The sequence below is a fragment of the Sceloporus occidentalis genome, unplaced genomic scaffold, assembly GCF_023333645.1.
Source record: "Sceloporus occidentalis isolate IW3139 unplaced genomic scaffold, rSceOcc1.0.p SCAF_35, whole genome shotgun sequence".
Lineage (NCBI taxonomy): Eukaryota > Metazoa > Chordata > Lepidosauria > Squamata > Phrynosomatidae > Sceloporus > Sceloporus occidentalis.
In genome coordinates, this window is record NW_028317015.1 from 3039899 (window position 1) to 3111987 (window position 72089).

A 72089-nucleotide genomic window follows, 5' to 3' on the forward strand; every position below is an offset into this window, starting at 1 on the left:
AGTTTAAGTGAAAGATTGTTGGACAGGACTGGATAGAGTGAAATCTGGGTGTGCAAAACACTAGAGTATACTAAGTGAAAGCTAAGTGTTTTAGGCTACTATACCAATGAGCAGACTTAGGCCCCAGGTTAACACATTTTATTTTAACAATCTTGTGTGTTATCACTTTATCTTGAATAGAAAAGTGGATATTTATTTTAGAACACATACATCAAACTCCTCACGTTTACATTTTTGTGAACCAGGTCTGCGGCCTTCTGGGAGGCCATGAAAAAGGCCGAAAACCTCTTTATATTCTTCCTTGAGAATTTCCTAGAAGTAAATTTAGAAATCTTTGGTCTTAAGTCTTTTGTCTGGTCTCAGGGGCTTGATTAACATGGTCTGTTGGATACAGTATCAAAGGAGCAGGAATCTACACTGCGTGTAACACAAAGAGACTGTTACATAAGGGTAATATTTTGTTCTTAAAAGTGCATGTTATGTTATTTCTATATTACAGGGGAACTTTAACTATTTACCAATGGACTGGTTAGAGTACCACCATATCAGACATCATATATGCTAAATAATGTCACAAATCTGCCTGCTACACGGGTCCATGAAAAGGCTGTCATACTGCTGTAAGGGGAGCAGCAGAGCCAAACCTGCACTGAGAAAATAGGACAGAAACAAAATATTGCATATATTTCACATGGGATGGAATTTGGTAAAGACTGAGTTAGCTGAGACTTGATTTTCAATATCGGGCAAATCCACCGTGGCCACTCCCCGATGGGGCCTCGCATGGACCTTTATTGCACTTTAGTGACTGGCCAAAGACTTAATACAAGCTTAATTCCCATGCAGTTAACAAATGTGGGGCTACATCTGCCAACAAATTATATGTTGCTAGCCCAACATCTACCAATTTCATTGTTTATTAATATACATATATATATACATATATATATATATATATAAAAAATAATAATAATACCAATAATAACAACACGAGTAGTAGCAATAATAATAATTATTAATTTTGTTACCATTCTTCTTATAGTTATTAGTTTTATTAGCAAGTGATTTTATATAAATGTTAAAAACAGTAAAAAAAAAAAAAGTGACCTTCAGGTCTTCTTCAAAGGAATGCAGGTTAGTTTAGAATAGAAAAAAACAGATTTGAAGGAATGCATATCCCATACCTGAAATTTACGACCTACATAGTATCATACAGCATAGTAAAGTAGAAATCTGGCAACAAGGTACATGCATATGATTATGAAAAGCCTCTCCTCCCTTTGAAACACAGGTAGCATTTATTCCAGGAAGCAAGGCTCTTAAAAACACACACAGACATACATTCCAGGGAGTTTTATCAAATGTAGCGGAGGCATTGGACACACGCAGCTTTGCTATCATGGCTGGTGGAGGGGAAGAAGTGAAAAGCAACTTGACCCAGTTTAGTAAAGAAGATTTTGAAAATGAATGGAGCACTGTGGCTTTAGGTGGATTTGGGCAAGTGTTCAAAGTGAGACACAAGAAGTGGTGGACCGCCTATGCTGTGAAATGCTCAACGTCTGCACTAGTAGATTCTGATCTTGAAAGGTATGTTTGTATGTGATAGAGTAATCAGAATACAAGGGTTCGGTACGTGGCACGTGTACCTGAACCAGATCTGTCTAATTTTATTTTACTTAAATGTGCTGTTCCACTTAAACAAAACATGAACTGCACTCTCTTAACACTTCCAGCAAACAAACCTTACCAGATCTGTCACTATATTTGTTTGTCTGAAGGTTTAAGAAAATAAAAAATTTGCTGTTTCTATAGCAATTACTTATCTGTACCTGCTTATGTGCCACATGCCAATTAAGCATTGCCAGCAAAAATGATATGGAAGTGACAATATTTTGCATATTTTGCATATCTAAAATATTATTTCTGTGTAGGGTTTAAGTACAGAGTTGTATCATGTTAGCTGTAAAAAGGGAAAGAACAAATTTGGTAACATTGTGCCTTTATTGGTATAACTCTGGATTCTTGTTGCTGCTGAACTAGTTTTGCAACCTGTCTTGATTGATGTATTATGTTCTTTGTCCAATGTAGGATACTGATGCAAATCGTGATCAGATTACTAGAAACACCTTTTCTCCCAAAAATTCCCCATCTATCCCCACCTTTATATGTATCGACACTGAACCTTTGACAAGTGGTTACAGGTACATGGAACTTCCAGTAAATATTTTGTGCCAGTACTTCCTTGTACATTAAACTTTACATTTCCTTTTCAATATATGCAAATAAACCAAGATTCTCATACCAGATCTATTCTCTACTGGGATTGTTTCGGAAATATTCTGTAGGGATGATTACAGTACTGGATACACATAAACCTAACTGGTTTCTCTTTTGTGAAATTAGAATCAATGTGGAATACTATCGGAAAGAAAAATACATATTATTATTATAGTAAAAAATATGTCTAACTATACTGCCTTTTTTTGTTAACCAAAACAGTTAAGACTATTAATGCATAGAAATTCAGGCTGGCATTGCTTGCTGATCTATAACAGTGGCACTCCAGTGGTTCCATTCTAATGATGGTTATCTATTTACAAAGGAAAAAATACACCAGGCTCACATGGGATCAGAGAAGGCTTCCGATATCTTGTGTTTGTTCAGGCTAATAGGACGCGTAATATACAGATTCTTATCTAGCAAGTCTTTATTTTTTGTGGACCTAAATGTCACTGTCCCTCTTTCCTCCTGCGACACCCATGTTTTGTAGAAGCCCAAAGGGTTTGCTCGACTGAGTCTATCATAGTCATCTACAACATTTACATAATATGTCTGTATATAAACAACAGAAAATGTGTTCGTATATTAAATTGGGTAAGTACAATTAATATTCCTATTATAAACAGCCATCGATAGGTCCTATTCCTCTAATCACTTGTGCTCAGCACCTAGCCATTACTAGCCAGCTAAGCAGAATTTTTTCTTAAGGCCATAATGGTTTTATGGCTGCAGTAACTTACTGTTTGATTTGTTTTGTCACGTTTGTACTGTGCATGCTTTATGCTAACGTTCTAGCAATACAACCAGGTAAAACAAGGCATTTTAAGTTTGTTGCTATTTGCTAGGTTAGGTAAAGGCACCAGCCCCTAGCAACCACAGCATACCACGAAACAAGAAAAGCCGCTCCTCTACACCTTGTGCTTATTAGATCTATTTATTCTACGTATGAAAGGACAAGTATCACATAGACACATATGCCCTACCTGTTTGCAGTCTAATTCTCTGAGAGAAATGTAGAAGAAGACTGTTGGAAGCTGTGCTCTTTTCTTGTACTGTATTGTTCAAGATTCCAGTAAAAAAGCTTAGGAATCTAACAATTCTGATAACTCAAATCCAAGAAAGATGAATTATACGAGTTCACAATTGGTCATTTTAGTAGGTTACTTTATTTACACTTCTTAAATACTTGCATAAGAATTAGGTAATATCAATAAAAAATTAGGGTTAAACAATGGAAGTATATAAAGAATCAGACACACTAAAACAAGTACAAAATATAGCACAGGAGTATAAGAAGGAAATCTGGACAATCCCCCCAAGCATTTGGAAAAGGAACACCTTGAAAAATTTAAAGGGATCATACAATGCAGGAGCAAAGTCACAACACAAGCCGGGTCAAAAGCAAAAGAATCAGAAGGATCAAAGCCAAAATCAGAATCCAGCATCAGGAGTACCAATTTGGGTCAAACAAGATGCACAGGAGCGATACTCGAGAGACACCAACCAACGTTCAAGGCTAACAGCAGAATGAAGGTTTATATACCTTGATTCCAGGTTCATTTCAGGTCAGGGAGGGGTGGCACTGGTAGAAAAGCTAAGGGGTACGCAACATATAGTGTTCACGTGAATGGCAACCGCGAGTCAGGCCTGGACACAGCCTACTTGCAGATGCTGTGACAGAGGAGGAGATCAGGCTGTGGGATGGTGTCGCTATCTAGCAGATAAGTTCTAACAAGACCCCATTGTGTGGTATGTGAGCTAGCAAAGCGAGCTGCTCCTTCCATGAACATAAATCACAGTCCTCTAGGGTATTAGGTACACGACAACAGTCTCTTACGATAAAGAAAATGTGTTTATTTCAAATGTGCAGATTCCAAACAGCAAAACGTTTGATCATAAATCCAGGCAAATACAGAAAAGAAAATTTTCAAACAAAAACCTAGCTCAATTTGAGCGCTTACTAAACATAAATAATTTCCTTTCTAATCCAGGGCAGTAAACTAACAAATCCAGTGCAATAAACAGATTTTCTGCAACCTTTGGCACTTTCACACTTGGCACCGTCCCAGCTCAGCAGTTCAGCCTCCATTCTCCTGTCTGTTCCAAGGTCCGCTAGTCAAAGCCTCAGCAGCTGCTAATTAGGCCAGGTGAAGGAGTCCAGGCTATGGAGGATTCTGAGCCTCAAATACCTTCCTTCTACTACCCCCCCATAGACTCTGTCTCAGGTAACATTGTTAAAAACACCTAAGAAAACCAAAACCCTTTTCAGTAACTTCAGAGCAAATTTGAAAACCTTAACACACAATCTCCACTATTATTTTGGCCCATCTGTCTCTAGGAGTCTGCAATCTATTGTCAAGCAAGCATACTTGCTGTGTTTTACCCAGAGTCTCCAGATGAAGCGCTGCTAGCTTGCCTGGGACAGTTGGCCACTATCCTCTTTCTCTAGGCAGCTTAACAGGCAGAAGATGTAGCCTATCCTAGGAAGTTCCCAGATACTGTATACAAATGTCTATCACCATTAAAGATGATTCTGTCTGTCAAAAGAGGCCTTGGAATAACATAATCTGAATAAGGATAACAATGGAATAACCAAGTTAAATTAACAAAAAATGTTTTTAATACAATCAATTTACATATTTTTTCATCATGATTAAATGCTGTGGGATGTAAATGCCTGCTGAAAGTTCTTTAGTTTAGAAATGTTAAACGGGAATGTATGTCAAAGAAAAAAAATCCCTTTTAATATATGCAAAAAGCATGACACAAAGTTTACTGTGCATTGTCAACAGGGAAAAAAACTTTCTATAGGTTTGATACTTAGCAAAGAAAACAGAACTACTCTACATAGTAATAGAAATGTTTAAAATAGGCTTTTAGAGGTCAAAAGTTTCACCAGTGAAATAGTAAAGTAAACATATATTTCATACTGTCTTACTGTTTCTTTGTCTAAAAAGTGTATTTTCTAACCATGTATTTTCTAACCATACTCTTGATGTACAGTCAACAAACAATGTTTTAGGACTCAAAATAACCTAGTAGCTTGGTACAATTCCTATAAAGTCATCTCAACTATTGACATATTTACAGAACGTGTTCTGAGTAGCCATTTTCCTGCCTATCAATGGATGCCATTTTTTGTAGAAGGCACTATATACCTTTTTTTAAAAAGGAGGTGCATTTTACTAAGATTGTCTTAATGTTGCCTTTAACTTCATTTCTTATATATTCTCACATACCAAGGTTTCCCATCATTGGTCTTCACTGATTGATCGTGTTTAGATCCTGATAGTCTAAGTTGTTTGGAAGCACTTGAGGTCTTATCCAACCATGTTAAGAATAAAACCTAATCTTGGTAAAATCTTAAGAACATAGGCTTTCTGTAATGGATAGTATGACAATAAGTTTATCAACCTGTGGCTATTTTTCATAAAGCTTCAATCTTTAAGAATCTGTCACATTTATGTGAAGCAGTGAGATCCAAGGTCGGGCTTTTACAAGCTGAATGTTTAAACACATACGGTTTACTAGCCAATGTGGCCTTACACATATGGTTTATTTATTGTAAAGCCTTTACTATTACATTAAATCTGAAAGTCATTCTTGCTCATCTCAATTACACAGTAAAGAAATAATGCTTTAATTTCAGGCTGTCCTTAGAGCAGGAATACTAGCCACAAATCAAATGAAGGCCCAGTTATCCAAAACTTGGAATGGCTGCATACCACATGTTTAGTTCCCGGTAGGGCCAAATAAATATGTGGATGAATTTTTTTTATATCTATCTTTATGTGTTGATTACAGCATCTAAGTAATTTATTCAAATAACCTGTCAAAGAATAGTAATTATTATTTTAACACAACTGTAGCAAGCGATGTATTCTGGCCTAAGCCAACTAGGTCTAGGGTTGCAGGTCCAGCTGGACTGCATGCAGTCCCTTTGCTGCAAAACTAGGGGCCCTTTTTAGGCAACCTACCCTTATGCTGTGTCACCATTCGATGGGCTAGTTACAAGGGAGATCTCTGACCTCCCCAACCAGCCCATTTATACTACTGAGGCTGTGTCAACCTGGCTTAGGCTCCATAGGATGCATTACAAGATGCTGTGCACGTTGTACTGCCACTACATGTTCACTGTCCTTGCTAACTAATCTTACCAAGGTTTCTAGATATTATATTTCTACAAAGACAAGCTGTTCATTTAAACATTCCAGTTTTTAAACTGTCCTACGAAAGCACATTTTATCAAAACAGATATAATAGCGCTCTATGAAGTAATAGGTAGACCGTTCTGTGAAAAATATTTGCCCCTTCCAGATTTTTTTTGCTTATTTGTCACATTTAAAAGTTTCAGATGACCCAGCTAAGTTAATATAAGACAACTTGAGTAAATACAAAGGTCATCTTTTAAGTGATCATTTCATGTATTGCAGGTAAAGAGTTAACCACAATCACTCATGTGTACAGTGATTACCCCTAAACCTCTTAACTGGTTTTGCCACCCTTGGTGGCAGCACTGCTAATAAATGTTTGTGATAACTGGCAATGAGTCTTTACTATTACTGTGTAGGAATTGTGGCCACTCTTCTTAGTAACATAGTAACATAGTTCATAAGGTTGAAAAAAGACCAAAGTCCATCAAGTTCAACCTATATACATATTGTGTCCCTACTGTGTTGATCCAGAGGAAGGCAAAAAAACCCTTATGAAGCAGATGCCAATTGCCCCATACCAGGGGGAAAATTCCTTCCCGACTCCAAATATGGCAATCAGAATAAATCCCTGGATCAACGTTCTGTCCCTATTAATCTAATATCCATAACTTGTAATATTATTGCTTTCAAGAAACACGTCCAGGCTCCTTTTGAACTCTTTTATTGAGTTTGCCATAACCACTTCCTCTGGCAGAGAGTTCCATAATCTCACCGCTCTTACTGTAAAGAACCCCCGTCTGTGCTGGTGTAGAAACCTTCTTTCCTCCAACCGTAGAGGATGTCCCCTTGTTATAGATACAGTCCTGGGTATAAATAGGTCCTGGGAGTGATCTCTGTACTGTCCCCTTATATATTTATACATAGTTATTAAATCCCCCCTAAGCCGTCTTTTTTCCAAACTAAATAACCCTAATTCTGATAATCTTTCTGGGTACTGTAGTCCTCCCATTCCCCTTATTACTCTGGTTGCCCGTCTTTGAACCCTCTCCAGCTCCACTATATCTTTCTTGTACACTGGTGCCCAGTACTGTACACAGTATTCCATGTGTGGTCTGACTAGTGACTTGTACAGTGGTAGAATTATTTCCTTGTCGTGGGCATCTATGCCCCTTTTGATGCACCCCATGATTTTATTTGCCTTAGCAGCAGCTGCCTGACACTGGTCGCTACAGGTAAATTTACTGTTAACTAAAACTCCTAAGTCCTTTTCCATGTCAGTCGTCCCCAGTGTTTTCCCATTTAATACATATTCCCAGCCTGGATTTTTCTTCCCCATGTGCATAACCTTACATTTATCTGTGTTGAACCTCATCTGCCACATCCCAGCCCAAGCCTCCAACCTATGCAGATCCATTTGTAATCGTGCACTGTCCTCTATTGTGTTAACCACGTTACAGAGCTTAGTATCGTCTGCAAAGATTGATACTTTACTATACAATCCCTCTACAAGGTCATTAATAAATATATTAAAAAGAATAGGACCCAAAACTGACCCCTGTGGTACCCCACTAGCAACAGTAACCCACTCAGAGTATGTACCATTAATAACCACCCTCTGTTTCCTATCACTGAGCCAGTTACTTACCCACATACACACATTCTCCCCCAGCCCAAGCATTCTCATTTTATGTACCAGCCTTTTATGTGGCACCGTATCAAATGCTTTGGAAAAATCAAGATATACGACATCCAGCGATTCACCCCGATCCAGTCTTGAGCTCACCTCCTCATAAAAGCTGATCAGGTTAGTTTGACAGGACCGATCCCTTGTAAACCCATGCTGATATGGAGTCATACACTTATTTTCATTGAGATACTCCAAAATAGCATCTCTTAGGAAACCCTCAAACAGTTTACACACAACAGAAGTTAAACTAACAGGCCTATAATTCCCCGGGTCACTTTTTGTCCCCTGGAACAGACCCTGTCACTATAGAGTCCTTGAATATTAGAAATAGGGGTCTGTCTATTACATTACTTAACTCCCTTAGAACGCGGGGGTGAATGCCATCTGGACCTGGTGATTTGTCTATTTTGATTTTTTTTAGGCGGCACTGCACTTCTTCCTGGGTTAGACAGGCGACATGTACTGGGGCAGTTATCTCATCCTGCTGTATATTACCTGGCATTTCATTTTCCTCTGTGAATACAGCAGAGAAGAATATATTTAATAGATTAGCTTTTTCCTGATCCCCGTCTATAACTTCTCCCTCATTACTTTTTAAGGGGCCAACGCTTTCATTTTTAACCTTTTTACTATTTATATAGTTAAAGAACATTTTGGGGTTTGTCTTACTCTCTTTGGCAATGAGTCTTTCTGTCTCCACTTTTGCTGCTTTTATCTGATTTTTACATATTTTATTTTTTTCCCGATAGCTTTTTAGTGCTTCCTCACTGCCTTCCTGTTTTAGTAGCTTAAATGCCTTTTTTTGCCATTTATTACCCCCTTTACATTTTTATTTATCCACATTGGTTTTCTCTTGTTCCTGACTCTTTTATTCCCATACGGTATGTACCTTTCACAGTGAGAATTTAAGATATCCTTAAAAATCTCCCATTGAGTGTCTGTACTCTTGTTTTTGAGGACATTTTCCCAATTTACAGTGTTAAGGGCTTCTCTTAGTTGATCAAACTTTGCCTTCCTAAAGTTCATGGTTCTTGTGGCTCCTCTAAGAGTTCCCTTATTGAAGGACAAGTTATAATGTATCATATTGTGATCACTATTTCCTAGATGCCCCCTGACCTGCACATTAGTTACTCTGTCAGGTCTGTTGGTTAATATTAAGTCCAGTAGGGCGCCCCCTCTGGTCGGGTCCTGTACCATTTGGGACAGATAATTATCCTTACTTATAGTCAGAAACCGGTTTCCTTTATGAGATTCACAGGTCTCTGTTTCCCAGTTTATGTCGGGATAGTTAAAGTCCCCCATAATAACCACCTCATTGTTATTTGCTGCCTTGTTTATTTGCTTTAATAATTGATCTTCTGCTGCTTCCATTATATTTGGTGGCTTATAGCAAACCCCGATCAGTATTTTATTATTTTTCTTTCCATATATTTCTACCCATAATGACTCCACATTATCATTTCCCTCACATATATTCTCCCGCAGTGTGGCCTTTAGGCTGGACTTTACATAAAGGCAAACTCCTCCCCCTTTTCATTTTTTTCGATCCTTCCTGAATAGACTATAACCCTGTATGTTAACCGCCCAGTCATAGCTATCATCCAACCATGTCTCTGTTATACCCACTATGTCATAGTTTTCTTCAGACATTATTAACTCCAGTTCGTCAGTTTTATTGGTCAGACTTCTGGCATTAGTAAGCATACAATTTAGAGGTGTATGTTTTTTTTCCCTATGAAGCCTATCCCTATTGACTATTCTAACCCCTCCCTCCGCTCCACCCCCAGGTACATTTATAAGCCCCAGCTTTCTATCTACACTATCTTCCCCTTCTATATTGTAGTTTCCCTCCCCCCCTTTACCTAGTTTAAACACTCCTCCACCCTTCTGGCCATCTTCTCCCCGAGCACAGCTGCACCCTCCCCATTGAGGTGCAGCCCGTCCCTACCGTAGAGCCTGTATCCGACAGAGAAGTCGGCCCAGTTCTCCATGAACCCAAACCCCTCCTTCCTACACCAGCTTCTGAGCCACTTGTTTAGCTCCCTAATCTCCCGCTGCCTCTCTGGTGTGGCACGTGGTACAGGTAATATTTCAGAAAATACTACCTTGGAGGTCCTTGCCTTAAGCTTGCTACCTAAGTCCCTGAAATCATTTTTAAGGACACTCCGCCTACCTCTCACTTTGTCATTGGTGCCAATGTGCACCATGACTGCTGGGTCTTCTCCAGCCCCCCCCAGTAATCTGTCAACCCGATCCGCGATGTGCCGAACGCGAGCGCCAGGCAGACAACACACTGTTCGGCGATCCCGGTCTTTGTGACAGATCGCCCTGTCTGTCCCCCTAATAATTGAGTCCCCCACTACCAGCACCTGTCTGGCCTGCCCTGCGCTCCTCCTTCCCTCCTTACTGGAGCAGACACCCCTCTGGTGGTCAGAGGCAGTGACTTGCTGCAGTACTGCTAACTCTGAACTAACATCCCCCTCATCTGCCAACCGGGCAAACTTGTTGGGGTGTGCTAGATCAGGACTAGCTTCCCTGGCGCTTTTCCCCCTACCCCGCCTTCTAACTGTAACCCAGCTAGCTGCCTGACTGTCCTGTACCTCCATCCCGCTATCCTCCCCCACCTCTACCCCCGAGAGAGCTTGCTCAGTGAGCAGCAGACTCCTCTCCAAGTTGTCAATAGATCTCAGTGTTGCCAGTTGCTCCTCTAGACTCGGGATTTGTGCTTCCAAATGAGCAACCCGCACACATCTCGCACAGCAATATGCACCCTCGAAGCGCTGATCAAGTCTTGACAGACTTGTTTTAATTCAGGCACATTGGAGGGGTTTCAAGCATGAACTGCCTTTTTAAGGTGATACCATAGCATCTCAGTTAGATTCAAATCGGGACTATGCCACTCTAAAACCTTTAGTTTGTTTCTTTTGAGCTTTTCAGAGTGGACTTACTTGCATGCTTTGGGTCATTTTCTTGCTGCATAACCCAACTGAGCTTGAGCTTTATGTCACGATCTGATGGTCCGATATTATCCTTCATGATTTTCTGATAGGGAGCAGAATTCATGCTTCCAATTCTCCCATAGGTGCCATGTTTGTGCAGTCTCGTTCTTATTGTGGAATGTTGAACACAAACCTTAACTGAGGCAAGTGAGGCCTGCATTTCTTTACATGTTAGTCTGACCTTCTCGATGAGTCGACCATGCACTCTTGTAGGATTTTTGGTAGACCAGCCACTCCTGTGAAGGTTCAACACTGTTCCAAGTTTTCTCCATTTGTGATAATAGGTCTCACTGGGGTTTGCTGGAGTCCCAGAGACTTAAAAAAGGTTTTGTAACCCTTTCTAAATGAATAGATCTGTTCTTTAATTTCTCTAGATTGTGTCATCAGAATGCAGGACCTCTAGCCCAAACAGGGAAACCTGTAACAAGACAACCCACTGGATATACCGTATTTTCCGGCGTATAAGACGACTTTTTAACCCATGAAAATCTTCTCAAAAGTCGGGGGTCGTCTTATACGCCGGGTACTGAAACTTACCGAGCCGGGAAATCACGATTCCCCACGAAGCCACGTATCTCATGGGGAGGGGTGAGCGGAGAAGCCGCCTCCCCTGGGCCGGTCTTCAGGGCTGCGCCGAGGTAGGTGCAAGATCGTGATCTCCCCAACTAGCCCTGATCAGCGGGCACCCGATGAGCAGGGCTAGTTTGGGGAGATCACAACCTCCCTCTAACTAGCCCAGCATTAGGGAGCTTGAGGTCTGGCACTTCAGTACCCGGCTTCCTAATCACTACGTAAAATGTTACGTAAAATGCTTTTAAACTTCTGACCCTGACCTATAGAGCCCTCAACAACTCAGCACCCCCTTACATCTCTATCCTCCTATCCAAATACATCCCTACCCGCCCTCTTCGCTCCTCTCACGACCTGCGGCTTTCTTCTACTGTTGTTACCTCTTCCCACTCCCGTATTCAGGATTTCACCCGTGCCGCTCCCCTCCTGTGGAATTCCCTCTCCCGTTCCGTCAGACTTTATGGCTCGTACGCGACTTTCAAAACCTCTCTGAAAACCCACCTATTCAGGGATGCGTACAACATTCCTTTACATAGCTCCCAACTATCATCCTAATCAAAGCCATCTGAAATAACAGCTTCATCGCAACCAGATCAACTCATCCCCATCCAAGCCATCCTCTCCTATTGTCTCACTCCCCTCAACCACCGACTACATTGTAAGCTCGCAAGAGCAGGGCCCTCTTCTCCTTTGGACCAGTTTGTTATTGTATGTGTTTATAAATTGTTTTAATGAATGTAACAGCGCTGTGGAATCGGCCGGCGCTTTATAAATAAATGTAATGTAATGTAAAAAAGGATTGTCCATGTTGGATTATGTCCATGTAATCTGGATCCAAATTAGATGGCGTTGCAGGACTTGTCAATGGTGTTTTCACACATCTGCAGCAGCAGGGGAGCAGCAGTCATTTCAGGTACACAGTGGGGCATATAATGTGCTGCTTTAGAGACCTTTTAGCCTACTTGCAAGCAAAGTTTTATTTAATTTATATTTAGATTTAACAGGGCTGGTAGTAATCATGCCTGGGTATGTCTAGTGAAACTGAACGCAATTATCAATGAAATTTGGTTAATTGTTTGATTTATTAACTAAGGGTCAAATGCTTTTTCACATAGGACCAGCTTTTGGACAGGGTTGGATAGCTTTTTTCCTTCTATACAGGAAATCATCAGTTATAAACTGCATTTTGTGTTTACTCTGGTTATCTTTGTCTAATATTAAAATTAGATGGATAATATAGATTAGAAGAAAAATCGAGAAGGGGCAAATATTTTTTCACAGCACTGCATGATGTAAACTGGCATGGTAGATTAAAAATAAACATTGCTTTGGGCACTCATTCAGTGCTAACTCAATGGTACAAAATCTTAAAACACAGAATAAGCCGTCAATCAGGCACAAAATGCTCAGGGCATTTACTATGCTGTAAAACACTACACATATGTATTTTTATACAAGAATCATTGATTTTGCACATTCTATTCAATAAAATGTGTTTAAGAAAATAATAAAACTAGACAGTGAGGGTTATTTTATCCAACTGAAAATATGATTGTTGAACTAGGAAACCTAATGAAATAAAGAGATGTATTTACTAAGCTGTGAGTTGGCTAACTCAGAAAGTCTAACTCAGAAATTCACTAAAGCTAAATATAATTTGCACAAAATCAACTGCAGGCAGCGGAGGGCTGGTACCTTCTGGCCCAGTTAAAGCCAAGCAGCCCAATTAGCCTTAGTTTTATAAACTAACGTACGCACTGGCACCCATAATTACACACACACACAAAAACACATGCTAACACACACAATAACACATGCACATTTACTCATACATACACTCTCATGTGAGTCATAAGCCCCTTATCCTCACATTTTCTTACTCCTTCCCTCCCTTACCTCTTTACCTCTTCCCAACCTTTCTTTGTTGTGGCTAGCACACACCGTGCAAACAGCCTTGCTGCTCATCAGCCGGCCGCTGGCCTTAAAGCACCAGGGCGCCCTGTCATTGCCAGTCCAGCTCTGCTTTAAATTAACTTTTTTTTTCTTCTCATGAGTATGCTTATTGTAGTACCTTTGTAGTACCTTGTAGTTTTAGTACCTTTAGTAAAAACAGATAAATCGTTTTAATACAAACAAAAAAAAAATCCCAACACAACTCTAGGCTGTTCTAGATCAATTAAAAATTCTCAAAATTGCTAAATCTGGATTTCACAACAGAGACAACAATTAAAATTCACGTTGCTTGATTAATTATAGCAATATAACAATAAATAACAAAAATCTATTAAAAACTGTCACCATACAAAGCAGGAAAAATCATTTTACATAACATTAATTTGACATTTTGATATTTAAAAATCAAGAAACATTAAAAACCTTCCACCATGTCAACATTTCTTTGTGGCCAAAGAGGTTGTTCTTTGTATTTCATAAATGTTCCCCATTATCTTTTTACTTGAAGTGACGTTCTTATTAGAATGCCATCGTTAATAAGCTTATTATGTAAAACGATGTCAGAATGTGTACAGTGCTGCCAAATGCTTATCTGATAAAGGACCATTATTAACATGGTAATCACAAGATTTCATACCAGGTCATGTCTTATTTATTTCTACAACACAGCACGCAAAGGTAAGCCTTCTGTGATAATGACTTTATCATAATGAATATTACTCAATTTGAGTCAGGTTGGGCTAATACAGTATCAAGTATTAATATGACATGTGGCAGACACGGGGTTCACAAAATTTGTGAAATAGCATAACCGCCAGAAACAGAGCACATGGTCATTCCCAAGCTAACTATGAATGGCTTCAAACAGAAATGAGTTCAGGAGGAACTTGTCTATCTGGGGTTGTGTGAGTAGTCATGAACATGACTGAGGTAGCGCCAATGCGACGCCCTCTTTACCCCCCTTCCCACAATAAATACACAAACACAAAGTAAATAATATAATGCTTTATTATAGTCAACTATGGAAAAATAAGGCCACGGTGCAGTCCGCTTTACGCCTTCCACACCGTGACACAGATATAAATAACTTTATTCATAGTAAAATGAACTTTATTTGTAAACACATATAACATAGTATATAATATAGCAATGCACGTGCCGCACCACCCGACTTACTATGACACGTGCAAGCCTTAAAACTAACAATTGTAAACCAAACATAAAGGCTACAAATCGTAACCCTAAATTGTAAACAACCAAACCGGCTGGCACAGGTAAAACCGTAAAAACGTAGAGACCACCGGCGTCCCCTGCACGGCAGCCATTGTCACGGCTAGGATTCACCAAGGCACAAGCCCAAGGAGTGTCCTGCACTTAGGCCGAGGGCCTGTGCACCACGGGTCAAACCACACCTAAGGTGGTTAACCCTTGCGCTATGCCAGCTTGATAACCAACCGCCAAGAAACAGAAAAAAGAGAGGGGTGGGAGGGAGGGAAAGCTTTCCTGGTCAATCGAAAAAGTGACCTAAACGGGGTGGGCTCCCATATATATAGTGACCCCCACCCCTAAGCACAGTAAGGTGATGCACACCTATCAATCGTCAGCTCAGGACCGTCAATCAACACTGCCCGCCGGCCCCCATACCTGACTCAGCAAATTTACTAAAAACACGAAAACGGGAGGGGGAGAGGGCTGCCTGTCGTCCCCTCAGTCATGCGCCCTTCTTGCTCCATGCTCTCGCCTGGGGCTTTCTTGAATATAGTTTGCTTGGACAGCAAAGGGCTCACTCAAGCCTTATCACAAACACGATCCAAATGAGTTCAGAAAGGACATTACTGAACAACCTAAAAAGGAATATTCTGTTGTATTTAATTTTGATATACTTTCCCTACCTATAAAGATCATGCTCTTTCGGACATAAGACTACATTTGTGTGTATATGCTTGGAACAGTATGCAATGCATTGTTAAGCTCTATCATTGCTAGTGCTGACACAGTGCTTTTACATGCAATAAGTCGCTCCCTAAATATTTGTTAAGCTGGCTTCCTGAAAGTAACATTGTCCTCAGCAAACCTGCTTGACTGCAAACAGGCGGTTAAACTGGTTTTATCTAGTATACATTAACTTAGCATTGCATCATTAACATTGCCCAGAATTCAATCGTTTTTTGCAGCGTAACATTACTGATCTGTACGCAAAGGAAAACCCCAGGAGAAACCTTTTCCACTTAAACTGTTCTTTCATAGACAAACAAATCCACTTAGTCATGGTCTTAAAAATGCAGCTGACATTAGTATTTGTTAATGTATTTCTAAAGATCGGTATCAATGTCTCAGTTCAATTTTTCTATGAATTTCTTTGGGGTTTTTTTTTAGTAGCACATAACAAGAGAAAAATCTAAAGGACTATATCTTTAATTTTATTAAAACAATAAATAAATAAATGTACATATATATATATATATATATATATATATAATGCAGTATGAAAAAGTGGAACATGGAAATGTTTTGGGCCTGCATACCCCTTTGAACATATATATATATATATATATATATATATATATATCGTAATTGTGGTGTATGGTTTGAAAAGTGGTCTTGTCTTAATAGCACCCTGGTATTACATTTTTTTTATATGTAACCACAAATATATTAGTCTGCTGTATTTATTCCCTTCCTTTGTCAAAAATATGTTTTTATCCTTTAATTTTAATATATACATTATATATATATAATTAGTAATTCCAATCATTTGAAATTCCAACTTGAATGACTGATTTGTCTGCCTGTTCATCAGTCTCTCTCTGTATCTACCTATCCATCATTTGTATTTGTAACACATTACAAAAATGAAAATTAAAAGAGATCCTATAATCCTATAATTTTATTGTGTTACGGAAAACTCATTTGCATGAAAATCTCTTGAGCATGTTGCAAATAGCCTTGATTAGCTGAGGATTAGATCGGTTGATTAGTTTAAGATTCTCATGTTTTTAATTATGCTGTAACCTCTCGAGAGGTTCAAAGAGTGTTGCTTAGGAAATGAATGTTGGCAAAATTGTGAGATTTAAAGAAGATGTCTATTCAAAGCCTGAAACGAAACACTAGAATCAAAAAGTGAGACATATCCCAAACAGAGCTTTTACATATGATTCCGTCACTTGAGTTACGTATGGCTTCTTAATCATTATTTACTATTTAACAGAGAATGGACTACATTACAACGTTTACTAGCAATTGTTCCTTTTGATTCCTTACAACTTGGCCACTGGTACAAAAAAATGGTCTATACAACATCCAAACTATATATAGTAGATCCTTGGCATATATTGCCTATAATTTGGCTCCTAAAAATTTCTCACCTGCATAGATCCTTTCATTTTCTTTATTTTTAGCCATTCGGCATCAGTTTCCATTTCCTGGACTGATAATTACTATTTTCTAAACATAAGATGCTGACAAGTGGATTGTTCAGGATAGCTTTATGCCAAACCTTTCTTGAATTCGTTTACTGTGGAAAAATGGATAGACCAGACATTCCAAATGGCTCTTGCGGGAAGAAAAACTCTATTGGGATTAAATATGAAAAGTAATTTTGATGGAAATGGTTAAAAACTGCCCTATCACCATGGTAACCAATGGAATGTTATTGCCGGTTGCACCATAAGTTGCTATGATAATAAGATTAGTATTAAAACTTTGCATCAATTTTGTCACGGACAGCAGCGCCAAGTATGCAGGTACATAACAGATTTCTCTTTTATTAATAGACGGTAGTCCCGGGTCAACCTTACATGTCATATTTATTATGCTGCCAAGTTATGAGCCGTGTGTTTAGATTACCTTCGTTTGTATAAATGTCTATAATTAGTCACAATAAAAATGCTTCCTGCGAATTTGTAACATCAGCAAATACTCCATACGTCTACTGGCGGTCTGATCATACGACGTATGATGAAATATCTCAGACCTCAGAAGCACAATCATTTTACAAGTGCTTGTCTTGTAGATGAGGCCAATTCTTGTAAATCTTTCTTACTCAACATACGCAGCTCTGTGAGGGACGGTAAAGAGACAGCTCTCAAAATAATATACTTTGCGTAACTAGTTTATCTTGTTTCAAGCAAGTCTCTGTAGAAGGTGATGGGAGATGGGATCTGTTATTCCAGGCCTATATATATATATATATATATATATATATATATATATATATATATATATATATACACACATACATAGTGTACATATATAAAAGCTTAGATGTTATCAAACACTTACTCATTCACACAAATCAATAACACATATTCATTAATGCAGTCTCAGAAATCATTCAAGCAATTCATCCACACATGAATTCATTAATTCTCATACACATTCACACAATTCATCCACACATTTATTCTTTCATTCTTGTACGCATTCACACTACCCCCTCTCCCCATCCCCTTCCTATCTGCCCCTTCTAACTATGTTCCCCCTTATCACTATGTACCCCCTTCCCCAATATGTATCCCCTCTACCCCTTTCTATCTAACCCCCCTCCCTTACCCTACTTACCTTGTTGCCGGAGTAAGCAGCAACTGCGACCGGGTCCGCCACTCTAGGGGGCCGGGCAGCCCCCACCAGGGCCGGCCTTAGGGGTGCGCGGCCGCACAGGGCTTAAATTAAAACATCGGGGGTTTTTTGTTGTTTTTTTTTTTTTAACTTTATTTAACATCCTCCATGTTAAATAAAATTAAACAAACTTTATTCAACATGAAGGATATTAAATAAAGTAAACAACCCCCCCCCCCCGATTTTTTTATTTAAGCCCTGTGCGGCCACGCACCCCTAAGGCCGGCCCTGGTGGGGGCTGCCCGGCCCCGGTCACGGTCGCAGTTGCTGCGGGCTTAAGGGGCAGGTGCCCCTTATGCCCTGCGTTAATGCGGCCGCATCGGCCCGGTTAGTCCATCCTGACTGAGCCTATTTTAAGGTAGGGGCCTGGAGCTGCAGCTCCATCAGCCCCTACGTCAATCCGGCCCTGGGCCGCCCGGCCCACCAGGAAAATGCCCGGTGTGCCCGATGGCCAGTCCGGGCCTGGTGGTGGATAAGAGGAACAGCTACTCGCAGAAGTGGTAAATGCCAGTACAGTGATATGGCTATCCTGAATCTAAGACGAGACCATGGACAGATTTACGCCGAATGGGTGAATTGTTCTTATCTGCCATCAAATTCTACGTTTCTGTACTTAAGTTCTGGCACACATTTCAACAAGCCGGGAAGCAGAATCTTAAGCAGGAGCTAAAACAATTGAAATGGAGTGAAGCTCAAACTGATACCTAGCCAAGGTTCTAAAGGAAGTGATAAACATAAAACATGGATAAAAGCGAAGCATTTTTAGTTCCCTAGGAGAGGAACGTCTCTGGTGCTCTATTCCTTCATTCACTTCCCCGGCGGAAGTGCCCGTAGCAGCGGGGTCGTCTGCATCACACAGACGGATCCAGGTCCCCTGCAGCGTGGCCCAGTTGCTTATAGGTGGTTGGGGACTCCTGACTTACACACTTTTATGTTCCTAAAAATGGATACATTTCTATTATAAATGAGATTGAGAGTTAGATCTTTAACTATTATTATGTATCTTAGTGCCATATATTAAACAATTATATACTTCTATAGTGGTTATCTGTGACTGCAATACTAGACAAGAGGTACCGCTGATTTTATGTTGCTTTGTTAGCCATAATTAATTTATTAGTTTTTGTGCCAGACAATAAATCGGCTCCCCAAGATTTGTGTAGTAAATATTGCCCTTCAAGTCTAACCCACTAATTGGAGGCCTTATCAAAAAAGAGTTGTAACATAACGGGCCAAAAAACAACAATTTCACAGACAGTGTCTGATTATCCATTCGGCATAAGCCTAGTGATCGTATGAATAATTTGGCACTGTACAGTCACATGCCACATAGCAGTAGCCACAGTGCAAGTACATGAGCTCCAACAACTATGGAAGCAGCAGAGGAGCCACAGGCTTGAGAGATAAGGCCATCAGCGCTATATTTTTTCACTTGTCAATGCTTAAAAGGCATGAGTGTATGCATGCATATCCAGGTGCCCCGGAGGGTCTAAATCTGGCACTGTTCATGGAAACCTCACAAATTTCACCAAATAGTTCTCATCAGCACAATGATTTATTTTACTGCTGAATAAGAGGGAACATAGGCCACAGAAGACTAATTATCCTGATTATGTGCATTCTCCTCTACCTCATTACTGATTGGTTTATAAAACTTCTTAGAAACCTTTATTTTAGTAAATATCAATGTTTTGTACTTAAAAACATGCTCTGAAAAACCCCTCAAATGTGTTTATTAATTCTTCCTAGAACCATGATACAAAGATTTACATTTGTACTGTATACAAATGTTTACAAAGGAATTATTTCCTAAAGTAGTTAAATTTAATTTCAAGGGATCATAATTGGGAATAGTTTGCATTTCTAAAAAAAATTTGATATTTGTGTTTTTTTTAATTTTCACCTATTTTTTCTGTATAGGTACAGATTGGTAGTTGAGAATACATTGTATAACTCATTAAGGTTATGTATAAACATTTTGAACAGTTGTCTTAACAAAATAGCAAACAGTGAGTATTCTTGATAAGTACTTCTGATAAGACCATTGTTATGGTTGCCATTGTTAAAACAAAATGGCTTATTATAATAGAACCCTTGCTGTTGTAGGATTTGAAATGAACCAACTTGTTTCAGAACTGATAAAGAACTATTTAAATACATTTCTATAATATATTATTGTTACAGTAAGGCAACATATAACAGCTTAATTGAGGAAGCATCCAAGATGGAGAAGATAAAGTTCCGATATATTGTCCAGATCTATGGAATTTGCACCAATCCTCTCGGGATTGTAATGGAATACATGGAAAATGGTTCTCTAGAGAAACTATTGCCCACTCATGTCCTTAGCTGGCAATTAAAGTTTCGATTTATCCATGAGATAGCTCTTGGGATGAACTTTCTTCACATCATGAAACCTCCTCTTCTTCATCTGGACCTAAAGCCTGGAAATATTCTTCTGGATGAACATCTCCATGTGAAGGTAGGTCCAGGTATGGTGCTGTGAAGTAGAAATAGGATCTCCATCCTTTTTAGGAGTTAATGCAGAAACATGATGGAAATCCCCCCTCTGTATTATCCATAACATTAACTTATTTTGATTATTATGGAGAGTATTGATATTTAACTTACACTACAATATCAGCATAAAAGAAGGAAATCAACGCCTGACATTAATATACCCATAACAAAGATTTTGCATTTACATTTTTAGTTTCAAAACCCAAATCTTTATCTTTTGACCCTGAGTGCAAAATTTTCAATGTCATTTTGTTGGGTGATAAATGCAACAATTTGAAGAATAATCTGCATTAAATTTAAAATGGCAGTAACAGCAGCACCTGGATTCCATCTGAGAATTCTCCAAAAACTTTGTATCATATAAATATATATTAACGGAAACACCTTGTAACTATCCTGTTAAATCTATATAAATATATTTACAATCAACAGGATGGGTGCAAGATGTTTGGTGGCATCTCAGTTTGAACACGTGCTGCTGCCACTATCTCTCCCCTTTCTCCCAATCTCTCCTCTTTCACATAATCTCTCACCTATAGCTTTCTCTTTATATCCCCATTTTCGTACTATTTCTCCTCTTTCTCTGTATCTCCTACCTTTCTTAATTCCTGTGGTGGGAGTGAGGTCTGTTTCAAAAGACCTCTGTTTCAGTGCTCCATTGCTGTGCACCTGGCTTCAGTGCTGTGCACCGTGATATGACATCATCATCTATAGCCAGTATGCTTCGGGATGGAACAGTAAAACAGAGGTCTATATGAACACACCTTGTGCTCCATTTATTTTGGGCCAATTTAAAAAATTAACCGGTCAGTCGACAACCTGGTCGCATGCCACAACAGATGCATTGGAGTGGCTGTTGTGACACGTGTGCCATGGGTTCACCATTGCTGTAATATACTGTAAAATCCACTGTGTGATGTTTGAAATCCAGGAAAATTATTGTCTATCTTGAAGACTAAGTAATGACTAGGTTACGCAACCAGTTGGGTGCACCAACTATCGCAGAACATATAACTTATATGTTATTAAATCAATAATTTAATTAAGCTATGCAAGCCCAGACTGATCATCTGGCACGCTGTGAGCTGCTGCCTAAAAGTGCCCCATATGCCCCAAGGTTTGTGGGATTTTCCTGGACATATAGAGAAAATTGCCCACTAATTGGAGGCCTTAATAAAAAGTATCATGGCATGACTGCCCAAAAGTGAACAACTTCACAGACAATTATACATTAGGCACAGATATGCCCGGCTGCACCCTACATGAGCATAAAAAATTAAAATATTATAGCGGCCTCACTTTGTGTCTGCAAGCCTTAAAGTGCCAGGGCTGCATCAACATCCTCAGTCCAGCCCTGAAGCTATGTACAAAAGGGCTAGGAGCATGTTCTGAAAATGAAGTATGTAATGATAAATGTTTATATAACAAGGAAACATAGGCACTGGCACAGACATGCAGCGATCCTGACATTAGGCAATGCCAAAGACCAGTGTATTGGCATTCACATGAACAGTTTTTGTGCCGGACAACAATTATTCAACTTGACATATTCCATTCCAACTTTTCAGGGAATTTGAAATGTAATGCTTCTCTGTAATACTTTATGAATGACTGTGACGCTGAGAGATGGGATCACTTTTCTCCTTAATTTTTCATTTATCTGCCAGACTGAAGGGTCAGGTATACAACGACCCCTAGAAAACATTAATCATTTGTCAATGTTCTATTTTAAATAGTTTTCTCATATTTATTCTGGCTTCTATTTTCTGCCTTTCCCCTGTAAGATTTTAGGGTGGAGTGGACCTGTCCCTTTTCCAAATCCTACATTTTACAAGTTCAGTATACTTAATGCATTGGTGTTTACAGATATATACGGAACTGATTTATGTATTGGAAATATCCCTGGGGGTTAATTGACTAAAGTTGTCCAGAAAATTGAGATATTCACTAGGATATTTGCTTTACAAAAAAAGGCACTGATATACCCTGAGAAAGTTCCATTTTATGGCAAAACATGTATTATTACTGCTCCACTATTCTCTGATTTTGTCTAAGATGTCCAAAATTAAAGAAGGAAGAGTGGAAGGGTTTAACTTATTGGAGTGGATACAGCATTCAAGTCACGAGAAAAGTAATTAGGACCACTATTCCCACTGGTGTACACATAAGGCAGGTTTCCAACACATATATATATATCTCCTATTTCCATAAGTAAACACTATAAAATGTGGGATTATAGGAAGTAGTAAATCCAGTCTTACATCTGTCAGTATTATCTGCAAGGTGATCAATAATTCCTTTTAGATCACCATCTGGTTTTTCGTATGTAATACATTTACAGTATCTCACAAAAGAGTACACCCCTCACATTTTTGTCAATATTTTATTATATATTTTCACTGCTACAATGTAAAGTAGTGAATGTACAACCTGTATAACAGTGTAAATGTGCTGTCCCCTCAAAAAAACTCAACACACAGCCATTAATGTCTAAACCTTGGCAACAAAAGTAAGTACACCCCTAAGTGGAAATATCCAAATTGGGCCCAATTAGCCATATCACCTCCCTGATGTCATGTGACTCATTAGTGTTACAAGGTCTCAGGTGTGAATGGGGAGCAGGTGTGTTAAATTTGGTGTTATCTCTCTCACACTCTCTCATACTGGTCACTGGAAGTTCAACATGGCACCTCATGAAAAATATCTCTCTGAGGAGAGTGCACGTGCTCAGCGTCATATCCAGAGGTTGTCTTTGGGAAATAGACATATGAATGCTGCCAGCATTGCTGCAGAGGTTGAAGGGGTGGGGGGTCAGCATGTCAGTGCTCAGACCATACGCCGCACACTGGCACCACATGGTGGTGGGAGTGTCATGGTCTGGGCCTGCATGACTGCTGCCGGCACTGGGGAGCTACAATTCATTGAGGGAACTATGAATGCCAACATGTACTGTGACATACTGAAGCAGTGCATGATCCCCTCCCTTCAGAAAATGGGCCAGAGGGCAGTATTCCAACATGATAACGACCCCAAACACACCTTCAAGATGACCACTGCCTTGCTAAAGAAGCTGAGGGTAAAGGTGGAAGGACTGGCCAAGCATCTCTCCAGACCTAAACCCTATTGAGCATCTCTGGGGCATCCTCAAACGGAAGGTGGGGGAGCGCAAGGTCTCTAACATCCACCAGCTCCGTGAAGTCATGGAGGATTAGAAGAGGGCTCCAGCGTCAACCTGTGAAGCGCTGATGAACTCCATGCCCAAGAGAGTTAAGGCAGTGCTATAAAATAAATGGTGGCCACACAAAATATTGACAATTTGGGCCCAATTTGGACATTTCCACTTAGGGATGTACTCACTTTTGTTGCCAAGGTTTAGACATTAATGGCTGTGTGTTGAGTTAATTTAAGTTAAATTTACACTGTTATACAGGCGGTAAACTCAATACTTCACATTCTAGGAGAGTGTAATTTCTTCAGTGTTGTCACATGAAAAGATATAATTAAATATTTACAAAAATGTGAGGGGTGTACTCACTTTTGTGAGATACTGTATACTCTGTTAAGCTTCCATAATTATAAAGGGGAAAGGTAACACTAAGATACTAGGTTACCTTGACACGTTGGGAAATTGTATTGCATTGTATGTGATTTTGCAGGTTTGTTAAAAGTTTCCTTTTACAGAGAATGTTTAAAATTCTTTACTGTGTAAACAATATTTGAAATGCACAGGCAAGAAGACTGCAGTATCACAAGTAGGTAGGGTGGTCATGAGAAAAAGGTGTTGGATTCATCCATTAAGTGTTGCACCATATTGAAATCACATAGGTGTGCAGTCTAAATCAGTAATAGTGTACTAACACTTAAAGAATATAATACCTTAGAGGACTCACAGATTGCCTTACCCACTGCTGGTATCATATTTATTCCAAGCGTCAGCTAACTCTCCCTGATTAACTCAGAAATGTCCTACACCTCTGTCTGTTATTGTAATTTTATTTAATTGACAAAGGGCTTTCAGCAAAAGGTTTGACGGGTTATGTCTGCTAGCGTCAAGTTAATTATGCAAGAAATATAGACTATGCATCCAAAGTAGGTTTCACTTCTAATTCAGGGATATCATGCTAATGTTGCAGCATTTAATCAACATCAACAAACTCATTTCCCTTTTAGTATTGTGGTTTAATGACAAATTGTATGCCAGGTCTTCTGAACAGCCATAGCTCATCTGTAATGTTTATTTTATAGCGCTCATAAAGAGTTTGCAAAAAAGATACATCTTAACTAGTCAAGATAATACTTATCCTATTCAATATAATATAAAATAACATACACAAAAGTGGGCAATCCTACTATAGGTACAAGAGAAATATAGGACAGCTGATAGTAGTTCAGAGGGATAGCCTGTGATACCCAAGAGCAACTTAATAGAAATTGGCCTTTTGAGGAAAAGCGAGTAGCCCAAAAACTGGAACTGTTTTAGATGGCCAAAGAAACTTGACTGCGTCGGCCTAGATCATTAGGACCCAAATCAAGCCTCATTGTGACATCTTACCTTAAAATGATGACATGAGGCATTAAAGTCGGTAAGAGCGTTGGCCACAGCTTTATTACAAAACCCATACCAGCATTAACATATAACGATAACCAAAAACAACCCGCCAACTGCTTGCCCCAAAACAGCGGTTCTCACTAGACTTGGGCGCGGGTCAACTCTTCGTGTTCGTCTTCTTGGGGGAAAAAATCTGCGTATTCTACGAATGGATTAATATGAGGTTAACGCGGTATGAACTACGCAGCAGCTTTGGTGCCAGGATTTTAAATGTCCGTACAAGCAACTCTATTGGTCGCCTGCAGGGCCCTCCTCTGCCATCAACCAATGAAGTACCCCCTGTACTTCATTGGTTGATGGCAGACAAGCCCCCTGCTGATGACCAATAGAGTCGCTTGTACAGACTTTTAAAATTCTGGTGCCAGACACCACTGGTCTCCCTGCTCCAACAATTAAATGCCCGTACAAGCGACTTTATTGGTCGTTCGTACAGATTTTTAACTGTTGGAGCAGGGAGACCAGTGGTCTCTGTCGGCCAAGTTGCACCGTCAGGGGTTAAAGAGCCATGCAAGTTAGCCTATTGGTTGCCTGCAGGGGCCTCCTCTGGCATCAGCCAATTGGTTGATGCGAGACAAGCCCCCTGCTGGCGACCAATAGAGTCGTTCGTACAGACTTTAAAATCTTGGTGCAGCAACTTGGCCTGCAGAGACCACTGGTCTCCGTGCTCCAACAGTTAAACGTCCGTACAAGCGTACAATATTGTACAATATTACAAAGAGAAAAATAGCAAACAACAACATATACATCTAAGAAAAGCCACAGGAATTGTTTTTGGGTAAAAGGGTGGGAAAGATCCTGTACACAAGAAACCAAGCGGGAAAGGTAGATCCCTCCCCTTCTTCACTTTATAAACCCCACAGTACCAATATTGTTTCACCCACCACCAAATTCGGCAACTGCTGGTGTACGCTTAGATATCAGCCTGGGCAAGCAGTCATATTCCCCCTTTCCTAATGGCCTTAACCCATGGGATGCGAACCTTTATTCACAGAAGATGCTCACTGAATCCATGTAAAGTATAGTTTTACATATTTTATAAAGAGTACATTACAAGTAAAACTCTCTGAGTAGATTAGCATTGATACCATAAGAACAGCCCTTATTACATAAATGCCAACTGAAACTGTCCATAAGCTGAGCTTCTTGACACTTAAGACAGACCCATAATTTCAGTTCTAAACTCTCTAATTGCCTTCCTATATTTGCCCTTATATTGACTGATGTAAGCCAACTGCATCAATTCTCCACTTTTTCTGGTTACTATTTAGATGAAAAACATCCCCTCCAGCAAAGTAATTTAAATCCGGAGCAAATAGGAATGACAGAAATGCAGGAACTGGAAACTGTGTGTTGAAGGTTATCGAAGTATGATTTGCTCTTTGAGATGTGATTGGACGGATCCAGAAGCACTTAGGCACTTAGGTCAGAAGGTGTGATGTTCAGAGTTAATTTGAATACACAGGGAGACGCTACTTGATAAGTATTGCTGCTGACAGTCATGTTCCAAAGTCAATTAAGACACTGCAACACTATGTAACTTCGAGGACTCGTAAGAAATAACATGAAGGCAACATTGAAAGGGAATAAAGTATTTATAATTAGGAAACCACATATGAAGGGGAAATGAAAACATATTCGTTTAAAACAATGTTTATTTCTTAAATGCATTTTTACCTTCTGAAGATATCATGAAATTCAAAATGAATTCCTAAAGAAGGTTGAAATATGAGTAAAACAGTAAATTGGAAAAAAAAAATATCCAATCTACCTTCAATCATGTGATGTCATATGGCATAATGGGTGGTGAGGCTTATGTTTAAGATTATGGCAATAGCAATCACCTTGTGTCCTAGCTAATGAGCTGCTGTAGTAGTCCACCTGTCAAGGATATCCTGCAAGATATGCAAAATCTATTATTTTTATATTTAATTTTCTTGTAATCACCTTTTTATTTTTATATACACAATATTGTGACTGTTTGGCCCGTAGAACACTATGATTCCCTTATATCCAGCAAACATTCAGAGCTACTATGAAACACGAACACGAGGTGAGAAAAGTGGAGTAATAGGGAATTGGGACCTAAAGAATGCATTTAACTACTATAATGCGGCACTTGAAAGGCTTGTACTCCTCACCCTAACAGGTTCATACCATTAGGAGCAAATCCTGTAATGTAGTGTAAAGCCAGGGGTATTGATTTTACAATATTGGTGGTAGAACAGAAAATATATTTGGTATGCAAACCATTTTAAGATTGCTCACAAGGGGGTCCCTCAAAAGCCCACCATTTCTGCCAGCCACTTTGTGTAAAAGTACCATACGGCTAGATGGCGGCTCACAGGCAGGGTTCTCAACTCCTGATGTACCTATATGTATTACTGTATATTTGTTATGTATGTTAACTGCCCCAATTAAATTGTACAGAGCTGCGTAATTTGTTGGCACTTAATAAATAAAAGGTAAAAAAAAAATTTATTGGTGCTAACTGGGACAACAGGACCTCAAAGACATGGTCTTTCTAATTTTTTTTAGATTTCAGACTTTGGTCTCTCACAATGGAAAGAAAATTCCACTCATCAAGAATATATTGAAAAATCAGCCATTAAAGGAACCCTTAACTACATTCCTCCTGAAATATTCTTGCAAAGCTGTCGTGTTCCAGGGATCAAATATGATGTTTACAGGTATATATTTAAGTATAATATAGAACAGAAAATAAGAAACGTCATATTAATTTTCTGTTTAGGTAAAGGTAAAATTGTTAAAAAATAATCTTAAATTTGTTATTGTCTCTTGCCAAAAGCCAAGGTGAAAACAAACGGTGATTTGCAGAATCAAAATGTGTCTATGGTTGTCAAATGCATCCCAGCTGTCAATGTGTATTGCATATGGGTATGTCAGTGAGGATGGTGACCTGCTCTTATACTTCTAAGGAGATTGTTACAATGGCCTTCTGACTTTCTTACTGACCCAAATAATTAACTTTTCACCAGCTGGGAGAACAATGTATTCACTGTCATCCAGGCTAATAAGCACCTGAGACAGTGGAATACAATTACGAGACCTGAATTTTGAAGGACAAAATTACTTCCATAACAGAAGTATCAGTGATGCTGTCTGTTTTTTACACTGTACGCATTTGAACGTGTTTCTATTTTCTCTTCTTCAAGCTAATTTATGTGCACTTACACTTTCTGCCAGTTCTCACTGCAATAGTTTCTACTAAGTTCAACTAATTTCTGTAACTCTGACTCATGGGGAGCCAGGCTGTAATTGCAGGTCAAGGCTATTTCCTAACAGAACGCACAACGGTATTAAAGAGGTAATTAAGAGGTCTACACTGCCATAATTAATATTACAGAGCATCTAAAAAAAAAGTCTTAGTTATTATTTCATTCACGTAAAATAATGCAATTGGGGTGTAAAAATCCAAACGTACTGTGCTGTCAACAACAGCAGAGAAAAGGGAAAAAGGAGTGGTTATTTTTGAAGAACTAAAATGGGAGGAAATATAACACACTAGTAGAAAATGCAAGTAGGGTGCTGGGTTCATAGCTAGTGGTATTAGTAGCAGAAAGAAGGAGGCAGTCATGGTACCTTACAGATCTCTGGTCAACCTATTGATGCACTATTGTGCACATCAACACTGTATACTGGTCTAGGACAATAAGACCTAGAGCGGCAGGTCTGAGGGTCACCAGCCTCCCTGCTGCAAAAATGGGGGCAGGTTGCCTTATTGGACAATCAGGTTGCCTTGTGTGTTGCTGTTCAACAGTTACAAGTAAGACCTCTGATCTCTCCAAGTAGCTTATTTCTACTACAAGGGACTGTGCCTAACTTCCAACACATGAAATATCAGGTGCCACATGTCCTTCTAAGGCAAATTGTTTGGATATGACATCAAATTACAGCATTCATTAGAAAGGACAACGGCTGCGGAGATAGATTCTGGGGGAGGCTGGGGACTCTGCCCTGGTTTTGGCCAGGGGCATCACGTAACCAAATACATCAATGGTGTTCAGTACTAGAGCTTATCTCAAGAACGAAGGATGGAGTTCAGTGAAGGGCTGCTGGAGGAGAGAGGTGATGTGCTAGAAACATTTAAGTAAAAAAGATCCAACAAAGTACACTAAAGAAGAATATTTTAAATGCTAGTGCAAGGGGTCATAGTCTGAAACTAGAAGGTCAGAGGCTTAGATGTACTGTAATGGTGTTTTACTATTCTGAGAGGGTGGTAAATGTGTTTTACCAAATGTCCCTTATTACCTTCTCATCTTCACCTGAGCTGTGTCAAAACTTCTGGTATTGTTGAGCATGCTTAAAATAATTAAGATTCAAGAGACATAAAATGCGAGACAGCACCTTATGTGAGATGGAAGGAATAATCTATTCATGTTGTTATTTTTGTAGTTATTCCATTGTTATCTGGGAACTACTCACGCAGAAGAAACCTTATGCAGGTAAATTTACATTGTCTCTACTCTTCAGCTGAAATTCTATAGCCGACGCAAAAATACACTCAGCTTTTGTAAACTGTACAATATAAAATAAAATAAATGTACTAAAATATAACAGTTGTTTTTTTTATTGATAATAGAGTGTTATATTCTGGTATAGCTGATTTTTATGTATGGTTCTCGTGCTTGTTTTTACTTATTTTCCGATTAATGTTTCGCTGAATGTCAAGTTATTGTCAACCTATTCTAAGCAGTCAATGTTGTATGAAAAGAGGAAAAGGTTTGGTAAAACTAGATAACACAAACCTTCAATTATAGTGTATCTGGCTGTCACCCTCTCGAAAACTATTTTTGCGAGGGGTATTACTCTTGACCTGACGTCCTTCATTTCCCCACCAACCCATACTCTTATGGAATCTATTGTGTCTTGAAACCTCAAAAGTCATGAAAAGAGATGTCAGATCAGGACAGCTAATTAAATGATTCTTTTTATCTGAAGCCGCTGATTATGATTCAAGTAAGCGTTTGTTGTACTTTTGCAAAATTGCAGAATATACAAGCTTTTTAACTTTAGAATTATTCTTAAATATTCATTTTCCAGGCATTTATTATGCATTCAGACCAGCTGTGTATTAATGTTGTTGAAAAATCTGTTAAGAAGTTATATCTAGTACAATGAAGATTCATGTTCAGGCTATGGGCATAGAGCAGCCTGATATTTAGGGGTCAGTCCTTTATTTGAGTCAGTTAGTATACAACTATGGATAGTTCTATGAGTATATGCTCATATAATGTATATATTGTTGGAAATTGTTGCCTAATTTCTGCTTGATCTCTGACTCCACACAACCCACTGCCTAAAGTCAGGTCTTAAGTCATTTTGTTACTTTAGGTAGCAGCACCTTTATATGACATTTTTACCAGTGAGTGAAAGACAGTAGGCTCCAAGAGAAAGTTAAGACTTTACTTAAATAAACAGAAACATTGCCCTTTAACTGGCAATTGGAAGAACAGTAGTGTAAAACTGTATTTATTTTATGGGTCCTTCATATAACATCTTGCCTTTCATTGCAGGTGCTAACATGATGGCTGTAATTATTAAGGTTTCACGTGGAGATCGACCTCCCCTAGAGGACATTTCTGAGGACCATCCAGTGGAATGTCAGCAGATGATCGATTTGATGCAGAGATGCTGGAATCAAAACCCGAGTAAAAGGCCAGGTTTTTCAGGTCAATAGCTAATATTTTGTTTAAAGGGGCAGTCACATGCATTTTTCAGTAAGGCACATACTGTTTGTAGTGTAAAACACATGTCAGTTACTCATCAGTCATCACGCTGTAGCCTCCTTATATCAGATTCTTGGTCAATAAGGAAACCATATACAAGCTCTCTACCACAAAAGCCCAAGAAATGAAAACATTCTAATATATACTCACATTTTCACCCTGTCTCCATAGTGTCATGTAGAGGAATCCGGTTAGACAGGCTTAGTATGAACTTCTGGTAAGGGGAACTTTAACACCTAGTGTTTTTGAAAAGGTGTGGGGGTGGTAGGGGGTTAATAAAAATATAAAAAAATACATGAAAAATATTTCAAAACCGTTCTTCACTCCCTTCACGTGATAATGTTAAATAACTATAAAAAGTTATTCCTACCATAATAACTTATAAACACAAATTCCATAGAAACCTATAATATATTTTAACACATAGTAGTAGAAGTGTGTTACTATAAATGCAAATAAGGAAGATTTGTGTTTGGAATATCTGCCCAAAACCTAAAATGATTATTAGCAGAGATTCATTTAGCGATATTTCCGACAACCGAGCTATTTGTTTTATACAATCCAAATATTCATTAAATCTGGCATGATTATATAGACCTGCTGTGTGTGTTATGATGGGCCAAAATTAATGTGAATATTAGGGGAATCTGAAGAAAATTCCAGAATGTAGCACAAGCTCAAAAACTCTATGAATGTTGAATAGCCTTTGATTGTATCATCGTTGGTGTGGAAAGTCAGTTTTGCTTGCTAGCTGATTATGGGCTAGTGAGGTAGGCTTTTCCTGGATCCCATTATTATTTAAGATGGCAGAAACCTGTACGCAGCTTGAAAACTTAATTTATGTAGTTAGACTCAACCCAACAAGAAACACATCCCCAACATTATATCCTAATATATTGTTATATCCCTATATAGTGAGGCTTAACATAAGAAAGTGCACAGATATTTTATATGGACAAAACGTCTCAGAATTATAAACTAAAGTATGAAAATTAGATTTTTGTAAAAAAACAAAAAAAAAAACGTTGCCATCTGGTATTTTAAGTTTTAGAAAGTGAGAATGAAGAGTAAGCATGAAGAGTCAAGGGATCTGTCATTTTGTCATTTGTCTCTTCCAATAGTAAATGAGAATGTGTTTAGGAATACATTTCACTTGTTATTTTCACTGCATTAGTGGATTTCACAATACTTTCCTAAGTTAGAAGCCCTGTGACAATAGAGAGACACATCTCATATCAATATTTTTTATACGTCATGCATAGTTTTAAGGGAGCAGTAAACTAAATTGTGTTTATTGTGTTTATTTCTGTGTCTCTGGGCAATCTGAGAAGCATTTTAGTGAGATAACGTACATTAAAGGTTTCTTTATTTTTTGGGTTCAGGATTGAGTGCGGTGACACCTTGTCACATTCAAGTATGGAATCCGGCCAGACAGCCCAGGCTGCCATACAGTTTCGCTCAGTGCACACTGACCCCGAGGGAATATCACTTTTAACATTAATTTTAATCTGAAAGTGTCATGACTTTTCCTTTAAATAAACTGCTATTTTAAACTAAGCTATTCCTACCCCATATATATTGATTGTTTATTATATCTTTTTATAGATATAGTTGTTGAGTCACACATGTTACTGTGCTTAGTGCAAATCCCTTTACCAGAGTCTGAAACAAATTCGTGTAAAGCCCAACAAGATCATCGCAAGTCTTCTCCTGTTATAGTGGATACTAGCAATGTAAGTATACCTGGAACATCTTACATTTCGGTTGTTAACATTTGCTAATGAAATTAGTATTTTCTATTGAAAAAGAAAAAAAAATGCTTAACGGTTTGCCCTGAATTAAGTCCCAGCTCAGGAAGTCTTTAGCCCACTAATCAGACTAATCTGAGTATTCTACAACCAAAATAAGGGAATTAATCCACATGCATGTTGTAGTGTTCATGGGTCTCATCAGTAAACTGTGGTTGGTATCCCTTTAAGCACTTAGCAGGCAAAACAGGCATTGACGAGCTAAGCCGAGAGCAGACAATGCTTAATATTCTGCCCTGCAGTGAGTCCCAGCTAAGAAGAGTCTAAAATTTTAGATCACTTGTGTTATTAAAGTAAAAAAAAATCCCCAAAACATATCAGTCTTACCTATAAATTCAGTATGGAATCAAAGGAGAGGGACATTTCCCCAGGCATACAATCTGATATTCTCTTCAGGGAGTATTCACCATAGTGCAAACTATTTAGTGTTATCAAGGCTGAGCTAGTCCTACACTATTTTGTCATCTATTTATCCAGAGGAACTTGAAAAGTTCCCACCACAAAATGTTATAAATATTTAAATAGGGCAGCCATGGATACCTTTGTAGCCATGAGAATGTGATATGTTAGAAAGTATTATCAGTAATAACTACATGATCATTTTATATATATTTTGTTAGGGTATTGATCAACTATCTCAGGAAACTGAAAGTGGAGGTGAGTACAATTCAAAATTAATAATGAACCTGTCACGCAGAGCGTAGCAGAGGAGACACCGATGCACAGTCGGACTGTGTGCCCCCCATGGGAGAAAGCTTGTTGGTCTCAATAGACTTCTTCACCGGTTCCCCCTTGAGTTGAGACTTTTGGATTGGAGTAGCAAAATTAAGTAGTAAATCTAACAAAAAGCAATGTAACAGGCAGATATTGTAATCTGTGAGTAATAAAATATTACTCCGTATAGACTAAATCCTAAAAGAACATTACTTTTAAGGCAATACACCTCTCATTTGTCTTTTTTTATTATTTTTTATTTATAAGCAGATAATTCGATGAGCATTTTCTTGGACAATAATGAAGACATCTCCTGGGTAGACGAAAATAATTTTACCCTGCTTCACATTGCGGTTGACCAAGGAAATCTTTACCATGTGAATCGTTTTCTGTGCCTGAAGGCAAATGTAAATAGCAGAACAATCAGTGGCTATACCCCTCTCATTCTAGCTGTACAGAAAAGGTTGCCAGACATATGTGCCACTTTGATTGCGAATGGAGCAGATGTAAACATAACTGATGAAGACAAATGGTCTCCACTTCATTTTGCAGCTCAGTATGGAGATGACAGGATTGCTAGGTTACTCCTGGACCACTCAGCTAATGTAGATGCAAAGGAGCGTGATGGCTGGACGCCTCTGCACCTAGCTTGCCAGAATGGTTTTGAGAATGTTGCTCGTGTTCTCTTTACACGGCATTGCAACCCAAATAGTCAGGAGGTGGATGAAAAAACAGCACTCCATGTTGCTTCCTTTTTTGGCCACTACAAAATTGTAAAACTCCTAGTAAGCCAAGGAGCTGATCCCAATATTGTGCAGAAGAATCAGAGGACTGCTCTTCATATTGCTGCTGACCGAGGCTACTTTCGGGTAGTACAACATCTCATACAAAGAGGAGCTGATGTGAACTGTTGTGATCAGAGCAATTACAGTCCTTTGCACATGGCAGCTGTGAAGGGGAACAATCTGATCTGCAAACAGCTACTGAAAAATGGAGCACAAGTCAATATGAAGACCAACCAAGGCTGGACACCTCTGCATTTTGCCACATTTAAAGGGTACCTTAACATTATCAAATTACTAAATGAAAATGATGCCCAAATGGATGCTGACGGAGATATGAAATGGACACCCCTCCACTTAGCTGTGCGCTACTGTGAGGATTGTGTTATTTCCCAACTCCTAAATTTGGGTGCTGATCCCAGTCTCCCTGAAATGTCTGGCTGGACACCATTGCATCTTGCTGTCCAAAGAGGAGCCTTTTGCAGTTTAATCAACCTCATTGAACACAAAGCAAATGTCAATGCACAAAATAATTTTGGCTGGACTCCTTTACATGTGGCTGTCTTAAATACCAATTTTGCTATAATAAAGACTCTTCTTCTGGCTAATGCAAAATTAAATATAGAGGACATTAGTGGATGCACACCCTTGCAGCTAGCAATAAGGAACAGAAAACATGACATTGTTGCTTTGTTAGAAGGTAAGGACAATGTTTCTAGCAGTTCAGAGGATGGAAGTGAAGACTTGGGACCCTACCTGAATTTTTACAAAGAAACGGAGTCTAGCTGATATGCTAAATGATAAATGATAAGATTTTGCATGCAATTTAGCCTTTTGATTTATGTTGTATACAAAGACTTCAGTTCTGCCATCTATTGTGCTGTATGCTGCCAGATGTATTATAAACATGACTGCAACTTAGTTGAGATGACATTGTTTCCGTGCATAATAACCACTGTTGAGTGTGATGTATTTAAAATAGATTAAGTATTGCTGGACAGTGCCTTTGAGACATTTATAAATATGCAACTGAACAATATTACCGTATTTGCTCGATTATAAGACGACCCTGATTATAAGACAACCCCCCCCAAAATCTAAATATTAATTTAGGAAAAAAACAAAAAGCCTGAATATAAGACGACCCTATAGGAAAAAAAGTTTTACTAGTAAATATTAACTCATGTAAACAATTTTTTCATATTTAATAAAAGCTATGATTGAGAAAAATATATAATTTTTTATTTCCTTTTATTTGCCAACCTGCCCCCCCCAGTTATGCACATCTGCCCCCAGGGTTGCCACTCTGCCCCCAGAAATGCCTTATACCCCCTATTTGCCACTCTGCCCCATTATGTGCCTTTTAACCCTCTATATGCCACTCTGCCTCCAGAAATGTCTTATACCCTCCTATATGCCACTCTGCCCCATGATATGCCTTTTAACCCCCTATATGCCAGAGTGGCATATAGTGGGTTAAAAGGCATATCATGGGGCAGAGTGGCATATAGGGGGTTAAAATGCATTTCTGGAGGTGTGTGTATATATATATATATATATATATAACTGCTAACAGCAATCACACTCCTATCAAGCCAAGGCAGCCAGTACATGCTGGAACCTGGGGATGATAGGAGTGTGAGTACAGCCTCCCTATGCCATGCTACCACCACAACCCCCCTTACACATCCATGCTATCACACACACACACACACACACATTCACAAACAATTAAATACTCATTCATTCCATTAATCACACATACTTTACACATTAATCACAAAACCCCTCCCCCACCCCCTTACCTGAACTGCAGATCTCCCACTCGAAGACTTCTGCAGGGGCCCGGCTGTGCGAGCAACTTCTCTGGCCCCGCCCCCAGAGGAAGGAGGGGGGAGGCAGAATTATGTGACACTCTGCTAGCTTCCTGTTCTCCTGCTGCTAGAAGAGACGCTGCTCACGACCAAAGCACCGGTAAGCAGCCTGGCCCCAGCGGACATTTTTTTGAGGTCTGATTAGAAGATGACCTGGATTATAAGACGAGGGGTATTTTTCAGAGCATTTGCTCTGAAAAAAACCTTGTCTTATAATCGAGCAAATACGGTAACATTTTCTTTATACTGAATGGCTTTATGTATTTCCAAAATACATTAGGTAGTTCTTAAAATTGAAGTTGCAAAAGTAAAAAGGCATTAAACAATATTGTATATAACCTGGGCTAGAACTGATAAACTCTGTGTAGTTCACATTGAAATGTAAACTCCCATGAGTCATTGCTAGACTAGCAATCTACCTTCAGACCTTCTGCATGGTCTGTGCAGGAAAAGGTTGATTTCTACATCCACATTTTTGCATATATCATTATTATGTTTAATATATAAATCATCAGAAGACTGCATAGAACTATTACAATGAGGGTGGAATATCAAATTAATAAGTTGACCAAACATAAAACATGCTAGTACAGAGAAGAAGAGCTTGGCTCTCGCAGTCTATTTGTGGAAGTGCAATCGGAGACCTGGTTCACAAAGAAGTGGACAAACAATGAAGAGACAGTGAGAAACAGATGAAGAAGGATGAGAAAAAATTACAAAAAGAGGCAATAAGAGAAGTGGAACTGCAGGGTAGGAGACAGAGAGACAAAAGCGGTCGGCAGAGAAGGTAGGGAGACTGTGAGAGACAGGGGAATACCTAGAGTATTAGGTACCAGGGGCAGATCCTGTATGTAGCACCCCCCGCACTTTAAAACTGCATAACTGCTATCATTATAAACTAAGAAAGACATTGACAGTGGTACAGCATAAATCCTATCACTATATACTGAGCCAGGCATTAACGGTCGTACAGCATACCGTATTTTTCGCTCTATAAGACGCACCTGCTGATAAGACGCACCTAGATTTTAGAGGAGAAAAAAAAGGAAAAAATATTTTGAGCTAAAAAATGGGCTAAAATATTTATTACAATAACTGAATAAGCTATGAACACAGTAAGACACACACAGTAAGACACACACAGACACAGTAAGACACACACAGACACAGTGAGACACACACACACACACACAGTAAGACACACACACACACACAGTAAGACACACACAGTAAGACCTCCCTCCCTAACCCCCCTTCTCAGTATCTCCCCTCTAACTCCCTAACCCCCCCTTCTCAGGATCTCCCCTCTAACTCCCTAACCCCCCCTTCTCAGGATCTCCCCCCCCCCGCCCCGGTCACTTACCTTAAACTCCTGTGTTGGAAGCGTGAGGCGTTTGTCTCGGGTGCCGGCGCTTCACTGCTGAGCGCCGGCGTCTGACGTCATATGCCGGCGCCCAGCGTAAAGCGCCGGCACCCGAGACAAACGCTTCCAACACAGGAGTTGAAGCGCTGAGGCAGGCGGCAGTGGCGGCGGCCGCCGCCAGCAAAGGATTCCTGTATATCTGTCAGGCAGGGGGGCCCGAGAGTTGCCGAGCGGTTGTCTTCAGCAACCGCTCGGCACCCCTTGGGCCCCCCTGACTGGCAGAAATCCAGGACTCCTCTGCTGACATTACAGCATAACTACTATCACTGGTTAGAGGGAGATCTTTCTAACTGAGCTTGCTCCTCTAGCGGCTGTGTAAGCATGTTTGAGCCGGGCCTTACTTTTCTTCCTGTAAAACTAATTGGTTATGTGATGCATGACTTGTTATGTCCTGTTTACCCAGTGTACAGTACCGCAGCATAGCATAGTACTATATAACTCAATTAAAAATAGAAATAAATCGTTATTCTACACATACACGGGGTCAGGATTTCCCTTAGACAACACAGCACAACTTTGTCAACAAGTCATATATTTTCACTTGCATGTATTTAGTTATACTGTATACTGCTGGCCTATCTTAAACACACACATGAGTAGCTGGACTTCTCCCTCCATCACCCTTTGCAACCACTGCTTATAAAAAACTCACCATATTACTAAACAAATTACAATGCAAAAGGGCTGGGTATATCTAGTATATTGTTTTAAAGCCAAGTTTTACTTGAGCTGTACTTAGTTATTTACATTTTGTATACGATGCCCTGATGCAATATTGATATTATAAACTTGAAAAAAATAAAATAAAAAAAAACAAACAAACAAAAAAAAAAAAGATGCTTTGATTTTTTTCCATATTGAAGCATTGCAAATGCTACCTGTCAGCTGTATATTTTTTGGTAATACCTGGATTATTTTACAAAGTCAAATATGGCAAAACATAGAATATTAGGACTTCTTTAGGGTGGAACACATGTCCTGTCATAAACCAGTTCTATTAACTGGAAGGACCATCTTTCCTATCAATAACCATATAGAGAATGTGATGTGGAAAAACATATTCTTACAGTATTACAAAAAATTATATTGTCTATAACAATTTCCTAGTTAAAATAATGATTAAAAACTATATTTTGTGTTTATAATTTAAGAATACAATTGTTTTGCTAATACTGAAACATTTGGGTGCTGATGCCGCTGGCCGGTGCTACTTTAATACCTTTTTTTAAAATTTAATATGGCAAGCCGGATCGGCTATTAAATGAAAAAAATAAAGTATTAAAGCAGCGCCGGCCGGCGGCATCAGCACCCAGCGGCCATATGCGATGGCCGCCAAGTGATGGGAGCAGCGTGAGGGGTGAAAGGTGAGTGCGAGGGGGCGGAGCTTTCACCCCTCACGCTGCTCCCATCACTATGCGGCCATCAGACTGCTGGAAAACTGATCTAAATTCTTTTTTTTTTTTTAAAGTATTAAAGTAGCTCCGGCCGGCGGCATCAGCACCCAAAGGCCGTTTAGATTACATTCCCAGCAATCTGATGGCCGCGTAGTGATGGGAGCAGCGTGAGGGGTGAAAGCTCCGCCCCCTCGCACTCAGACTGCTGGAGCACCAGATGTCGTGTCACTGACATCCTGTATACATAGAAAATAGTCTGCTGCTACCAGGGGATGGAGGTCTAGACGAAACCCCCCAAAAGTGGAAGTAGAAGGTTAATAAACCAATTTATTTTTGTACAAGCTATATATATTTTTTTGTATTCGTTAAAAACAAAAAATAGGTATGTGTGTGTGTATGTAAGTGTGTCCCCAGTGTCACTTCTGTCCCCAATCAGCCCCCCCATGTCATTGCTGTCCCCATTCAGCTCCCCAGTGTCGCCTCTGTCCCCAATCAGCCCACTTTATGGTATGATCCTGGTAGGGAACTCATATTAGCCTGCTGCTGTGTACTATACTTCCCATAATCCTCAGCCAGTATCATGGGGGGCATTTAACTGGCTGAGCATCAGGGGGACATTAGGTTTTGCTTTTTTTTTTACCATCCTTTGTTGCTATTCAATTTACTTATGTTGAACCACATTTGAATCATATTTGTATTTTTATAATGAATATGCATTCAGGAAAAGATGGGCATATATGGTGGGCTGATTCGTGGCACAGCGGGCCACTTCACTTGACTTGCCCCCCAGGCCTTAGGCTGCCAGCCCTCCCCTGCTTTAGTGAAATATGCATGGTATCCTGATGTGGCTTTTTAATGACCTGTAGAACTTGAAATTGACACTGAATGCTTGGATAAATATTCATTTTCAACTCTGCAAACTTCTGATGGAAGGTGACAAGTTGTCATGTTAAAGATTGGTCAAATGGCATTTTTGAGAACTAATTTCTGAAAGCCTGTAGAATAAAAATAAGTTTTGTGCTTAAAACGTGATGTTCAACTATGAGCAAGCCAACTATTTTAACATATTCTGACATACATATCATATTTGTTGGACAACAATACAATTAAAAAATAGCATTGTATTATTGATAATTAGTAATATTTATAATGCTGGTATATTATACCTATTCATGGATATCCTGACTATTATTAAAAAATGTGAACTAATAAAAATTATCTACAATGTTTGTTAAAGTACCATTGACTCTGGCTTCAGACATGAATCTTTATCTAAAGGAAATCTCGCTTACAGCTAGAATAGCGTGAGGACTCATGTGATTACTTTCACTGGTAACAGCAGGTCCACATTCTAGATTTCTATTAATACTGTAAGCAATGGCATATCCAGGCCTAGGCACAATATCCCCTGGCTGCAAAACAGGAAGCCAGTTGCCCAAAGTTTTATTTTGCCTGACCTCCTGTGTCCTTAAAATGTGGAGTGCTGAGATACAATATCATATCCCAATGACCCGCAGTAAGGATGGCAGCACAGGGAGGGAGGCTGGTGGCACTGCCACCGACTTCACAATCCTGTATGCTCTGGAATCTCTGTGTGTTTTTAAAAGTCTAGCATTAGATCACCCCCAATGTTCTGGTTAAGGATTAAAAAATGATAGCAAGAGATAGCTGGGCTACCTGGTATTGGCTCAAAGCCTTATTAAACCTTGCTTGAAAAGACTGAAGGAATGAAAGCCATGGCAGACTTTCTGTTTAGAATTTTGATCTTTGCAGTCATCCGTGAGGATGCCAATGAGGACCTCTTTGTATGCAGCTCAACGCACTGAACCTGGTGTGTGACACGGCTAATACCGACCCACTGGTTGACCAATATATATGGATGAAAGACCATAGGAAAACCAAATGCGGTCTGATCTAAACAGAATATCCCATAAATAATTTAAATAATAAATACCCATTAAAACATGGTTGAAATAACAATTTATATTTAAACTTTTACAAGTATACAATAAAGAGATTATTCTTAACATTGTTGGTAATATAAAATATATTTTGTTAATCAAAATGAGTATTCATGTATTTATTATCTACTTTTTTGCAATGATTGTTAGGCAAAAGTGTCTAGATATTAAGCCTACAATAAAACAAAATAAAATATTTCCCTGTATCAAGCTCTATATAAAATGTAATGGGTGATCATGATTTGTGTATAAACAGTGGGTTTTAATGAATATAAATAAACTTCTGTTTGACTATGAATATCACATGGCAATTTTAACTGCAGCGAGTAATCACTGTGTTTCCAAAAAAATCAAAATATTGTGATGACAGATTTCTACTCTTTCCTTTTTTATTAAAGAGAATGGAAAAATAGTGTTATCTTTGGCAGTTACACTTTCATAAAAGGACTCAAAAGTGACTAATATCGTTATCATATTAATTAAAACAGAACATTGGCAGGAATAAGTGTTTTACTAGTTTAAATACATTTACAGGAAAACATAATCTGAAAGGAGATAAGAACCATTGGGCCCATCTAATCTGGCAATTTTGGCCTGATGTAAAGTCTCCGACCTTAATCAGTCCTGGTCTTCTATTAGTTTCGGGAGCCTTGTGCTTATCCCATGCATGTTTGAATACCTCAACTGTATTAGCCGCTACCACTTCTGACGGGAGGGTGTATTTCCCCTTTAGCATCAATGACAGAATGCAGGCTTTTGTAATGGCTGTCTATGAGGCCCCAAATTCTTGCTGGTGGTATAGCTGCCCATTCGTCATGGCAAAATGGTCATCTTGCACGAAACGCAGGTTTGAGATCTCCATAGAGTGGCTCGATATTAAGGTCAGGAGACTGTGATGGCCGCTCCAGAACTTTCACATTTTTCTACTGTAGCTACCGGAGGGTCAATTTGGCCTTGTGCTTAGGGTCATTGTCCTGCTGGAAAGTTCCATAAGCAGCAGAATGAAAATTGTCTGCCAGATTTTTTTGATGACATACTGCATTCATCTTGCCATCAATATTCACAAGATTTACTGTGCCTTGAGAGCTCACCCCCCAAAAAACATCAGTGAGCCACCACCATGCTTCACAGTTGGGATGGTATTCTTTTCGCTATAGGCCTTGTTGACCCCTAAACATAGTGCTTATAGTTGTGACCATAAAGGTCTAATTTGGTCTCGTCAAATTACAGTGTGCCAAAAGCTGTGAGGCATGTCAAGGTGTTGTCGGGCATAATATAACCGGGCATTGGCGCAGTAAAGGCTTCTTTCTGGCAACTCAACCATGCAGCTCATTTTTGTTCAAGTATCGTCATGTTGTGCTCCTTGAAACAACCGTCTTTTTCCAGAGCATATTGTATTTCTCCTAAGGCTAACTGTGGGTTTTTCTTTGCATCACAGACAATTCTTCTTGCAGTTGTGGCTGAAATCTTTCTTGGTCTACCTGATCTTTGCTTGGTATCAAGAGATACCAACATTTTCCACTTCTTAATAAGTGATTGAACAGTACAGACTGGCTTGTTTTTAAGGCTTTGGATATTTTTAAAAATCCTTCATAAAGTTTCATTACGTATGTCTTTTTTCTGCTCCCCATGGTTCAGTATTAAGCTTGCTCAGTGCTTCCGCATGAAAGCTAACAAACTCATTTACTATTTATACACAGACACTTATTGCAATTTAAAAAGCTTTAATTGGCATTTTAACCTGTGTATATCACCTTGTGTATCTGTAACAAGGCCAAACACTCAAGTATGTAAACTTTTGATTAGGGCCATTTGGGTAATAACTGTTATCATTATGATTTAAAGAAGAGATAAACAGCTATGTGATAAATGGCTTCATAGCTTTTTGCATGATCAGTCATATTTTCAAAATCAATGCCAACATTTCACAATTTTTGCCAGGGAATGCAATCTTTTTAGCTCAATTGTACCTGTGTCCTTACCCACATGATATATATGGGACACCTGACCATTACACAAGACAGACTTTGGCGAGACTGAATTCTAAATACATAGACATTAATATGTGGCTGCAACCCTGCAGCTATAACAGATTTTGGAGTGTTTCTGTGGGAACTTTTTCCCATTTATCCTGTAGAGCATTTGTGAGGTCAGGCATTGATGTTGGATGAGAAAGACTCTCCATTCCAGTTTATCCCAAAGGTACTCGATAGGGTTGAGGTCAGGGCTCTGTGTGGCCGGTCAAGTTCTTCCACACCTAACTCATCCAACCATGTCTTTATGGGCCTGGCTTTGTGCACCGGGGTACAGTCGTGCTGGAATAGAAAAGGGCTTTACTCGAACTGTTCCCACAAAGTTGGAAGCATAGCCCTGCCCAAGATGTCTTGGCATGCTGAGGAGGGCATAGAGATACATTTCCACAAGAGAGGAACCTGGTATAGGTGCAAAAGGGGGACCAACTACATATTAATCTCTATTGTCTGTATATTTAGAATGGGATGTCATAAAAGTCCCTGTTGGTGTAATGGTCAGCTGTCCCAATACTTTTGTTTATATAGTGTGTGTGTGTATCTATCTATCTATCTATATATATAAATGAAACAGTGCTAACATCGTATCCAGACAGATTTAATTCATTTAGTGGATATGAAAAGAAAGAAATATCTTTACAATATATTTAGAAGCAGCCCAGCAAGCTAAATGCAAGTTATGGATTCCCAAGCTAATTCTTGTGTGAAATGTACAATAAATAGTATTATTGAGCTCCTTCAATTAGGGTAATTCAGTGCCTGTGACAAATAAACACCAGTGTATAGGCCATAATGTATGGGTCAATAAATGTCAACTTTAGCTAACAGTAGGAAATAGAACTAAAGAATGAATAATGAGCTGCCTGGCAGGTGGATAGCAAGACTTAATTCCTGCAAAGCATAAAGCAGTTACAAAATGGTCACTCTGCTCCAATGAGCAACTGAGATTACTACAGAGAACATACATATGTATAACTAGCCCTCTCTAGTGTTGGCTTCCAGTAATGCAACAAATAAATAAAAAAAACAGGGAATAATGTATGCAATATAGTATATTATTTGAATATGTTATGTACGATACTTGAGCTACTAGTAAATTATTGTGCAGCAAATGCAGTATAGAATCACTGCAAACATACAGATGCCATTTTGAGTAAAGAAGATCCTGTATGTTGATTTCAGATATGGGGCAGATGATTTGCAAACACTTTAAGTAACGTTTCTGTCTGCATTTTCCAGCAAATTAATTTGTAGAACCTGTTACTTTTATTTGCAATGTGGAAGCTATAGATACTACATTCAGAATATATTCTCAATTACGTTATTTCATAATTTACATAATCAGTAAACAATTCAATAGAAGTTAGATCTGGATTCCTCTATCTTTAAAGAATGATCAAAAGCCTGATCAAAGTAACACTCCCGTGCGTGAGAGGAGGAGCTCCAGGCAGCCAATAATGGGAATTTCTCAAGTATGGTAATATGGCTTGACTATGGTGTCTTCCCAAGTCTTAACGTTGGCCTCAATGACGATGGCAGTAAGCTTCTTTCTGCTATGAATTTATATGTACAAATTGTACAATATGTACAAGTTTAAACCATCCAAAGAAATGTATATTTAAGACCAGAGAAGGAAATATATACTCCTAGAAATGTATGCATATACTTATTTTTCTTCCATTAAGGAAGAGTTATTGTATGGTTTGGACAAACTGAGTAATGCAGGCATCTTTGAAATATTCACAACAGAACATTTGGCTAATAGAAACCAAGTGCAATGTTCTTTGAAGCTAGATTTTTAGTACAATATTATGCTTGATCAAACAAATAATCCATAAAAACACATTTCCTTCCAATGTATTTTTCTGGCACTTTCTCTTCCCTTAAGTATTCCCAGGAAACACATAAAAGAGAAGTAAATTTCCAAATTAAGTCTATACATTTACAAAACAATAGGAATGTTAATAACTCAAATAAATATAGTCTAAATAAAAGCTCTGCAAAATTGACAATTTATGTCACAAATTTACAGATATAGTTTGAGTGAAAAAGATGCTTTTAAGATCGAGAAAAAAATAAAAATGAAGTAAACAAACTAACTTATACTAAAAACACTATGAAACACTATGAAAAGTGTTATTTGTAGAACAATTACAATGGGAAACAATATACGGTTACAGTAAGAATGATCAAAATTGGATAATATAAAAAAATGGTGGAAACATGAAATGTAGGATTATGCAAGCAGAAGAGCCTGAATTCTGTATAGTATGGTTGAAAGGTGGAGTGGCGTGTTCTGGCCTAGTTAGGCAGGTCTTGGAGCCCTCTGCTGCATAGCATTTTGAAAATAACCCTTTCTGGGTGATCAGGCTCCTTGTGTCTCCACTGCTCAATGGACTGGTTAAAAAGTAAATCACTGATCCTCCTAACCTTTCCATTAACATAGTTGAGGACTGTGGTGATTTGGGCCTGGCGCTGCACATTTTTAAAAGGTGGAGTGCCAGGATATGAGGTTGTACTCTGGCACTCAACACTAAGAACCGCTGAGCAGGAGGGAGGTAGTGGCGCTAATCTGGATTAGGCCTAGCACCGCTCCCAAGATAAATACAGCACTGTTGTCATGGGCTATGGAATTTAATTATGCCTTCATTTTTGCCATTCACTTTGCCATTCGTACCTTTAACATTTGTACCTTTAATGGGAATACACAGGAGTTGGATATCCTGAACACATTGGACAACACAGGCAGTCCATTAAAGACACGCATTTAAAAGAATGATATAATGCGCAAAACCAAAGGGCAGCCAGCAGTTGTGCCCATGTCACCTTACATGCCTTAGGGCGAGGATGCCATTAACCTTGTGAGGAGTTTGTGCTAGTAGTATTGTGTACAGCAGGGTAAATGGTTACAATATGGCAAATGCCTGGTGCAACAAGGTCCAGGGATGTATTGAGATTTGGTGCTTCCCTAGGCCTAACCCAGCTCTACCAGCTAGTCCTCAACGCCATTGTCAGAGCCGTAAATGGCTCCTTTTGCACCCGAGGCAAGAATGGAAAATTGTGCCCCCCCACTATTTTTTTTACAGAGGTTGTTATATTTACACTGCCCTTACATCTGTGATCTCCCCAACCAGTCCTGGAGGCTGCACAATCCTTCATAATATTGATAGGCTAGCTTGAGAGATCAGTAATCTCCCTTTTAACTGGAACTGCACCCTTACGAAAAAATTACTGCAGTTTTTCTGAAGTAATACTGCAGTTTTTTGGACATGAAAAAACTGCAATACTGCACTTTTACTGCAGTATTACTGCACATTTACTGCAGTTTTACTGCATTTGTACTTCACTGTACTGCAGTTTTACTGCAGTAGTTTTTGTACGGAAGTACAAATGCAATAAAGCTGCGGTACATTGAAGCACAACTGTAGGTTTGCAATATAAAAAAAAGTGCAGTAAATGTGAAGTAAAACTGCAGTACAGTGAAGTACAAATGCAGTAAAACTGCAGTAAATGTGCAGTAATACTGCAGTAAAAGTGCAGTATTGCAGTTTTTTCATGTCCAAAAAACTGCAGTATTATTTCAGAAAAAACTGCAGTAATTTTTCGTAAGGGGAAGCCTGATTGCTGCTCCTTGTACCTGCCACTGATAATGTCTTATGACATTACTATGCTCTTGATTAGAGGAAAATCAGAAGGCACCTAATCCCCTATCTTAACGTTTTAGTTTTCACATTTGCATCTTCAACATAAAAAGTAATTCACATTTGCATCTTCAACATAAAAAGTCAAGACAAGGGCAGATTTCTGTTTTGTCTATCCCAAAAACACGGGGAATCATGAAATTCACAAAATCTTGACATTTGTAACAGTTACACTCTAACATACACCTTTTGTTGGTTTTCTCTGGTACTTAAGGAGTTAGCTTAGTTACTGTGAGAATGCATTTGGAACTACAAGCCTGGTTATGATGACCTTAAGTATGTTTTACATATAGATTTTTCACATAAGTTGATTTTTTTTTACAATTAATGAAAATTATTTAATTTAATCAGGATCAGTAATTGAATCTGGTCATATGTCACATAGACTCTGAAGGAATCTAAAGAATATGATCTGGTTTAATCAAAGCCTTAGGTTCCCAGCTAAGGAAACTGGTTAGATACGGTTGATAGAAGTCTATAATACCTTATAGCAAATCAACCCATTTTAGTGCAAGCAGAGGTACTTAAGACCTCAGAGATCCATTTTTCAGAGGTGAGGCAATCACATTGTAAAAGGTTTGAAGTCCCCAGGTGTTCCCCCCTCAACAGGTGACTGTGATTACCAAGGATTTATAAACTTACCAACATCTATTATAATAATAGATAAGCAACATGGGAAATGTAGAAAGTTCTATGGATTATTCTTTTTTGGAAACCCCAAAACGTATTTTATGAAACAGGGGACCTTGTTTCAGGAGCTTATGGGATTTTTAATATTATTTTTTTCTCTTGAAGGAACCCACCATGTAAATAATAAGTCCTCTAAAATATTCCTTGGAAACTAATTTCCTTAGCAAAGATAATTACAACATTTTTATCCAGAGTAACACCCAAATAGTTAACATTTCACATTTTATTATTCCATTTGTTAGCTCAGAAAAGTATATGATAATTATAAGAGGCGTACTAATTACTGGACATCTCTGCATGCTCTAAACCACAGGCATATTCCCCTCAGTTGTAGACTAGCTGCCCTGATGAGTGACAGCACAAGCAATCAGTCTAATTAGAAATGGGTCATTAATTGCTGTGACATGTTCATCAAAGTGACACTTCTATTCCAGAGCTACCATCTCTTTTTATTCTAAAGTAGAGAAGGCCAGTCACATTTTAGGTACTTGACGAGTGACAGGCAATCCCTATCTCAACATAATCTAGGGTTTAGTTAGCCTGTCAGTTTCAGTTAATCATCTTGCCCTATATTGGTTCCAGTGGTGGCCTCTTATGTCATCGGAATCAGGCATCACCTGGTATGAGAGTTACCCTTATGTAAAATGTGGTCTTTGTCTAATGAGAAGTGAGGGGGCATTGAAGACGACTCAGGAATAAATTAAACTTTCTGAATTATATTCTAATTTTCCATGTTATCTTGTTGCTTTAAGATTAGTTGACAAGAAAAATGGTATGTGATTACCCAACAGCTTCACAATCTAGCAATTAGTTGTTATAAGATCCATACTCGCTTAAGCATGTTAATTAAAGAATTCTAAAACAATCAGTTTTGATGACACAGCTGAAGTATGCAGAAACCTGAAGGTTGATCAGATTTATGAAAGTAAATTTAGTCAATTATGTATCACCTTTCGCTATAATAAATATATTGTTTGATGTTCATAACTCATTTGTCAAAAGTAAGAGTTATAACTAAATGCAGCATTAAGAAAGATTATTTCTAGGACTGTTATTGTTTTGCATCAATTTTTTGGCCGGGAAACGCGACAGCCCTTCTTGTCTAATTTTCCTTTATGTCATATGTCATGCCTTTGTACACATACTCAATAAAAGTGTGCTCCAAAGTCATTTAAGCAAATTAGAAAATCAAGGGGAATTAAAGTTGCTCTGCTACCCAAAATACGCTTGAATTAAAAGAACATAAAGATAAAGATGTGTTGTTTAATCATTTGACGCATCAATGCGACCTTTATGCTTGATGACATCATCCAGACATCACAAATAGTATTTCAGATGTGTCCAGGTATTAAAGCTTTTTATGTTATAAGATACCCTCTTTGACAAGACCTGGCAGAGACAAGGTAGTTCATGTGGTTCTTTTTTGTTGTTAAATGCAGTAGCAGAAAAGAGATAACTGTCACGTCAGGTGTCACCTGAAGGTACACACTGCAGAAGTTCTTCAGCTGTGAAACACCTAACATGGGGTTGAGCCCCAAGCTAATAACAGAGAAACTTAGAGGATTCCAACAGTGAGGAGGCTCAGTTATAGGCAGGTACATTTTGGCACTGAGTATGATAGACAAAACTACAACGGCAGGTAGAAATCCTAAGCAGGTAATACAGGCTGCTAAGATTTAATACCGCACAGAGAGTCACACATGGCCAGGTTCGGAAGATGAAACGGGTAGTCGTGCAAGGCAAGGATCGGTTCACAGAGCAAGTAGTCAGCCAAGCCAAGTATGATGCACAGGTAGATCAAAACAAGAGCAGAATCACTAGGCAGGACAGTAGACAGGCAGGCCAAGGGTCAATAACAGCAACACACATATCCAAACACAGCAAATGCAATTGAAGGACCACACTAGGGTACATGAACAGAGATACCTCGCCTCCAGCAGTATGTCACTGGCGTGCCTACAGACTATACCGGCCGCTGTCATCACGCATCCACCGGAATCAGGTGCGTGCATGCCGCTTAAAACTGTGGCACAGCAGCCTGCCTGCCAGTAACTGGTACTGGGAACGTGTCAGTAACCAAGGACCGTGTGAAATATACACACCATCCTTTAAGTAAGGGAATATGTTTCACAAATGTGTAAGGAGTTAAAAAGTTATGTCCACCAATGTCCTCAAAAAGGCAGATTGAAGACATTTAAAGAACGGAATATTTTACAATATTAGCTAAATCTTTTTCTGCTTCTGCTAAATTAGGCATAAACTGCAATTTCATTAATGCTACTAAAAATTCTCTATTATTAGAACATTTATATTCAAAGCACAGTTGGTCACACTTCTTGAGGCTTTCACATACTTTTCAGATAAATACATTCTTTTAAAAATTTGGTACATAAATTATCTTGACTAATGGATTAAATAAAAAGGCCAAAGTATTTTATTCACATAATTCATATATATATACACTACAGATGAAGTGTGAGTTCTGTTGCTATAGAACACCGATATATCACAGATGGTGCTCCCATATAAGCATTTTTAGCAAATGTCTAGGACCCCACTTATATATGAGACTTCAACACAGAGGACATAGAGAAGACCTATGTAGGTGGACGCATTTAAACAAGTTTTCCAGAAAAGTAGAGCTATAAACCAAGGCACTGCTTACCCTTAGATGGTTTGGAAAGGGGTAGAAAGTGTGTGAGAACTGATTGGGCAGAACCAAAAGCAGTGGCGTCGCTACAGGGGGCAAGGGGGGGGCAATTGCCCCCCCCCTAGGTTATTCCTTGCCCCCCCTGTTGCCCCCCCGCCGAATTTCAAAACTGCCGACTGCCTACCGGGAAGCTGGGAGACCGGTGGATCAATGATGCTTTTCACAGCTGCTACGCTGAGGCTCTTCATCCCACCCCCCTTTAAGACGAGACGTGACGCTTGTGGGGGGCGGGCTCACACGGTCATCGGAGCTCCTCGTGTGCAGTGAGTTCCGAGTGCAGAGCAGGCAGGCAAAGAAGTCAGCCGGGAAACGAAGAATCAATACGGTATTAGTAAAATTGTTACTGGTGGGACTCTCATCAATGTAGAGTGAACATATATTAAATCTAAATAACATACTAAAGTAGGCTGGCTGGGGGGGGCATAAGTGCGCAAGGCAGTGGGGGTAACTGTAAGCAAGAGAGGGTTGAGTGGGGCATCATATATAAAGCAATACTAAAGGGATTCCTTGCTAGGGGCATAAACACAACTGTGTGGGGGCACAACTACACAATAGAGGCAACATACAAGTGTGTGGGAGAATTAAAACATAATGGGGGGTTGGGAGGAGCATCACATAAATCAATACACAATTGGGGCATAAATAAACAATGTGAGGCTGGCTGGATGGCACAAATATAAGGGGGTGTGACAGTGTGGGCATCAATAACCAAGTAGGGGCTGGCTGGTGGCATATCACATAAATCAATACTAAAGGGTGGCTGGCAGGGACATCAATACACAAGTGGATATCACGTGACTAAATGCCTCCTGGTACTGTTGAGTAACATTTTGCTTTTTTTTGCTCGAAGCACTAAGTTATGTGACACCAAAGCAGGCACAGAAGATGGGGGGGGCTTCTTAAAAGTTTGTTGTTTGTAATATGATCAGACCTTCAGTGTCAGACATGTAATATATTATCAACCAACTGCTTTGGTGGTAGATGACATGGGGTTCAAACTGGGCTGGGGGAAGGGGGTGGCTAGCAATGGGGATGGGTGGAACTGAGCCCAGCAGGTGCATGACCAGACCCAGGAGGGATGTGGTTGGGGAGAGGAACACTGCCCACCTTATCTAAACAGCCAACCAAAAGTTTAATATTCTCCCCCTGCTCCCCATATACATAGTGAGAAGGGAGGGAGAGGGGGTAGATAGTCAGAAAGGGGGAGAGGGGGTAGATAGTGAGAAAGGGGGTAGTAAGAATATTGAAATAAAGAGTGAGACAGAGAAATTAATTAATGTGTGGATAAACTCTGTGAATGAGGGAGAGAATGAATTAATTAATGTGCGGATGAATTGTCTGAGTGAGGAAGAAGGAATTAATGTGTGGATGAATTGTCTGAATGAGGGAGAGTACTAATTAGTGTGTGGATGATTTGTCTGAATGAGGGAGAGTACTAATTAGTGTGTGGATGATTTGTCTGAATGAGGGAGAGAATAAATGATGATGAATGAAAGTGTGAATAAGTGAGTGACTGACTGTAAAAGTGTTTGTGTGCATCATAGATGTATAATTGTGGAAGGGCAAAGATGGCACTAGCAGGATGTTTGAGTCTTGGGCACCAAGATGGTGCAGGTAGGGTGTTTATGGGACAAAGATGGCATAGGACGGACTGTTTGGGGACAAAGTTGACTTGTGCTGGGCTATTTGTGGACAAAGATGGCAAATCTTATGTGTGTTATCTGGGTGCTGGTCAGGTTCTATGTGGGCAGTGTGGACTCCAGGGCTGGCTTTGGGGTGTGCAACCTGTGATCTATGCCTGTAATTTAGGGGGTTTTAAATATACCTTTAATGCCGTGTTTTTATGTGAATCCCAATTGAGCTATACCTGCAAAGCTGGGTTTTTATGTAATTCTATTGATGCATATCTTCTATGCTATGTTTCCATACATTATTTATGTATACCTGCAAATACAGGGTTTGTCTTATTCAGCATTAATACTTGCAATGCTGTTTCCATGTATTTATTTGATCTATACCTGCAATGCTACGTTTCATATATTGTTATTGTATACCTGCAAATACAGGATTTGTATGTCTGATTCTGTTTTTTTTTTATATATACCTTCAGTGCTGAGATCACAAGTGAATTTCAATTGATCTATACATGCAAAGCTGGGTTTGTGTGTTAATGTGTTGATCTATACCTGCTATCGGCAGCAGGGTCTAATATTTATATATATATATATGTATATATATATATATATCAGCAGCAGGGACTAATAATATATATCGGCAACTGGGGCTAATAATAATATATATGGGCAGCAGGGGCTAATATGTATATATATATATATATATATATAAATATATATATCAGCAGCAGGATCTAATATTTATATATATCGGTAGCAGGGTCTAATATTAACAAAACTGCCAGTTCAGCTGTAATTTTGAAATCATGTTTCAATCATAGTCTTTACTTCAAAGAGATAAGTACTCATTATGTAGTTAAAAATGCATGTCGAACGCGTATATGCGATGGGGCCATCACATAAATAAATAATAAAGGGAGGGGCTTGCTGGGGACATTAATACAAATAGTGGTGGCTGGAGGCCGATCATACAAGGGTGTGGGGGCACCACATTAATCTATAATAAAAGGGTGCTGGCTGGGGCATAAATACACAAGGGGCAAAAACACTAAGGGAGATATAAACGACAATGCAGTTTGAAAAATCCATCCTGTTGTAGATGACTGTGACGTAGTGTCCTACTGTGTGTTTTTGGTTATCAGTTTAGCAGAGCCTGTCCTGGGGTGTGTGTGTATAGGTGTTGGTGTGGCAGAGCCTGTCCTGGTGTGTGTTTGGGTGTTGGTGTGGCAGAGCCTGCCCTGGGGTGTGTGTGTATAGGTGTTGGTGTGGCAGAGCCTGTCCTGGTGTGTGTTTGGGTGTTGGTGTGGCAGAGCCTGTCCTGGTGTGTGTGTTCAGGGGTGTCAGAGCCATTACTTTTGGCAATATATATATATATATATATATATATATATATATATATATATATATGTTTTTTCAGTGGTATGATTTAATGGTGGAAATTATTAATGCCCCCCCAGTTTGACTGTGGTATCTTGTGTGCCCCCCCTATATATTGTTTCTAGAGTCGGTACTGACCAAAAGCCAATCCTGTCCCTCCCAGAGATCAGTTAATTCCCTCAAAGGTCCGGTAACAAGCTACGACAAATTGAACTCAGGGCCGATATAGAGATCTGAATGAACGAGTGAGTGAATAAATGTATAAGTGTTTAGGGGCAGAAATGGCACAGGCAGGCTGTTTAACCCCTTAATGACAATTGCCGGTTCTGGCACGGCACGGAAAAACAAGTCGATTATGGCAAATGACGTGCCAGAACCGGCACGCCTTTAAACGGGTGCAGAAAGCGATCTATGTTCGCTTTCTGCACCCAAACGGCGTTGCTGTAATGCCTCGACCTCGAGGCATTCAGCAACGCCACGATCGGCACCAGGGTCCATGTCTGGCCCCTCCCCGGGGCGTCAACAACCGCCATACATTGTATGGCGGCGGACGCCCGTTTTAAAAGCGTTTAGGAGGCGATCAACGATCACCTCCTAAACTTAAATGGTGTCGCTGGAATGCCTCGATCAGGAGGCATCCAGCGACACCAAACACTTACCTTTGGATGGACTGTGACCGCTCCGGAGAGTGGTCACAGCCGCAGCTGCCAGTGATCTTCGCCATCTGCAAGATGGCGGCGGCCCGGGAAAAAAAAAACAATAAAGGTGAAAAAGTCCGCTAGACGGTCTGCTGACCCTCTAGAGAACTCTGGCTCCACTTGCAGGTTGAATACAGGTACTGCATTCAACCATGCAAGTCAATGGAGCCCAGCTTTCTAATCACAGTGTGATTAGTAAAAATAAATTAAAAAATAAAATAAAATTAATAATAATTAGAAAAAAATAGTAAAAAAAACAGTAAAATGTAAAAATAATTTCCCACTGATGTCACTATCAGGGGAACCTTCAAGTTGAAAATTTTTTTTTAAAAAAAAGGAAAAAAAAAATAAAATATATATATAAAAAATATATTTTTGTGAGCAAGTCCTAAAATTAGCACATTAGCTTAAAACAATTCTCGCATGGGAAGAGTTAAAATACTGGCATATTAAATGCCCATGGGGTGTCTACTTTTAAAAAATGTGTGATTTGATGGGGTAAATTGAATTGGCCGGGTTCAACAATGTCCCAAATAACACGGGGGGAAGGATGGCCACACATCTAATTTCCAATTAGAAAAATGCACACGTACCAAATGTGGCCTTTTAGTTCCCCCAAAAAATGACAAACCCATGCATGTGGGGTATCACTGCACTCAGGAGATGTTGCTGAACACATATTGGGGTGTCATGTGACAGCGGCATAAACCAGGAGCTGTAAATTCATACATAAAGTAGGTGTGTGGGGGAAAAATACACACAAAAAAATACTACTGCACACTTTGAAAAAATTCTGGTGGTAAAATGTGTGCATGCAAAGAGTTAAAATACCAGCATTTAAAATACCGTGGGGTGTCTAGTTTTCAAAAATATATGGCTTTATTGGCCACACTGAAATGGCCCGGCTCAAAGATGTACCAAATAGGGCATGGGCAGTGGATCCCCAAATGCCAAAGTTCAACATTGAAAAATGCTCATGCCCCAAATGTGGCCCTTTTGCCCCCAAACAGCCAGGCAAAATCATTCATGTGAGGTATCGCTGTACTCAGGAGATATTGCTAAATACATATTGGGGTGTTTTATGATAGTGACATATACCAGAACCTGTTTATTCATACCTAAAGTAAAATGTGTGTGAAAAAACAAATGCAAAAAAAATTACTACCATAAAGTTTGACAAAGGCTGATGGTAGAATTAGTGCTTGAAAAGGGTTAAAATACTAGCATTTAGAAAAACCCTGGGCTGTCTAGTTTTCAAAAATATATGACTTGATGGGGTAAATTGCATTGGCCGGCTTCAAAGATACCCGAAATGGCACATGAGGGGAAGAATTACCAGATTTGGAAAAAATGGCTTTGAAATAGCAAAACGCTACCTGTACTTTTTGCCCCATAATGTGTAGAAAAAAGCAAAAAAACATAAAAACATTGGGTATTTCTAAACTCAGGACAAATAGTAGAATCTATTTAGCAGGTTTTTTCATTACCTTTTATAGATGAGTAAAAGATTTTTTAACTAAAAGTTAGAAACAGTCATTTTTTTCTAAATTTTTCACCATATTTTATACTTTTTTAATAGTAAATAATATGGTACAATCAAAACAATGTCATCTAAAGAAAGCCCTTCTTGTCCTGATAAAAACAATATATAATGTGTGTGGGTTCAGTAAACGGGAAAGAAGAAAATTACAGCTAAACACGAGCAGCGCAGAAATGTTAAAACGGCCATTGTCACGAAGGGTACAAAAAGTAAAATCAGCCTTTGTCACGAAGGGGTTAAGGGACAGAGGTGGCACAGGCAGGCTGCTTCAGGGGCAGAGTTGGAAAAGACAGGCTGTTTCAGGGGCAGAGGTGGCAGACGCATTTCATAATTTATTAACATACAGTTGACAAATTAGTAAAATAAATATTTTTGCCAATGTTATTTTTTTTGTGGGTGTCTTTACATTTTACAGTGTGGAGGGTGCAACATACAGGATCCGCCCCAGGTGCCAAATACTCTAGGTACACCCCTGTCTGTCTGGACAAGTGCAGTCTTCAGTGAAATGGGATAATTAATTTTTGGTATGTATTAGCTCAGTCATCACACTATTTTCGTGCAGTACCATCATATTTTTTAATTGGTGGGACATACAGTGCCCTACACTAATATTAGCATCCTTAGTAAATACGAGCAAAGAATGCTGAGAACTGGGGACTGGGATGGCCATGGTTGGGCCTTGATTTTGTGGTCAGTAAAAACATTTTTGTGTTAATTATGATGTATGTTTTGGATCGTGCTGGAAGATGTGTGTTCATTTAATATCTGTTGATATTTGATCGAGTGCATGATGTAATGTATCCTAACAAAATGCCCAGATACTCTGGCAGAAAAAACAGCCCAAAAACATTGAAAAGCCACCACCATCTTTAACTGTGGGCATGAGGTACTTTTCCATATGGCTATATTTCCTAGCCACCCAGATGTACTGAAAAATATAAAATATCAATGAAAATAGGGGTGCCAATAATTGTGCCACATATATATTTGTTTGATATCCATGAGAGCAAGGTATTTTTGTGTACTTTTTGAAGAAAAGGGTTAAACAATAAAGACATGTTTTGGACATATTTACCAAGAGTGCCAAGGCACTGTACTCTAGGCCATTTGGCTTAATTATTTGTAAGATACAGCACTTGTCTCTGTTACGGGTAAAAACATTCTTTTTTTCTAGACAAAAGATTATATCTGTGTACACATTCTCACTCGCTCGCTCGCTCTCACACAGTGTTTTCACAATAGGGCAGAGCCACGGCTTACCCCACATGGACATCCTCTCCCCTGTTCCTCCAAATGGGGGAGAGGATGTGAGCAGAGGCCTGGCAACAGAGTGGATAGCAGAGAGAAACAGACCAAAAAAGAAGAAACCACACAATAAAACAGAAGGCGCAAAGAACAAGAAGAGGCATGACAAAAAGGCAGCTGCTGAAAAAGATACATGGACACAGAAGCGGTTGGTGGAGAAGGTGGGTAGACATATAGAGAAAGCGTAACAGAGTGTGAGAGCGTGAGTGAAAGAGTGGAAGAGAGTGACAACTAATTTCATTTACAAACTGAAAAAGACCTCCGGATTTCTTCAGAGCCGAAAGGACAGGAAACAAATTTGGTCCAAATGGACCAAAATCTAAACAATTTTCTGCATTGCTCTTACAGGTGCATTTTGTGTTTAATGCTTAGGAGCTAATTAGTATGAGCCATTAGAGCAAGGTTTGAATTGCATGGTTGTACAATGAGCATTATAAATCAAATGCAAACCAAAAAAATCCCACTGTACGTCACTAAAAAAAAACAAGAAGAAAAAAAGGAAACAGAACTACCAGAAGTAGTATACAGAGAATAAATAGAACATTTAAATGTGCTGTATTTACCATAAAATAAAGTATTGCTTTGCGTCTAAATGCTAACAACAAATTGTCTTCTGAGAGCAGCAAAAATTATTCCCTGCTGATTTAGCCATGAAAATGTATTTCACATTATGCAGAGTACTTTACAGGAAGCAATGTCTATTATATATATACTGCATATGTAACAGTAAGCAAAAAAAATTACTAAACTGTCCAATATGCTTGAACGAGCCTAAAGTAGAAATGTTAATTGAAGGAGGGCAGCTGTCATCGTCAGAGTTGTAACCAAAACTAAATTAATTTAGTTATGTGTATAATTGTTTTGGAAAAGTTTCATTGATGGTAAGGGATTATGTAGGGCAAAGGATAGCATGATTTTAATATTAATTCGTTTTATCTCCCCTATCGCTACCAAATGCTTCCTGGTTACCAAAATGGGAGCAATAATTTAATGGGGAGGACTAATCATGCAGAACATACAAACAGGAAGTAATATGGCTGCTCTTTTGAAATATATGTAACGTGGGCTTTTATATAAATGTACAATAAATGGATTTATTTAATGTAGACTTACTTTAGGAAAGAGAAACAACCTTGGTAAAAAGGCCACCATTTATTAGCTTTTTTGATTTTCATTATGATACGTCACTTTCAATTAAAACCGCAGGGATTCCCTTGGATTTCTAAACAAATGCATATTAATGCAAACCTTCTTCAAACACCTCAACCGGCTTGCTGTCTGATTAATGGAGAAAGAAATGAGAAGGTTACAATAGAAATGCTAATGTGACATTGGTCACATTTCCTTTTTAATTATGAGATCAAACTGCTGCACTTTGGAGGGCTTGAGGAAAATAAGAAATTTAATAGCCTTTGATAGGTTAGTATCAAATACACAGTGACACTCAGTCACTTTGATCTAAATGTTTCACTGCCAAGAAAAACCTCCCATGCATTCATGGCTCCATTGGCAATAAAAAGATTATCTTTAGCATAATGTACTCTGCAAATTTTCTGTTCCTGTTCTAGTCCTAATGTGCTGAGGTTTAGCTCTCAATGACTTCCATGAGACCAAAAGGCACTAGAGGTGAGCCTTTTCTGTCTTCCATATGCATATTAGAGAAAAATGAACATTGGTGCATCAAGCTCGTGGTCTTCAACATCAGACTAAATCATGCTGTTTGCATTCAGTCTTTCTATCCTGACCGCCAGGGCTGGCCAACACTGACTCAATTCTCCGTTTATTGAAAAGAGTAATGTAATGACATATACAATTACAATTAGACTTGTGCATTCGTATTCGTGTGAACATGAAAGCGAACACGGAGCGGAAATCCGTAGGTTTGCGCGAGGAGTTAAAGGTCTATGTGAGCTACTCCATTGGTCGCCGGCAGGGGCCTCCTCTAGCATCAACCAATTGCTTGATGCTAGAGGAGGCCCCTATCGGCGACCAATAGAGTCGCTCTTATGGACCTTTAACTCCTGATGGTGAAACTCTGTCTGGGGAAACCACTGCTAATGGTCGTTCATACGGACCTTTAACTCCTGGAGCGGGGTCTACCCAATGGTCTACCCTGGCTGAGTTTTGGAGGGACTAGGCAATAACGGACTAGGAAAACTAGTTAGATTGTATTTAGCAAGGTCTTCTTAATGACCTTTAGGGTAGAAATAATAGTTGGGTGCCCCGGTATTGTAAGGCGGCAGTGCTGCTCCGCTAGCCAGGGTATTGCGGAAATCTGAGATGAAAAGAGGAATTGTCAATCTGAACCCACTGTTTTGGGGCATTATGTGTCGATTCCACCACACGCCTCAGATGCGAAGCAATCCAGTACCCCTCGATGTCCGTGAGGCCCATACCACCCTGCGCCTGAGATCCAACCAAGTGTGAAAATCCAGCCTTGGAGAACAATTAGACCAGATATATCTGGTGAAGGTGGCTGGCAAACACTGTGATACACGCTTACCCAGCAAATGTTCATCCAGTATAAATTGGGTATATGAATAGGATGTATTTAAATTTTTTTTATTAATGTTACTAACAGTTTGCAAACTGATTTTTTTGATACTACTAAAACATAATTCCCACCTCATAAATAATGGATTTATATTATAGTGCTAAGATGCAAATTACTGCTATGCAGAACACTATGCTGTAGCATACTTGGAGGCATTATAAATCCAAAGATATTTGTACTCATGTGGGCATTTGCTCTTGACTTCTGGAAGCTGGAAGAAGTAATTTCAGTGAATGTTCCGCAGATACTGAATTAAAAATCTCCCTTTCATAATTTAACAGTGACTTAAAAGAAAGTTAAAAAGATTCCACATTGTCAGTTGCATTTTAATGCATTTTATGCACACTTTTTGTGTGGTTTATTTTGTACACTATATTTTTGTACACTATATTTGCCTCTTTGCCCTTACTGAAAAGAAACACGGCAATTGCTTTGCCTCTGTTACAACCTGTACTAGAACTGTTACTTTTCTTCTGACTTCACCTCAGCTTCTCCAACACTGGTCATCATTTTTAAACCCATGATCCCTTTTCTAACTGCATATAGCTCAGATAGTTAGGACTGTCTGTAAAGCCGATGGGGTTGCACAGATGCCCCAGGCATTCTCCAGGCCAAAAAGTAGGATGTCCTTTGTGTCTGCCAGCCAAACAGTTTTTGTTCAACTCTTATGGTAAGAAATCTACCAAAGAGTAGAAGAGGAAGTTGAGGTGGAGGGAGAAGAGAGAAGGGCTGGCAGATAAGGGAGAAAAGAAGGGGACTGTAGTGGAGACCTTGGGAAAGGTACCAGTTTGATTAGCTTAAAAGCACTGAGACAGAGGCAAGATGACTAAAATGGTGAAGGTGGGTTTTGAAAACAGTTTAAAATTTGACTATGACTTATTTTACACAAAGGGAAGTAAAATCAACTATCCAAGGTGAAAAGGGTCATTATTTACACAAATAATGCGTATGCCTTTTTATAAATCTAGGTAACCACTTTTACTACAGGAAGAATGGTTGATAAAATTCATGACCGCATACCTAGTCTTTTTCATATTATGGTATACTATGGCTCAATGGCCAATATGCACAAATACAAACCCTTAATGATGTCCCTTTTTTTAACAGTGTTCATGGTAATGTATCACAGGAAGAAGAACTATGTTCCAGAATCCTCAAGTGAGAACAGATATAATGCGTGTAAATACAATACATCCCCAGCCAATTTCAGCAGGCCTAGTCCAAAATTGCAACAGCAGTGCTAGTCCTAGTTTCTACTTCCTCAGATGAAATCTGTTGTCAAAAGTGATGCCTTTTATTGGGCCAACATAGAAACAGATGTAAACTTACATAAACATTCAGGACCTCAGATGTCCCATTCTCAACTACACTTTCTCTTCCGCTAATACCTCTGCTTCCAAAAATGGAAAAAAACAGTTTTTTCTGCATACACTTGCATTGCTAGCAGGTCCAGATGGGATTTCAAGCTCAATGTCCCGGCAGCCACTTAATAAGACAATGTGACAAGGTCAGCACTGTGCAGCAAGTTTACGGAGACCTCATGGCACCTGTAAAAAAAAAAAAACATACACAAATTATCAGCACTGGGAAAATTGAAGGAACCAATGAAACAGCCATAGTATTAAGTAATCACTAACAAACCCTTATACACAACAATGAGAAAAACAGAATGTATGTACCACCAATAATAAGAATTATACTATATAATCAAATAACATAATTGTGATAATTGTGACATAATGTGAACAAATAACATTTATGACTAGAATACAGTTTATGAAAGCCCAGAAATTTGCCCTTATGTGCTCAGTACCTTAAAGAGTGTTTTGTTTTTAAAGCATGTCATCTGTTAAAAACTGAAAAAAATATCTAAAACATCTAAATTTCACTGCTGGCAAAATCACAGCAGAAACAAGTCAACTAAATTTAAAATTGCTCTTATTTTACTGATGAATCAGACAGCAACTCCACAAGCACTATGCTCATTAAACTCACATAAGAACATCGCGAAACGAGTATCTCCGATGCGTATTAATCAAACTGGTCTTTCGACATAAGCTAAAAATATTTACTTCAGGCTGAGCGTGCCACTTCATACAGTCTGTAAATTTTGTTTTGTAATGGGACAAATTCACAAAACGACACATTTTATTTCTTAAGAGAGATTTTTGAAAACAACTTTTTTGGAAACAAGAGCATGAGATCAGTCTGAATATATTACACATAAATATTTATTTTTGGCCAAATGTTTAATTATCATTTGTAATTTTATGTAATCATATGTATTACAATGTAATATAAAAAATATGTAATTTTTTCATACCATTAAAAAAGCCTTCATACAGTATACAAAAGTGGACAGGTTTGAATTTTTATTATAGTCAGCAGGGGGCTCGTCTGCCATCAACCAATGAAGTAAAGGTGCACTTCATTGGTTGATGGCAGAGGAGGCCCCTGCAGACGACCAATAGTTGCTTGTACAGTCATTTAAAATCCTGGCGCCACAGCTGCTATGTTAACCCCGTATAAACCCCTTCTACACAAAACGGCAAAAAAAACTGAACACGAAGAATGTACACGAATATTCGCCCAAATCAAACACAGGAACGGGCGAATATTCGTGGAATACAAAGTATTCAGAGGTTGGGCAGACTAGATCGGCCGAATGGTTCTTATCTGCCATTACTTTCTATGTTCCCATGTTTGGGGACAGAGATGGCATAGGCAAGATGTTTGGTGGCACTGGCAAGCTGTTTGGGGATAAAAATTACACAGACAAGTTGTTATGGGGCACTGGCAAGCTGCTTGGGTGCAAAGGTGGCACAGGCTAGCTGTTTAGGAAGTACATGTGGCACAGACAAGCTGTTTGGAGGCACAGGTTTTTAGGGGACACTGACAAAAATACAGACAAAGATGGCACAGACAAGCTATTTAGCAGGCTATTAGGAGACACAGATAGCTCACATTGTAATAAATAGTTTTTAACTGCAGCTTGTTGCTGCTCACTTCTGCAGGATCCAGTATTAGCCCGCAGACTTCATCTAGTGTCTTGCAATGCCTCTGCCAATCAGAGCTCCTCCTTCAGTCCCCTCTAATTGGTGGATGATTTGCATCCTCATAATGAGCTCGGCGGAGCTGCTGCAAGCTTTTTTTTTTAGACTAAACAAAGGGAGACTTAGTCTCCCCGAGGCCCGAGCAGGCCCCCCAGGACAACCATGCCCCTGCTTATACCTTCTCTCCCCTTTTTCATGTACCATAGTTTTCCTAAATAGATAGCAGTGTCTAGTAAAATATAGTTTATATCTAGTTTATAATAAGGGCTAGTTCCTGCCTTACCCAACCCATCATTGAGAACACATTACTTTCTGAGGCCTTGAGCAGATTATTCATGTAAATTTAGACAGGTCTGTACACACACAGACCATTTTCAAGTTAAAAAGCCATAGAAACTTATAAAACATAGTTCTTTTATAACAAATACAGAGTCCTTGGTAATCAGACCTTGCTTATCTTACCAAAATAACTGTTTATACAGCACAACAAAGATTAATATCATCCGTCATTTAAAAATTATGACTCTGGGGAATTTATTACAACAGGTCTTTGAGCTGCAAAATGCTAGCGTTGTCAAGCGGCAAATAAATTGTTTTCACTGCTCAGTCAGCTTCTGAATTGAGGCACTAAACAGCAACGACAGAGTATCAGGGGAGTTTACTTATTAAGCTGTTAAAGCTCTGGAGTAAATTAGCATATAAAACATCAAAGTGCGGTTCCGTTTTACAGTCATTCTGTCTTTCTAATTCCACAATAGTCTAAAAGAATGAGTATATTGTCATGAGCTAAATAAAAATATGCATTTTAGGACTTGGTATCAACCCTTTTTGAAGTAAATGAATTTATAATGGCACTTAAAAAGGAACTGTCAAAACAGAGCTAAACCCATAAGTGAATCCAATACTTGTGTTAGCGTTATTTATATTTCATGTAAAATTTGTAAGTTAGTCAGTCAACCAAAAGCTTATTCAGGGCAATTCATGCACACAGAGTCAGCCCTATGGTTTCTAAGCTCTATGTTTCTGGTGTCCTCTTCTCAAGCATACTTGCTGCCTAACAAAGGAAGGAGACCAGTTGTGGCCGCTAACCAGAACCCTAGACAGCGACCTATTTAGCCTAAATGTTAAGCTCGGCCCTGCATATGTGTTTCTTATGACCTCAGATTAAACATTGCACTGGAAAGTTTTGCAGTTTTTCCTAGATTCCGCTTGCAAGGACTGTGGTATGTGAGCCTCTAGCCCTAGATATTGTTTTAAACAGTGCAGTAAAGCTCTTATTATATATATATATTGTCACGCACAGCGTATGGTAGAACCTGTAATCAGGTAGAACAGCGTGTGCAAGTCCAATGGACAGAACACCAGAGTCCAGTATAGAATAGCCAATGAGCAAGCCAAGGTCAGGAAGCCAGAAGTCAGGATCGTTGCAGGGTAAGCCGAGGTCAGGAAGCCAGAGGTCAGAATCGTCGTGAGGAAAGCCAGAGTCAAACGCCAGGAAATCGGTAACAGGAACAAGCCGGGTTGGTAACGGGAAATCAACAGGAACGCGTACTGAGAAGACACTATGCAAGATAGGTACAACCATCAGAAGGCAAGGCTGGAAGGTTTCTGAGGCTCTTAAATAGGAAGAGGAAGTGCAGACTTCAATTAGCATTTTGCCGCCACAAATTCAAAATGCCGTTACGTCACTTCCGGTCCGCGGCCATCTTGGGGTTGGCGAGATCTCAAATTTCTAAAAGGACCGGTAGTACCGGATGGCGCCACTAGGTGGCGTGCGGAAGAGCGTGTACACGCGGCAGGTCCGGACCAGGTTCCAGAAGGTGGCGGCTGCCGTGTGGAGTTGTGGGGTCTTCCCCGTCCTCGCGGCGGCAGAAGCTGTCTTGCGGAGGAGGGAGGTCTTCCTCTCCTCCGCGGCGGTTGAAGCTGCTGTGGCAGGGCAGGGGGTCTCCCCCTTCTCCGCGGCGGCTGTGGCTGTTGCGGTAAGGCGGGGGGTCTCCCCCTTCTCCGCGGCGGTAGAGACTGCTGCGGCAAGGTGGGGGGTCTCCCCCTCTTCCGTGGCGGCTGATGCCGCTGTGATGAAGCCGGCGGTCTCCCTCTTCTCCGCGGCGGCTGAAGATCCGCGGACCCGGAGGAACCGGCAGCCAGGTACGTTACATATATATATATACATATATATATATATATATAAGGGAGAGGCAGAAGACTGAAGGAGGCCAGGGTTCTAGGCGGTCAGAATATTTAGAGGGAAATGAATGAACCCTCAAAGTCACAGTAACTAGTATATAAAAAGGAAAAAAAAATTTAAATTGAGTAACTTAAAAGACATTAATCTTCAAAGTACTTTTCTCCGTTACACATACAGGTATTAATAGGTCAAAAAGTTATATAGAAAACCATAACTTATATAAAATATGATAATTGCTTTGCTCCTTTGACATAGATTAAGTCTGCATATCATCTTCATTTTGAGGTATGTTTTATTAACCCCTTAAGGACAATGGGTGGTCCCAAAACCCATTGAAAACAATGCATTTTGAGCCCGTACATGTACGGGCTTTGTCCTTAAGGGGTAAAATTTTTATCTGAGCATAGGTTGCCCCATATTATCTACAGAACTGACAGTCAAATAAAATGAAAGTACATATTCTAACTGATGTAAAATATCTACTGAGATAGAAATTGGACTGTCCCAAAAAAACAGGTAAAATTTGATTCCAACGACAGGCTCCTTAATATTTCTGTATTGTTATAAGTTTAGTGGTACACAGGACCTTTACTGGAATACCTTGCCTACCTTTTTTTCGTGAGAGGGGTGATATTCCATGGGCACACATTCTGGAATACTAGGTTGTCACCTTATCTGACCAGCCATACACACTAAACCAGATCAGCTAATGTATGGGTGACTGCTGGAGGCTCCGGTGAATTTTTAGCTGCTACATCCTGTAGTTTAAAACTAACACTATCTAATCAACTTCCTGTCTGCACATTCCCTCTCTTCCCATCATCCAACCTGCTGTCTGAACCATCAACAACAATCTGCAACTGAACAAAGAATGCAGAGGAGGAAGTGTGGAGATACAAAACAGGAAGTTAACATGGCTGCTCCCATGATCTGAACATGAGAGAGAAAGATCTGACAAGAAAATTAGCTTGAAACGTATAAAAAAAATAAAAAAAAGCAATTTTGCCAATAAAAATACACAAATTAAATAGAATTGAAGAAGTGACATTGTGTCTAGTTCATCAACTACTCAACATGTACAGCAATTGCACAGAATATAACACTGACACTGATTCATGTTATCACCGACAACAGCCTTGATATATTTTGATTGATAAATATGACTTTTTGCACTGAAGATAAGCTGGGACTGAATTATATTGGCAGTCTGCTCCACTAATCACCCGGTCCTCCCCTGCTCCGCAATCCGCTCATCTCCTAATGCATTTTTGAGAGTGAGAGAAAAGTTAATCATAACACTTTTTTCTGGTGTAATTGCGTGGAAGCTTTGAAATTCAGTAATTTAGTTCTGTCATGCATTATTTGCGTTGGGAAGATCTCACACACGGAATCGCATGCAGTACTTCACTGCGGTTAAGAAACAGATTAATGGTTTCAAACTTGGTTTACAAATTGGAGATGGGTTTTGGTAGCTAAGGCCTTGAGAGCACATACATCATTTGCTGGAATATTACATCAGCGTCATCTGAGAACATTAATATTGAACAGCAGATGAAAACTGTTGACAGTCCTATACATACGGTATATATTCTAACCACTTTTTTCTGTATGCATTCCCCACAGATATTGGGAAAACACAAACTCATACACGTTGAATACACAAAGCGTTTGAAAACTCTACCATGTCATTGAAAATCCCTTAGTAAATATGTAATATGTTAAAAATGATCATAAGCTGGAACAAAGTATATTTTTTAGCGATGAGTATTAGACAATTTTGTTATTGTTGTGTTAAATATTGAAATGGAGATGGTGATATTCAGAAATATTACAATCCTTACACCTATACACAACATAATAAGCATGTAATCCTCTTTTCTAAATATAAAATCTGTCTTTACAGTATGCCAGAGACAAAAAGCTAAAGAGTAAAGCTAAGTGGCCCCCCTTGACCCTTAACCCCATAACACACACTCTAACACACTCACTCTAATACACACACTAACACCCACTCTAATACACACTTATTCTAATACACACACTTACCTTAAAGGGACAGTTTACAGTTTCTGACAGCCCTACTAAAGAATAAAAATAAAAAGTACTTACTTGACACAAGAAGCAGCATTTCCTCAGCAGCAGCTGCCCTCCTCCATGATCCGACATTTCTCAGCACTAATTGGCTGCTTGAAGAAGACAATCCGTGGAAGGAAAGCACTCCAACTGAAGTAAATGGGAGAGCTTTCCACACATGCTCGCGCATGCTCCGGGGACTAAATAGACCTCCTTGCACAGCATTAACTGAGCCAGTGCTGGAAATACTAGAGGTGAGTATATCATGTGCATGGAGATTGGCATAGAAAATAGTGGAGGGGCAGCGATTCTGCAGACACACATTTAATGCATTTGCATTAAGGTATGACGGCTGGAAAGTCGCTTGAAGTGGTGCAATAAGACTTGATTTCTTATTCCAGTGTTCTCTCAGACCAGCAAAGTGTGAGGCATAGAGGGAGACCATCTTACCCTTTCTTAGGGCCAAAGGGGCCATGCAATTTATTCTTGTCCCAAGCCTCACAAAACCCGAGGGCAGCTTTACTTTTGGCTTGTGAATGTTGTGTGTAAAAGTTTTGCCCCTTCTTGTATAAAGATGTACAAGCGGTAAATAAACAATTTGTGTTTTCTAAAAAATTGCTCTGTTTTCCAGTAAAGGCTTTAAGAGAAGTAATATAGTTGTTGCTCTCAAATTTAGATTTATACTACATATCTTAATGGTAAAATAAGAGCTACAAATGTAAATGGAAACTGTTGCCAAGCTTTTACCTTAACTAAATGAATTTAATACAAATGTGTGTAACTCTTGTAATTGGTAGTGTTTTGGAGATGGCCGATTCCAAAGTAAGGGTCTGTTTTATCTCAAGATCAGTGCCAAAAAGTGCATAAGTTGCGTATCAATTAATTAAGTCCTGACCCCTATCCCTTACAAAAACACACTATCAAAAACTGGCAGATCCAATCAACTTTTAGATTAACAAGAGGGAACTATTATGTTATTGGAGAAATAATTCATGTACATCCCGAGAATGAGAAATTAATATGACCGTCCCCATGATACACATAGTTTTGACATACAGTGCACACAGAAGGAGCTTTGCTGCATTGGTCAAGTTGTTGTTGATTATGGTCTTGGGTTTATAGATGTTGGTCTTCATTACGTCTAGAAGAAATCTTGAATGCAGTGATGAAAACTGTGGAAATCAATAACATAAAAATTGTGTCTGTGAGGAAGGACTGTAATTTTGTCTCTAGACGAGCGGCTAGCAAATAGGTGGATATATATCAGAAAAACAATGGTGATCAGACACTACGAGCCATGTTACTGAATCATATACCATCTTGACTATTCCTTAATGGCTTAAATAGCTTCATTTTATATACTGGCTATAAAAATTGGAAGGTCTCACAAAAATGTGAATCATTATCAGAATGTATTGGCAAAGTATACCTTTTTATGGGCTATTGTCCTTGTGTTTCATAGTATATTTTAGTCTGAAAAAATGAATTCCACCCATAGCATGTATTCCTGGGTAAATATTACTTACTCGATAATGAAACTTATAATTAAAATTAAATAATGATGCCTAATATCCATTCTTTTGTTTTCTTTTCAACCGTTATTTAAATTTATTTTTTTACTGGTTTTTTTTTTTGTTTTGTTCAATTAATATAATTATATTATTGTCACTGCAAATTTTATTTTGTTGGCACAATAAATTAACTTATGGAGCTCCACTCATAAACTTGTCAGTAATGCAAATAAACCCATCGATTTGAATGAGTGGCTTCAAGCTCCGCTGACTTCAATGTGTTTCAGTGCTACTGAGCATATCAATCCTTCCTGTTTCAGCAGAGATAGCCAGAGGAAGAGTTAAATAAGACAGAAGTCTAATTTTTTAACTCAATTAAAACAAATGCATGAACTGATTTGCATGCAGCAAAATGTTATGCATTTTTAGTTAGCACAGGGCTAGAATATTCCTTTAAGACATGAAAGTTGTTCTCCCAAAACTCTTTTGCTCCCCACTGGTCTTAGAGTGTTGGGTTGGGAATGGTATAAAGGAGCTTATTTGGAATTGTAAGCATGGGTTGGACACATAGCAGAAATTATTATATAAATAAAACAAAAGAAAGTCTGCACTAGATACCATAAAAGATATAACTGTGCAGCTACTGAAAATATATATGAACTTTACAGAGTTTTTCCGCTCTGATGAAGCCATTAGTTTGGTGTAACAGGTTAGGGTGAAGCAATGTGCAGCTCTTAGAGTATCTTGATTTTGGACACTCCCTTATATCAAAGTGCCATGAGGGTTAGGATTTTGAAGAGGGTCGCAGCGGTACATTTAAGCAAGTAGAAGACTCCAATACTTTACATTACTGGATGATGAAAATCTAATGCCTGGGTGTTATTTATGCAGGTTTTGGAGCATAATTTATACACTCCTACGACATAGTAAGTGTCTATTAATATTTTCATACTTTTTTTCCTGAGGTCCTGATTATGTTATGAATTAAACAGAAAATATAATATTTAACTTAAATTAAAACTTAACCTCCTTTTGATGCAAAAGTGCTGCACTTTTTCTCTTTTTTATAAATTATATAAGTAAGGTATTGAGCAGGGCACACGTTACTTGATGTGTCAATTTGTCTTAGTCTGGTTTTGAATTGCTTCATAAATTGTTGACGCTATAGAAATAAAAGAACAAAAACATTAAAATAGTATTCATTGTTTCAGAGTCAAATAAAAAATTTCTATTATCTTTTGGCACAAATCTTTGTATACACATCTTAATCAATTAACCACCATGGTTTCATAGTGTATCAAACATAGCTGTCATTTGCCGCTTGTGTTAAAATCCAGTGACATCACAATTAAAATAGATCTTCTAATGGGTACAGCAATCATATATTTATTTAATTTAAAGTTCATATTTTAAGATGTTTTTTTACAGAATACAAAAATCTCTAATTTATCTATTAAAGATGATAAACTTTGTAGAGTCTAAGTTAATCTTTTCTTGTATATGTTCCATGATACCCATCTGTGTTGTAATAATATTAGTTTGTGTTAAGTCACAGAAGACTTGTTCACAATCCTCAATAAAGCTTTAGCAGATGTAACTCAACTCAATAATACAAATGGATCAAGAAGAAATGCTATCGATATTGATTTCCAGTCAACTCGGGAATCTGTTTTTAATGTTTTGGTGTTGATGTCAGAAAGGTCACCTAAATGTCAGCTTCATAACAAAAAGACCAAAAGAATAAATCTTTGTGTGCTGAGAAAGTACAAAAATTGTTCTATTTTTAACAACATTTCTGCTTTTTGTGTCTTTGTGTCTGTACGGTTTGTCACTTTATAAAGTCTAGTTTTTATTTCTAATGAATGTGAAAGTATTGGCTGTGTTCATTTAGAATTTATTGGGGAAACCTAAACCCACAGGTATTTGCTATGTTATTAATATTGCAAGGTTACTGATATTTACAGAAGAAAGATATATCATACGTTAAAATGTAAAGAAAGACAACTGCAGCAACACAATCTTTCCATAGCTTAAACAGGACAAACGACACATTTTGAGCCTAAGCTCATAATCATAATGTAACTTGGTTTGATGGATACAATGTGATTGTGGTACAATGTTCTAAAGATGTCATATCTCCATAGCAACTAATCCATAGGAATTATGGTGAGTAGACCACATCATACCCAAATCATTTGTATGTATACCCACTTTTATTGTAATGTAGTGCTTTAGAAAACACATGCTTTGTGCAATGGTTAGGTTTGAAACAGTCATTTACATATTTCTTTTGTAAAATTAGCATATTTCTAGAGCAAAAAAAAGCTTCTCGGAGAGCAAATATCATATGCACTTTAATACCATTTTTATCTTTTTCTCTACTTGCAAATGTGTGGGGAAATCCAGCAGAGCCCGCCACGCGTTTCCACCACTTCCCTCAGGCCAGCTTCTCGGCTTGCAGGAGATGTGTTTGGCCTACTTGCCACTACACATGCTTTTCATACTAACCACCAGCCAACTTCACACCAGTGTCACAATAAATACTTAAGGTGAGCCTCTGGCTTTCATGTAGAGCTGGGTAAAATGTAAAAAAAAAATGTTTTTGTGGGAGTCAGGAGATGACCAAGTGACACTTTAAGGCCAGCAGCCGCCACATAATGTATGCGTAACCACATGTTACATATTTTTACTCACGCCGCAGACAGCAGAGGATGTTATCTGCCACTGGAGTGACAGATTTCGTAAGTATGGGGGGTCTATCAACCAGAGGTCTACCGGGCCTTTCTCCAGCCGGCCTTTCTATAGCCAGTTACACAGGGAAACAATAACATACAAATAGTGGAAGTGCCATTTTGTGTGATGATTCCTCAAATGACGTTCACTGCATGACATCACGAGCAGTTACATAATGAGAGGGGCATTTTTTCCCCCTATTTTTAACATACCTATAATCTTGCTTCATCTATAAATATAAAGGTAAGGTTCCCATCTAACTCACAAATTCCTAAAGCCATGCCCTGATTTTGCTGTACTCTAGCTTAACTGGGATTTAATTTGAATACATGTCTCTGAGCCAGAGCTATACAGTATTTATTACGCCCTTTTTCCTGTTAAATTCTATATATCGCCAAGGACAGTAGCCCAGGGCATGTCATACCTGAACTGACTCAAATATGACAACCTAAAATATCCCTTTTAATGGAACAAAGCTTGAAGAGATATATACCATATTTTGAAATTATATTTTTACTATACATACTTTTTTTTTATGGTTTTATGTTGGGTTTATGGGTTTTCTAGTCCAAGGCTTGTCCACATCTGATCGCAACAAATGTTAGTAAATAGATTTCTGATATTATCCAATAATAAATGTGATTTGGGTGAGGAGCAAGGTCATTTCTGTTTTCAGGGCCATGGTTTTAAGTGAATGATCCAAGTGCCTGATGTGTAGGTTTTTCAGAAAATGTTCTTTAGGAGATCTGCCGGTGCATTTTTATTGCACTATACCATGAATTGTAATGTTTCATATTTTTATAACATTAAAAACATAGTTTTATTATTATTTATTATTTTATATAGCGCTGTACAATGGGTACATTTTCATAGGATGTAGCATTTACACTTGATTTAGTTTACTTATGTGCAAAATTCTAATCTTGTTAAATAGTGATATCTAAACATACACAGCTTATGTAAAATATACATTATGCAGTATGTTACATATTGTCATTTTCAAATAGAAAGCTAATACAGCTAAAAGAGAGTAAAAATATTTGTAAGACGACAAATGGATGGAAGAGTTGGTGACCTAGTAATACAATATTTATATTTTCTGGGTAATAAATAGATTAGATAACAGAGAAATATCTTAAAATGTAATATAATAGACTAGGAATTCTGAAAAAGATACAGATAGACCATGGTAACAAAATCCCA

The 72089-nt window shown here is 38.9% G+C and overlaps 1 protein-coding gene across 1 annotated transcript; it reads left to right on the forward strand.

Moving 5' to 3' along the window:
* The first annotated feature begins 1399 nt into the window (after positions 1 to 1399).
* ANKK1 (ankyrin repeat and kinase domain containing 1) lies at positions 1400 to 35229 on the forward strand. The gene is made up of 8 exons (XM_089487837.1): positions 1400 to 1587; positions 20463 to 20742; positions 27925 to 28076; positions 29803 to 29852; positions 30924 to 31079; positions 32742 to 32869; positions 33565 to 33601; positions 33929 to 35229. Exons 1-8 carry the CDS (start codon positions 1400 to 1402, stop codon positions 35227 to 35229), a joined length of 2292 nt encoding a protein of 763 aa, XP_089343963.1.
* The last annotated feature ends 36860 nt before the right edge of the window (positions 35230 to 72089 follow it).

What these genes read in the sequence shown, in the direction of transcription:
- ANKK1 (XM_089487837.1), top strand. Translation starts at nt 1,400, where the DNA reads ATGGCTGGTGGAGGGGAAGAAGTGAAAAGCAACTTGACCCAGTTTAGT. An exon ending in GTAGATTCTGATCTTGAAAG is followed by an intron (nt 1,588 to 20,462) that starts GTATGTTTGTAT and finishes AACATATAACAG; the next exon opens with CTTAATTGAGGAAGCATCCA. An exon ending in TAAAAGGCCAGGTTTTTCAG is followed by an intron (nt 31,080 to 32,741) that starts GTCAATAGCTAA and finishes ATCTTTTTATAG; the next exon opens with ATATAGTTGTTGAGTCACAC.